The sequence below is a fragment of the Spea bombifrons genome, chromosome 5 (genome assembly GCF_027358695.1).
Source record: "Spea bombifrons isolate aSpeBom1 chromosome 5, aSpeBom1.2.pri, whole genome shotgun sequence".
In the NCBI taxonomy this organism is placed as follows: domain Eukaryota; kingdom Metazoa; phylum Chordata; class Amphibia; order Anura; family Pelobatidae; genus Spea; species Spea bombifrons.
In genome coordinates this window covers 85,925,616-85,997,704 of record NC_071091.1, presented here as the reverse complement: position 1 = coordinate 85,997,704, position 72,089 = coordinate 85,925,616, and the positions used below count along the sequence as shown (strand labels likewise).

Here is a 72,089-nt window from a genome sequence, read left to right as displayed (position 1 = left end):
CGGCATAATCTCCAATAATAAAAGGTCTTGCTAAAGATTGCTGGATTAGCAGTTCACCGACATCTGGAGAGATACCAGTTGGTTACATTCGGCTGCCTTGTAAGGAAAAAAACATGAGATTTGAAGTCACCTTCACTTGGTAATGCACTAAATTATTGTTATTGTGGCAGTTTAGTTAAAATACATCCTTTGTTTCCTTCTTTTTTAGGGAGCCAGGAGAGCCACCCCTAGAGAATGGGTTAATCCCTTATCTTGGATGTGCCTTACAATTTGGAGCCAATCCACTTGAATTTCTAAGAACAAGACAAAACAAACACGGCCACATTTTCACCTGCAAAATTGCTGGAAAGTTTGTTCACTTTATCACTGACCCATTCTCATTTAACTCAGTGATGCGTTCCGGGAGACATTTCGATTGGAAGAAATTCCACTTTGCAACTTCTGCCAAGGTATGAAATTAAGACTTCTTTTAAATTTAGTTGAGTACTTTTATCTTAATTTGTTGGTCTGTTAATTGCCTTGTAAAACAAAATCATCAGATTTGCCAAGCATTTTTTATCAAGCCGCTAAAATGCAGTTAGTAATTGCAAAGAATCCCGCTGACTTTTAAATAGTTAATAATGTTATAAACAATTTATTTTCTTGTATTGTAACGAGCAGTCAAAAAAGTAAAAAGTTTGATTGATCCTTTGCAATACCTTGTATTGCCAACACTATCTCAAATAGTGAGACAGTTCACCCAAAAATATGGATAATGTACGCATTTGTTGTATATGCTATGTTATCTGTTACTTCAAATATAATAAAATGTAATTTTCACATAAGCATTTGTGTAAAATTGTATTATCTGTGTGGGATTTCCAGGCATTTGGTCACTGTAGTATGGATCCCTTGGATGGAAAAACAAGTGAAGATCTACATGAAACCTTTCGGAAAACACTCCAGGGTGATGCTCTGGACCCGCTTATCTCATCTATGATGGAAAATCTCCAACACACCATGTTGCAGCCCAGTGCATTTAAACTAACCAGCAAAGATTGGGTAACCGAAGGACTGTATGCCTTCTGCTACCGTGTCATGTTTGAGTCCGGTTACATAACTCTTTTTGGAAAAGAGTTAAATTCCAAAGAAGATGCGAATGCTGCAAGACGAGAAGCACAGAGAGCACTCATCCTAAATGCCTTAGAAAACTTCAAAGAATTCGACAAAATATTCCCTGCCCTTGTAGCAGGTCTGCCAATCCACGTCTTCAAATCTGCCTACAGCGCAAGAGAGAACCTAGCCAAAGACCTGCTACATGAGAACCTGAGAAAGAGGATCGACATCTCAGACCTTATCACACTCAGGATGTTCTTAAATGACACTGTTTCTACTTTAAGTGACACAGATAAAGCAAGGACTCACCTTGCGCTCCTCTGGGCTTCCCAAGCCAACACCTTACCTGCCACATTCTGGAGTGTGTTTTATCTTCTCAGGTAAAAAAAGTTTTATTGAAGCATAGCAGCTAATTACAAATTCCAAGCTTGACCATATTAAACATTTCTTGTTTTTTTTTTACTCACAGTGGATACTTTTTAATGTATGCCTTTTATATTTTCATTTTATTTAAAAAGGTGCCCAAATGCAATGAAAGCAGCTAATGAGGAGGTCCGTCAAGTTTTAGAGAAGGCCTCCCAAAAAGTCACCTTTGATGGAAAGTGCGTTTTTCTTAATCGCCATCAATTAGATGAAATGCCTGTTTTGGGTAAGTTGATTCACATACATGACAAAAAACTATTAAATGAGAGATTTATTATCAACGAGGAATGTAGCTTGAGTGTCACATTCAGTATCATTCATTCACAGTTTGTGATGTTGGTATTAATATATCTGGTTTTAGTTTACTCCAAATATAGTTATGGTACACCAAAATTTTCAATAAGATAAATACTCCAAAAAAACAACCTTCTGCTATAAGGTACATCTCCTAAAATGTTCCTTAGTGCTCTTTGATAACTTGGTCAAGTTTATTAGTGTAGAATTATACTACATAGTACATACAATAAACTAACCATTATCTGATTTTGATTTCTACAGATAGCATCATTAAAGAGGCTATGAGATTATCCAGTGCATCTCTCAATATAAGAGTGGCTAAGGAGAACTTTACTCTACAAATGGACAATAATGAATTATACAATATCCGGAAAGATGACATAGTGGCACTCTACCCACAGACACTGCATTTAGATCCCGAAATTTATGAAGATCCTCTGGTGAGTAATCATGTGTTTCATTTTGAATTAAAAAGGCAACAGCATGGGGTTTGTTTCTTGACATTTATTACAAGAGCCCACCCAGAAATCATAATATATACGAAATATTTAAAATTTATTTTTCTTGTTTCTCTGTCTTATTTTTCAGTCGTTCAAGTATGACCGCTACGTTGACGAAAACATGAAAGAAAAGACCACTTTTTATCTGAAAGGGCGAAAGCTGAAATATTACTATTTGCCATTTGGTTCTGGCAAAACCAAGTGTCCTGGTCGCCAATTCGCCGTGCACGAGATTAAGCAGTTACTGACATTGATGCTTTCTTATTTTGATATGGAACTTGTAGAGAAAAACATAAAGTCTCCCCCTCTAGATCAGTCCCGAGCAGGATTAGGGATCTTGCAGCCAACACATGATATCGATTTCAGATACAAACTCAAAACCCATTAAACAGTAGATGCTCATACTTTTGCATGTCAGCTTTTAGAGGTTTAAGTGATTGAAGCAGTTTGACATTAAAAGTGTTCAGTCATTTCTATAGTGCTTGGGTTGAACAGCACAAAATACTTTTAATATGTATGTACTCACAGCTCAATTTCTCACATTGAAGAGCCTTTTTCATATGGTACCATGAGATGCAACAAGGCATGGCTATCTGTAAGCACCTTCTTCATCTGCCCAAGCCTCACCTAGCCAGTGGCCTGCCTGTTGGGCCAACTCAACTGTACCCTACACTTTCATAATGCATAGTGTTTTTGATATTCCCATTTTTAACAAATGGGAAAGATGCTTGTAGGCTAAATCAGAAGGGTGTTCCAGAATGATTTATCTCTATAATACAACACATTCAATTAAAACCCTTAAATGGATCAAATTCAATAATGCAATTAAATAGTGGGACTGTCTGAGACAGATAGATTAAGCTTTGGGTAGACATAAACAAGGTTCATACCTCCCATTAAATTATATGTTTCTTTGATTTAGACTGAATCCATTTTTGTATAGGTCTAAAATTGAGGACGAATAATAAATTATGAATTGTAAGCTATTTAGTATGCCAACATATACCGAAATAAGGAAGAACAATGAGAGGTCCATAGTAAATGGACATATGTCTGTAAATTATGTAATTATCTGAAAATTGCTGCTAGAATAATGTGAATATTTGCTGCGCCGCATGGTGGCTGTATATTGTCTTTAAGCTATTATTATTAGATGTAAATATGATCTTTTGGAATTCTGTTATTGTGCCATAAACTAAAAAAAAGATGGCTCCCCGGCCATGTGTCTACGAACGAAATCTTAGTATATATATAGTTATTATCTGTAAATTGTCTGTCTCTTATGTCTCTTATCTTTTCAAAATGTTTACAACTCACTTTCATTCTTGTAACCCGGTGCATATTTTACTTTGCAATGCAATGCTGCAGGGTAGGCAGCAACGTTCTTTGGGATTTCACCATTTAACAAAATCGACTTTGTACAGAGACTACCCTTTATTTTATGTAGACATACAAACTACATGTAACCTTTGTGTAAATAAAATAATTATGATTTGTACTAAAAGCTATATTGCTGTTTGTTTTTTTTATTTAAGTATTTAAAAAGGTTTGTTTGTTGGATTTAGGAGTATATTTGTATCTGTCTGGCTTAATGTATTTGTATTGCCTCACTCTTCGTATTAGTAAAAACATTTCTATTAATATTTCTGTAAACATAGTACTACAATTAGGGGAAAACGTTGTTGGGACATTCATTAGACATGATGTAGAATATGGGGTCCAGTTATAAACACATACAATAATTAAAAGGAAGGATACTTGATATGTAGGTTGGAAACTTGAATTCTGAAAAGTCTAAACCTGAAGTGGGCTTTATTGTTTCTGATAGAAAGCATGCGGGAAGTCAGGAATCTCTAGAGGGGAACGCAGCTACAATTTGGGATGAGAATGAAACAGATCTCATTTTGAATGAAGTTGAGCAACTACTTTTATAAATGGTGTGCACAAGCAAGGAGCAAGCTGAAATGGTGATTCATAATGTCTCCTCCAAATGAAATTAATTGAAGGATTAAAGAAAATTTACTTTTTAATCAATTCTCCTTTATTGTCAAAAAAAATATGCATAATAGTATAACAAGCTACAGGCACAGAGCGCCACATAGAGTTATTGAAAGGCATAGAGTTGACAGTGGAGTGATAAAATTATTAAGTATGAGGATAACCTAACATAATGACACATCTCCAAGGTTACATTAAACAAAGGCAACTAACAAATTCACAAATTCATAAAAATAAAACAATAAATTCAAAACCTATGGCAACGTCAGTGTGCAGTCCTGGCCGCGTCCCGCAAGGGAAGGCTCCGGGTAGCGGGAGCCCAGAAGTTCCCACGTATGTCACGGACTGGGTCCATGCTGATGGCTGGAAGGACCCAGCGCGCCCGATGGTTGTTTGCAGGAGTCACGATGCAGCAGTGGAGTCTGGGGCAGGGCCTGGTTGCAGGGTGACCACACTCGCCCAGGCGTTAAGCACCTAGGTTAGTGCAGCCAAACACCAGCACCCTGATATGGCAGCAGATGTAGTCCAAAACAAAACGAATCCTGCAGGCACCCTGGAGCAGGCATGAAGAATATCACAAGGATCACGAGCAGGATGCTGCAGGCTGGGAGAATGGAAACTAGGCAAAGGTTAATACAGCAGACACATAACAAGCAAGGGAAAGGGAGACCAGGCAAGAAACATGATATAAGATATACAGGAGAAGTGGCTAGAAACATGACATGAATAGCGCAAGGTATAACCAGGCACAAGACAAGGAATAAACATAACCAGACAAGACATACATGGTACAGGGCACAACAAAGGACAGGGAAGAAGGCAAGGAACACAGGGGAAGGAGTGAGGAGCCGGAACCCTCGGACGCTTCTTCCTTTAAGCAAGGATAGGAAATCTTAACTGGGACATGGGGAGAGGAGAGAGGAACCGGAATCCTCAGATGATTCAAGGAAGAAGGGCAAAGGTACATAAGAGACAGACAAACATGAATACAGAAACTAGCCTAGGACTACATGATAACTATTGGAGATTCCGTCACATGATATGGCCATAGTATGCTTAGCCCACCACTACGCCAAAGTACTCCAATGACGGTGGGTCCTAACGCTAATCCCTGCTGACAGTGGTACACAACAAACCAAACATGGAAACCAAACACATAGCACTGAGACATACCTTAGACTGCTAATAAAGGAAGAAGAGCTGAAGCAAAGAGCCGGAACAGAAGCAAGGAATGGAAAATAGAACAAAGCAAAAGGAAATCCAGGAATGGATCAAAGCAAAACAGAGAAACTACAACAGGACAGATATGCAGCTCCGCAGCCTGGGCAGAACGTAACAACGTATGCTGATAGGGCATGGATTTAAACTGGAACATTTTTCTAGAAAGCTGTATAACTGTATTTGACAACTTCCTAGTGAGCTAAATATCCCTTGTGATTTGCCAAGATGGGAAGTAAGATTGGTAAGAACCAATTTAAAAACACATAGACCAGTGTCTCCAGGGGTAATAGGCTTGGTGCATGCCACACTTTAGTCCATGGATGTCCTTATGGAAATTCATTGACAGGGCCGCTCCTTAAGAGTACTCTAAATTATTATATACATAGACAAGGAACAAGCGCTAGCCACAAAGACTGCTAGAGGAGACGCTACAACAACTGAGCACCACCATCTAGTTGTCAGCATGAAGTCAAACGGGAGGGGAAGTTAGCTAAAAGCTAAGGTTTCACAAGGAAGTTAGTTGCTGGTAGGCTGCCTCCTCTCATTGTTGGACCACAGAAAATTTACCAGTCTGCCTTCTGGAATCTGCTGGACAGTCCACCAGCTGCCAGTTAACAGTAGGTAGCTCCTCATAACCTAGTGGAGCAGATGGCTTTCTTGAAAGTCAATCTGCCCAAATTAGGTTACTCAGCACTCAATATTCAAACTGAAATGTAGTTCTTCTACCAACTGTCCACTCACTGCTCATTGGGAGAAAATTCATTCCCTTACCATGTGGCTCGGTGTTTCTGTCTACTGTTGCTTATCACTTTCCTTACTGAGGGATCAATTTCAATCATTGGTGCCATTTTTGTTGTCATTCAGTCCCATAGAATGCTGCTGGATATATATATATATATGCATTGGTGTTGTGCTTCTGTTGCTGGTGATGGTGGTCCTGCAATGTAAAATCTAGGCATCAGGGACCTCCCTCATTGAAAATATTGCAAATCCTCCAAATTTCCTTGTTCAAAATGAATAGCCAAAAACAAAACAATAAGGTTGAACTAATTTTGCTGGACATGCACAAGTTTAATCCAAAGAAGTTTGAATGATATATCTGTGTGTATATGTATGCTAATGTTTTGGAGTTTAGGAATTATTTTGCCCCATTTTATAACATGGGCTGTCATTAGCTTAATCTGTGTTATTTTGGTTTCACTAGTAGTGGCTTGACAGCTAGCAGCCATTTGGCTGCAAACCAGAAATAAATTAATAAGATACAGTTTATTAGCCCCTCTAATGCTCTTCTCACTCTGTTGACTTGGTGTGGGCTATGTGAATTCCCACCCACACTCCTTCTTATTCTGCCTATGCCCCACCTTTGAGCTGGGTAATATTTTTTCTCTCCCCAAAAACATTTTCTACAGATGCCCATGCCCATATAGAATTTTATACACTCTACATAAATCTCTGCTTAATAAGATTACGGAAGCTGTTGGTAAACTATTCCTGTATTATGAATTACAAACTTGCGGTTAAGAAAAGAATAAACAGAACAAACAAATGAACATATTTAACGGTATTTTACCCTCAGTTGATAATGAAAAGTCTTTCCTTATCGGAACAGTAGACCCATTGTATGTTATTAATTTGCTCCGTCCTTGATTATGCCTGTATTTAAGATACAGAAAGATATAGAAGGACTAAAACCTATAGCAAACCATTGATATTCTCTCACTTGAGTTGTTTTTAATCACTACATGTATCATACCTAATCTTATCACTCGAGTGTATGAGCAGGTCAAACGGTTTAGCTTCACTCCTTATACATTCAGAACAGACATGTTTGTAGAAGCATGCGTAAAGAAATACATAGCTGTTATACATAAAACAAATTCAGGTGGCATAGCAGTGTAATAAATGTGAGGTGATATGTCATAGATGTGAGGGAGTGAGGTGCTATATGTGAGGGAGTGTGTTGTTAAATGTGGTAGCTGTGAGGGAATGAGGTGTTATATGTGATGCGTCATACCCTATATATGAAAATGATGAGAAACGTTATATCATACCTCCAAAGTGTCCCTCTTTAATCAACTTTGCTTTAGCAAAAACGTGTCAATAACCCATATAGAAACAATAGAAATGATTTTGTAAACTAAACTAAGTTAATACATTTTTGTTTTTCCTACGTAACTATAGGCAGCTCAGATGGGATTAGAATGAGGCAAATGCTTACAGCGGAGCCTCAGAGCTTTCACCATCGGATGTGAAAATACTGCTGCTGAAAAATAAGATAATTCCAGTTCTGCGGTGTGTGGCTCAGGCTTTAACAAGCCAAAATCAGTCTTCTAGTCCAGGATGGACTAAGTACACTGCACAATGATGCACAAAAGATCTCACCAGAGGTGTCTCACACCCTACTACACTAAGAGTCTTTTTCATGTGTAACTCTCTGTGTTCCAAGTATATCCATACATATCTATTCAGGGAGGCATCCCCCAAAGACTAATATGAATGCAAAGGGGCTGTGTTGATATAGAAATGACTTCATCTTGCATAGTAGCAGAGCAGACTTTTTTTTACTTGTTCTGGCAGGGCCCATATGCACGGGATTTGTAACAGAGCATTAGCTGGAATAACACAGGAATTGACGGATGGTATCCAAGTGACCTGGAACAGGTGGACTTCCAGTCGTGGTTATTTTGACCTTGGACAACAAATTATCATGTAACCTGCACCCTAGTTGGGAAAGCAGGGGATACTTATGCTCACTAAGGCCTACAACCTTTTTGATAAGACCCACATGTTTGGATCATGATAAATAACATAATATTTTCTATCATCATAAATAATATTGTTATAACACCAATGAAACTATTTTTAGGTCAAAGAGTTGCTATGCTCACATATTTTGTGTTAGATATTGTTTCATTTCTTTTGAGTAAAGATGTCACTTTCGTTTTATTTTCTATAAATAATATTATTACATATTGTTTTATTAAACATAGTTGTGACCCGCCCTGTTTGATGTCCACCACATTAGGTTTTAATTGAAATGCATACACTTATATTATCATAAACATGTCCTAAGATTACATAAAAAACCTCTGGGATTAGTTTTATCATATGGACCTGTAAAAACAATTTAATCATTGATCGATAAAAACATTTGCAGAGCGCAAAGGGCTGTACATTTGAGGCTTATATAAAGAAACAAGTTGGTTCACTTTGTCACATGCGAGCAAAACACATATTTTGTTCCAAAAAAGTCACATTCTACATCTTACAAAATGAACAAAAGTAACCTCTGAAGATAAAACCTAGTAACCTTAGGTTGTTACTCAGTGTATCCGTTAAGTAAGGGTAACTTTAGTTCGCTTCTCTTTACTGGTTAAGTACTTTGGGTCAAAACACAATCACATGCTAAACTATCTGATAGAATTGTCAGATTCTAAAAGGATTGTCCAAACATATAAACTACTCTCCAAAGTCTGTGTTGAAAGCCATAGAGTTAGGAAAAGTATTTTGTTAAAAACTGGAAATTCCAGGATGATGCATCAGTAATCCCTAATTGAATCACTAATGCTTCATCTCATTTTTGCTTAATTAATGCAGGGGCGCACACATTCATTTCAGTTAATTTTCTTTCCATGAAGACCAAGGGATCCATGCTTCTTAGTCGTTGATGAAAAAAAAGTGATCCAATGCTCCAAAGTGTAAGACCACAGTGGATACTAAATCCTCAATCTTCTCCTTCAGGGGCTACACTTCCCATGGGGGGATAGGCAGCCCTTCATTCCCTACCTAGCGAAAACAACGGGTTGGATCTTCTAGGGTCTCTACCAATGTTCCCCCTAATTTTTCTTAGGTGGTGTGCGCAGAAAATTTCTCTTATGCAAACATTTTCCCAGAGCCTGTCATGAACCTGGTAAGCAGGTCGGGTAGGAGCCCAGTCGCAGGGGATACAAGGTGTTCTGTCTGTACCCCACGATGCATGACGGCTAGAGGGATGATACAGATAGGTGCAATGAAACACAGCACAGGCAGAATACTTTGTAATGCACTGTATTGAAGAAGGTGACAGGAACAATAAGTACAGGTGGTAAGTCTCTTGGCAGGATGCCCACTGGCAGGGCAGACGGCAGGAAGCCCACTGGATGGGCGGACGGCAGGAAGCCCATTGGCAGGGTAGACAGCAGGCAGCCCACTGGCAGGGCAGACGGCACGAACAACACAGGGTCGGGTACAGGGCCAAAGCACAGCGGTCTAAACACATTACTGCAAAGGCCCTGACTGAAGGGCAGGTTTATATTGGCCAGGTTCCACTCAGGTAATCAGACTCAGCTGTCCCAAGCAATCAATAACTGGTGCTCCAGAGAAGGAAGAGCGGCCACTAGTGTGTGCAGACACACATGACAGCAAATAATTGTTGCATGATCCAGGCTAGTAGGGTGGAATCCTGACAGAGCCAAAATTTTGTGCGCACAATATGCTTCTGCAAATGTTAAATTTAAATTGTTATTCTATATTTTTGGTACAGCTCACTCATGGTTAATGACACTACATTGTAGTGTGATAATATAGTATTAGTTACACAACAGTGTTACTTACTGTATTTTTTTTTTTAAAAAAAGGTGGAATTCTCACTGCATAAGTAAATTATGAGCGAATAATTTAATTGGGAAAAACTGTTGTGCCCAGGGTCATACCTAGAGTATTTGGCACCTGGGTCAGATCCTGTATGTGGCACCCCCCCACACACACACTTTAAAACTGCATAGCTTCTATCGTTAGGCAAACATTGACAGGGGTACAGCAGAATCATTATCATGTTATCATTAAATACTAAGACAGACACTGACGGTGGTACAACATAACTGTTATCATTATATACTGAGGCAGACGTTGACTTGGGTACAGCATAACACCTATTCCTATATACTAAGCCAAAATTAGAGAAACAACAACAACAATATTATATATATATATATATATATATATATATATATATAATTGCTAACAGCAATCACACTCCTATCATGCCCAGGCAGCCAGTACATGTTTGAACCTGGGCATGATGGGAATGTGATTACAGCCTCCCTATGCCATGCTAACACCCCCTACTTACACATCCATGCTATTACACACACTCATTCACAAACATTTAGCATAAACTACAGCATAACACCCATCACTCTCACACACTTACTAATACACTCTCACTGGATGTTTTCCTACCTTTTCTCTGTCACTTTTCCTCCTCCTCTTAATTCTTCCTCTTCTTCTTCTGTGTCCTGTCCTTCCGGTGCAGTGAAGGTGGTGGGCGTGGCTTCGGTGTTGTGCGCCGGGATATGACATCAAATCTCGATGCACAGCATTAGTTGTCGTGCGCATGGCAAGGGAGCAGGATCGGAGGTCTGCATTAACAGACCTCCCCCTCCCTTGATTGTTTTTAAGCTGGTTAGAGGGAGATTCTGGATCTCCCCAACCGAGCCTGCTCCTCTAGTGGCGGACTTTACTGTCCGTCTCTGGAGGGGTGCCGTGCGCACAACCAGTAGCGGACCGCCCCACCCTGCTAGGTACGCTACTGGTTGTGCGCACAATTTTCTGACGTGTGCCCTCCCTCTGAAAGCACAGCTTAGAGGGAACACTGATCTCTATCTGAAGTGGGGACCTACTGAAGTATTCAAGGGGGATGACGCACTTACCTGTGAAGTGCCCAGGGCTCCACCCACAGATGTGTACTGTCCAATCATTTGTTGGGTAGACATGTTCTTCTCAGCCACAAAGTTTTTTGTGACACACGTGTCTCCTATTTGTGTACCAGTCCTAGGCTTCAATTTCAATTTAGGATTAAACTCTATCTGGTTGATTTACTGGCTAGATTTTTGCATTATGAGTTGTCTTCTCCTCTTGGTTGTGCATTAGCCTGTAAATCCTAGTGGACAGTGCCCAGGGACTAAACCTCTGGGGTGACCTAGATGTACACCATAAAGCCAATCCTCTTCCCAGTGGGATAGAGGATTAACATGCTAAAATTAATCTATGGGAAGGATGGATCATCAGCCTTCCTCTCATCACCATCCTGTTCCTGGTGGGATGAGGGGTTAAAAAATAACAGCTGTTACAGGGTATCCCTGCGCCTCACCCAGTGCCATTTGGGCAGGTGGGGTTAAAAAACAAAAAATGGGACACAGACCACATTGTGTGTCACTCTTCTTCCTTCCATTTTGCCCTGGAGTGTGAAGGGTTAAGGTCCATGTAAGCACTCTTTGGGTGCCTTGAAGGTGAATAGTGAAAATAATTTGACACTTAAAGGGTAAACACCTCTGGGAAAATAAACATTGCATACCTTTTTAGGACCCATAAAGCAATGCTCCACTAAGCCATTGATCCCCATTTTTGGCTCAAAAAAATGGTCCCCCAAAAAATAAAATAAAAAATGCCTGATGCAAAAGGAAACAAAATTCACAAAACAATTAACAAAACCAAAAGAATCCATCTTCACCCATAACCAAATGATTAGTAACACATACACACTCAATGTACATAAGTTCTGGTTCCTAAGGAATGGGCTTTTCTTTTGGGAGTAATAGAGAAGCAAGGAGAAACATTCAGAAGCACATGTATGGGGTTTTGCTGAGAACAATAAATTGAAAACTATTTATAACGATGTGAAACTGTGTCCAACGTCCTTTACATGTTCATGAAAAGATACCCTGAGTTAAGATGCAAATAAGTCAGCCAGGACTGTGGTAGAACTGGTTAAAGGGAAGACAGAATATGCTACAAAGAAACATGTGGTCCAGGGTACGGAGCCTGTGAATCCAGCATCATCTGTAACATTCTTTCTTGTTGCTGAGACATGTCGGATAAGGACCAAGTCGTCTAACCATTACAATTTGGCCCTTGTCAAAGTTTTTCAGACTCTTACGCTTGGCCATTTTTCCTGCTTCTAACTTTGAGGACGAAATGTTCAATTGCTGCCTAATATAACCCACCCACTGACAGGTGCCATGATAACAAGATTGTCAGTGGACATAATGTTATGATCTGTGTATACTTTTTCTTTTAGTCATAGCTTTCTTATGTTGCTTTAAATTGGAAAAGTAATTTCCCATGTAACATGTGTTCTGGAAAAATATGTATATATAACCCAGTTAAAGGAATTTATGGTTCTTTTTATTTACAGAAGGTTTTTAGGGTTCTTTGATAACTATTGTACCATCATTCTCAGGCTTCTCCAACTTGAATCTACTGTTGATGATACAGGATCTTGAAAACCGTAATTGATTAGAAAAGAGCTTCAGAGTTCTTCAGCAAGCAAAACATAACCTGTCAGCCTTGGCATTTTAAGGTCAGCGGCCACCTGATGACTTTAAGTTATATGCAGGATATGCGCCACTTTCATGCTCACATATCGCGCCGCTGGGCTTATCTGAACATCGGTAGCAAGCTACAGTGAGTGTGTGGCGCTGTGCCCAGGGCCTGGTGGGGACACAATCAAAGACAGCTTCATCGTGTAGACCATCAAGCTATAGAGAATCTGGCATGACCAAATATCAGTGATTTCATTGAGGGATGTTCCAAGTTATAGAATGTATCAAGGACTTTTAGGTTGCCTACTTCAAACAGATAATGATAAAAAAAAGTTTTACAAGACACATGATAAAATAATTTCTTAATATTTTCAGTCACAACAATGTTGGTCTTGGCTTTGACATAACAAAGAGGAATTTGAGCCAGCTGGAAAATGTTCAAAATAAATACACAACTTTAAACTATTTATTGACAGAAGATTAAGCTGTCTGAATAGAGAGTGTTATCTGTTAAGTGACCCTCTCCTCGCTCTCTGTATTTCTGCATTTTTTCTGTTTTTTGTAAAGAGAGCATGGCTTAATCTGAATTTGCAGATCACTATATGACGCTTCATTTAACCTTGTAACAATCTCTGTGCCTATGTAAACTTTTTTCAAGGATGACCTGTAATAGATATATTCTACTGTCTCTAAACTATGTAAATTCAACTCACTTGAAACTCTGCTCAGAGGTTTATATTATAACAATATTATTTTAATAGAATAAAAAATGACAAGATGGTATATACTTACATCTTTCACCCTATATTTTTGGGGTCATTGGCAAGAATGGATGCAAAGCAGGTTTCATGTATGGATATATGCACATAGCAAACTCCAGGCTCCATTCACCCCAAGTTCAGCTAGGTGGCTTGGTTATAAATCAGCATACCTGGGAACATCTGGGCTCTGGCTACACGGAGCCTTCCCTGGCGGGACGCAGTCAGGACTACCCACTGACATAAGCGGGCGGTCCCGCTGACGTCGATGGGCGTTCCCGCTGATGTTAGTGGGAGTTCCCGCTGATGTTGGGGGCGTTCGCACTGACGGCATTGGAAACACCCCCATTTAAAAGAAAAAATGGGTGGGGAGCAGGGCGTGTCAAAGACCCCGCTCCCGCGACCCAGAGGATTTGGGTCTTGACCCGGAGAACCGCAGAAGCAGTGCTCACCCGTCAATCTCTGGTTCAAACCAGGAAAGTTCCCAGGTATGTAAATGAGCCCCAAAACACTTGGTAGGCAACACTCTCAGTGTGTCCTGTTAAGGTATGTACAACACACATTTACAAAAGGTACATGCATAGAAACCCCGTAAAAGGACTCCAGAAATGATCTAATATTGTGATTTTATTTTACTGAAATGGCAGGTAAACTTAATTATGCTTTAGCCAATTCATATAACCAAAACCTCTCATTTATATTATGTTTATATATTTGTTGCCAACATTAGTAGGGTGAGAAGCGCAGACAGTTTTTGTTTTTTTGCAAAACAATTACACTGATTGGAAAACATGAAATATAGTTTAGTTGTACTAAAAGCTCTGACAGTGAAAGTTCCCCTGTTAGTGTGGCCAGTGGCATATGCCAACTAGATCTAGGCCTATGGCGACAGGACCAGCCGGGACAGCAGACCCTCTGACACATAACAGGGCACCAATCACCCTATTGGGTAGTGATACTGCTCAATTGGCCAGTTAAAAGGGGAAATCACTGATCCTCCCAAGTGGTCCATCGACACTACAGTCATGTGAAAAAGAAAGTAAAAAAAAAATAGGTAAATGCAACCTCAGATGAACAACAGCACATGACCATACCTGGGAACTTCTGGGCTCCGGCTACCCGGAGCCCTTCCTTGTGGGATGCAGCCAGGACTGCTCACTGACGTCAGCGGGCGGTACCGTGACGTCGGGGGGAGGTACCGTGATGTCGGTGGGAGGTCCTGCTGATGTCGGTGGGAGGTCCATATTATGTCTTGATATGTAAAACCATAGAGGGTGCACTTTCATTTTCACCCGACTGTATGGAGTACTGAGCCAACCAACCACGCACAGCCTCTGTAGGATGCATTAAAAGGTGCTGCATGCTTTAAGGTATGGAGCACTGTGATATCAGGTAATATCCTAGTGCACAGAGGGGACAGAACAAGCCACGTACAGTTGCACAACCAAGACCCTCATTAATCTGGCCTTGCTCCACAGAACATTAATAACATCATTTTAGTTCTCTTTTTGGTTCCCAGCAACTAACTTTTCATGTACAGTGTACCATGTAAGTGCTTTTAACTTCAGAAATATTCATAATAAAAATAATAATAAACTTTCCAATGAATCCATGGCAGTTATATGCTATAAAATTCTAAATCACAGCACATTACATTTAATTACATTCAAATACATGATAAATACATTTATGGTATAGAATGTTTCAAACATTACCTATAGACAATTCAGATTAACCCTCTGCATTTCTATTTAGTTTAATTATGCTGAGTGTGCAAAGTGAACTTGTCTAAATGGTCTGTATTGGTTTTTATTGCCCAATACTCCACGTCAGCGACTTGAGTTAAAAGTTCAGAGTTTTCAGATAACCTTCAATGATGGTCAAGGCCACAGGCAAACAGATATAACTTACTATGTTCCTGGTATTGATCTGATAACATTTTTACACTGATTCCAGTCCTAATTTCACTCTGCACTGTTTGTAAACTGTATGTGTAAATAACACTTTGATCTGGTAAAGAGGTTTTTAACAGAATTCTGCCCAAAAATGGCAAAGTACAATAAATAATCATATTGAAGTTTGCTAATAACTTTCACTTATTGCTTTAAAAGTTCCAAACGTTCCTCTCTATCAGCTCAACCACATCAGAAGGACTGGCCAAATCTATTATTTTCACTAACTTTTACATAAAAATGAAATCCCGTTTGTGTCAAGGCTAAACTTATGTCAGTCGGTCGGTGCACATGCTGCCTAGTTACTTCGAGCATGGAAGTTCAATTATAAGGAGGTACAAGTGGTTAAAGGGGCATACCTAGCATTCCAATTACATGGACTGCAAAAAATAAAAGCGAAAGACTGCGCACATTCAGTGTCTCAATTTGGAAAAATCGGATATTTATTATGCTATCGTTTTGGTCATGCAAGGCATTTGTCAGGGCAAAAAACAAAGGTACAGGCAAATAAAAAGATAGACATACTTCCCTTTTATACAGCCCAAGATATTATCTACTTTTTGGATCCCCTGGGTGCCAAATCACCCCACCCTTTATAGATAGATAGATAGATAATTTTATAGTGAATACAATATTATAAATCCATCTATATTATACTTTAGCTATATTCTATTTTACTCTAGCCAACATTGAAATAATTAATAATGTAAGATCTATTTTATAATGGTAACGTAAATGAATCTATGTATGGAAGGATCCTGTTAATGTGGTTAAAGATTCTTAGGAAACCGGTAATCCAGGTAAGGCTGAGCAGAAAATGAGCATTAAAAAAATCAATGTATCTATTGAAGACTTTTTTTTTGAAGTCAAGAGAAGTTACATCATGAACTTACATCATATTTTACCTTGCAGGAATAATATATGATCGCATGCAGGAGGCAACAAAAGAAAGAGGGAGGGATGCTTCTTACCTTTATAACAAGATAAATTAATAAATACTCATCATTCAGTCCACTGGGGAGAACCATATTCAACCTAAACATCCACTCTGCTTCCTTTCTAAGTAAAATAGTCTCCATGTTTAATCCGCTGTTCTTGGAGGGGGATATACTCTATAACCATTAAGAGAATAGACAAAATATTGTTTCTCTTTGTTTCTTTTCTGTACAATATCTCACAAAGGTAGTAGTGTCATCCGCCTTCCGTTTTATTGACAAAACACATATGTAGTTTGACAGGTAACAAAACTATGAATCAGCAGCATGATGGCGGCTTATATACCAAAACAGAAAATATTAAAGGGGGATTTTAATCAATTCTTGAGTGGAAAGGACTAATATGTTGCGTATAGTTGTAAAATGAGGGTTGTGGATTATACAGAAAGCTCCTTCATATCTAAAGCTAGCATATATTTGAAAAGTATGTTCAACTTTTGCTTTAAATGCCATATACAATTTTCCACACAGACAATGCCATAATACGTCCCTATCAGCCATTTTATTTTATTATTTCCAATACTATCCTTGAGCATTAGTGGTATTAATGCGAGGCTTACCAGTCAATACAATTATGGACTATGATTTAAATTACTTTGAGGTGCAATAAATAGGTGGAAAAATAAAGACGTTAATACGTAAAAAGTACATAAACAGTAGCAAGCTGTTTAAATATTAATGTATTTATTTTATGTTATCACAATAATGAAAGTACAAATAAACAAAATACTGATAAAAAATGAAATAAATGAAAGTTTTAATAGTAGAGTTATATCAAATTCTACCTTATTAAATTATGACCATTGTTTTTGAACTAGAGAAAGAAGCAGTGCAGATTCATTATAGCCCACACTGACTCTTCTTCTCATAAAGGAAAATAAACAGTCCACTAGGCAACACTTTGGAATTTGCACACGAGCAGCTGTAAATATGTTACCAGCTGCAATCTTTATAGGAAAAAAGGACATATGTTGTAAAAGCATATAGTACATTAATAACTTACTGCTGACTTGTTTCATGCTTTTTTATTTGTCTATCCATTCTGCGGTAGGAATCAGACATTTCCAGTGATGCATTAAATGATTAATGATAATTGTTACCTTATATATGCTTTGTTGCGGCTCATATTTCATTCCCGTAGGATCTTAAATAATTTACCTAGATGGTTTTTAGTCAATATTAAGATTATATATATATATTTTTTAACTTTTACTTTTGTTGTATTTTTTACATTGGAAATGATTCAAAAGTGTCACTTTCAATAATACACAGTAAGAACTTGGATATTGCAGTATTAGCCCCAAACAAAATGAGATCTTATGTCGGAGTTGATTTTAGTCGGCCAACATGTATTGCATCAGAAGAAGAGAACTCTGAGGTCCCAAAAACGTTAGCTCTCTTTTTGTGTTGGCCCAATAAGAAGGCACCACATGTGACATAAGACAATTATACATAGAATAGTCACATGCATGTGGCCAACAGAAAAATACACATTTCTACAATTTCATCAATCAGCCAAAAATGTTTTTATTACTAAAAACACGGTAAGAACAAACTAAAATAAAAACAAGTATAAAACAGAGCAGTAGATACAACCATAAATTGAAGATGTCCTCTGCTTGTTTTAGAGGACAAAAATTCCAAATATGCTCATGTTCGCTATGTTATTTATGGTGTGCATTAAGTGCTCTTTGTCTTTGAGTTACTTCAGCCAATTTAGGAATCTGTTTTTGCCTCCAATTGCTTGATTTAGCTATTTTGCCAGATAATAAAAATAATCCCAATTTTATTTTACTGAGCTTCAACCAAAAAAAGGTGGAGACTCCACTTTAAATAAAAAAAAAAAATCACTTTGAAAATTTTCTAAAATAAATACCCTATATACTCCACCATATATGTGTGTGTTTCTATATTTTATTATTATTAATCTAGGTGATTATTCTTCAGGGTAAGTTTAATCATCTCAATGTTGACAAATGTTATGTACCGTAGGAGATCACCCACGCTGCGACTCCTCCACCAATTACACATTACTGAGCATGCTCAAACCTCTGTCCCATCGCTACTGTCAAATGCCATTTACACATACATCTCACCCCTATTAAAACAAAATCAATCGCCAAATACACTGCTGAAATAAATGTTTGAAACGTGTAATATATTAACCCTTTAATGACAAAGCCCGTACATATACGGGCTCAAAATGCATTGTTTTCAATGGGTTTAGGGACTGCCCATTGTCCTTAAGGGGTTAAGAAAAATGTGGTTTGTTAAGGTGTATGGGTGTTTGTGATAGGTTTATTATGTGTAATTTACTGTACAATTCTTCCCCCTATACCCACTGCCAAGTACCTGCGGTGTCAACTCTCTGTCTCCGTCTCACCTTCTAAATAACCTCCACTCTTTAGCCATATGATGTAGTTTTAGACATGCCTTTGTCGAATGGTTTTGCAGGAGTTTATATAACTTATTTGGAAATGTTATTGCGAGTTTCACATCTCAGGTGGTTGTAATGATCATGTCCTGTGTCACATGCCAACATAGTTTTATATTTTTCCTTTGATGTAGTTGTTGGTTAGGTTGTTTGGCCGTTCTCACGTGGCACATTGTGGTGTGATTAGGTGATACGGTTGCTTACAGTTTACGTGTTTTATGAGTACGGTCGTTCATTTGCTTTTAGTCAGGGGTATTGAATTGCTATGTTCATTTTGTGCATGGAACAATCACTCTGTGTATTCTGACTGGTGTTCCTATAACCTCCTTTTTCGCTTGACTGCTGTATTTACAGTTCAGCAATCCTGCTGCATAGCTTCTATCTGCTTGTGAATAAATTATGCAGTTAAGTTTATCTCAATACTTGTGTATTTAAGTTTAAGTCATGATCGCAAGTAGGCGGTGGCATGTAATCCCAAACTATTTTATCACAAATCACTTTATCTTTAAGAGTGCCATATTGCAGCTCTTTCCCTTGGCTTTGCCACAAACCTGTCAATTGATTTACCTTTTATGTTCTTGTAGCTACCAAACGTATACTTTTTACCTTTTGTAGGTTTTAAAGATGCTGATAAGGCATCTAGGACCTCTGTTGTATATTTTTGTTGCTGTTCTGTCAGGCTCAGATTATTCTTATCAACGTGGAGGCATTCGCCACCTATTACCTTTCTCAGTCTGGCTGCTTGCACTTCTCATTTAGCTCCTTAGCAGGATAGTAATCCTCAAACAGAGCGCTGAAATTATCTCAGTTGCTTCTATAATCTCCACTCGCCTTCACTATCTTACCTCCCAAGTGTTCAGTTTTCAGGCACAGTCCGGTGGTTTTGTGGTTAGCAGAGATAATGGGCCAGTTGGGGAGATCCTCTGGTCTCCTCTAAGGCAGAGATCTCTGCTGTTTTCATATGATCCCCTTTTAACGTATGATTTAAATCATTGAGATTCCTAGAACTGACCAATGAATTATGCACGGCCAGCTGAACTCTTCCTACTGGACCTTCAGAATAGTTAAGTTCAAACCACAACTCTCCCCCAAATCTTCCTGACAACTCCTTTAGTGAATTAACCCCATTGTCTCATGATACGAGGCAAATGCCCTTGCAATGTGTATAGAGGCATAACCCACATTAACGTGGGTTATGTATGTAAAATGAAAATGTAAAGTGAAGCACTACCTTTATTACTTATCAATGCATGTACTGCACTGCAATTACCAGGTCATTTTCCCCACAAATACGTAAAAACACGTAAAAGACACAAAAGATGCTTGAAAGACGGGCTGAACTGCTTACTGTTATTGAATTGTTGAATGTGTTCATATTGCTTGCAAACAGCCGTAAGCCTCTTTGCACCCAGCTTTTGTGATATATCAAACCTGGAAAACAGATCAGCTATCATGGTGTGTAGCACTAGTAAAGCAATGAAAATAAATTGTCCCATAAACTAAAAAAGTACCAAGGTTACAAACATAAAAAGCTATTTGTCATAGAACATTGAAAATGTGACCTAAACATTGGTTAAAATCGAGGCTTCCATCACTGACTAGGGGGTGTAGGAAGCATGGTAGTAGATGTATGTTTAGAATAGCATGCAAGGATGTTGACATATACTGTTTTTTATATCTTAACTCAGCACACATCCCAATAGTACTTCAACAGTGGGAGCAAAAGCACCATTTACAAATAGACATGACTGCCGGCAAGCAATACATAACTCCTGATGTAGACTGGGAGGGGGAGTGGGCATTGCCAAACACCGTTCCCCTGCACCAGGAGAAAGAGAAGCAGGAACCATAAAATTGACTACGAGTAGCTATCAGTCATCACTCTTAAAAAACACTTTCTTATTGTCTGGAGACCAGCAGGGTACAAGTTCCAGTGCAACAAGTGAATGGGCATTGAAGTCTGTGAACATAGAAGAAAGAGAGGCCAGTGAAACAAGAGAAGAAGAAAATAAGGGGCTGAACAGCCAATAAGAGCAAACTCTGTGCCCTAAATTGTGCATTATATGAAGTGCTGAAGTTACAAAGTGTTTTCCCACTATATGTTACATGGACATTGGAGAGATCTATCAAACCTCAACTCTAAAAGAATGCAAAACTCGAAATCTGATTTACAGAAGTTAGATGCTAGGCTCCTTTAGCATTGACTCGAAGACATTGAAACTATTTGTGCAACAATAACATATCCATCAAACTGTATGGTGTTTAGACTCAGCAGTAAAATACTGAATATCCTTGAAAGTACTTCATTTCAACCAGAGACTATCACCTTTAGATAAAGGGAATTCCCACACTATCTGCACATGAAGGCAGCATGCACTATTGAAGGCCATGGCTGCTAGTCACTTTTGCACTTTGGAATTTGTTTTCTTTCAACTCTTTTGGTTAGAACCCAGATCCATTAGAAGTTACACTATGCCATGTGCAAAAATGTGTTTAATTCTATTTCGGTTGAGATGTGTAGTTAACTCTCAAGCTTAAAAAATGCAAAACAAATAAAACTTACACTAGAAGAACTATAAAGTGTAATAATTCAAAAGCTACAATTGTTTTAAGGGATGGAAATACAGTTTTGATGACATGAGGATCCACATGAAGCAATAAGACATAACACATTTCATTCCTTTTTGCACCACCGGGTAATATTTATGTTGATAATTTTTTATATCCCTGAGTGATCTGTATTTTAATAGTGATTGCAACCAAGATATATCATATATAGGCGAACAAGGAAATTGAAGGCATGGAGCAGGAGATCTAAAATTTCCTTAATAACTAGCCCTGCAGCATTTGATCAAAACGAAAAACATTAAAAAGTGTAAAGAGATCTGTAAAAGGCACGGAACCTCATAACAGGGCTTCTTCGCATAAGGTGCAGGTTGGTGACCAGTTATATGAATTAATATCAGGGCACTTGGTATCACAAGCCTGTGCATTGTATGAGGGAATGTTATAGGATCCATTAGCGGCAAAGCTTTAAAAAAAAACTCCATAAATGGCCCTGCTCCATTTGGCCACTATTGGTTGGTGCCCATGGTGCCAGAATCATGGTGCCAGATACAGTGAAAAGAAGCACTTATGTTAAGGCTATAGCATCATCATATCAGAAGGTGGTCATCTAAACATTTAAAACATCTAATATAATGGATTATGCATCATCTCTATTTTAAGTCACAATTGGCGTAATTACTCACTATTTTTATTATCTACATAATAAAATGAAATTCCCATTTACCTTAGGGTGAAGAACTATTTCACAGTATAAATCAATAAACCCTACAATAAAAATAGCAAGATTATAAAACCCTTAACCCATGAAGTAATCTAACTGTCCACAGATTTATTCACAAAAGCCCAGAACTGGAAAATGATGTTTCATACAAAAAAAAGGAAATGATTGGAACACGTTTATTGGAGTTATCTGTTTTTACAGATACAGATTAAAAAACAAGCCATGCACAACATACTACATACAATATGAACATCCATTGTTGGTTTTTATAGGACTTAATTGTTTCACAATTGTAATAAATGTTATAATATAATAACAGGCAGAGATACTAAAATTAATAGCACAAATAAGTCTTTTAGTTCACATTGTTTACCAGATTACATTTTAAATTCATGAACTGAGTATGTACTGTTCAACTTAAAACTATGCCATAAAAAGCATTCTAAAGCAGATGTGTTTCTGGTACGCAGTTCTGGTTTGAAAAATGTATGTTTTAAAAGATACAGAGAATGTGACTACTACTAATAACAAATGATGGAAGAGAAGAAAATACTTATAGTATGTATAACATATTCTGTATGTTGACACAATGGTTCTTTTCCAGTTCTCTCCCTTTTTATTTTTTATGTGACTTTGTCATTTCTATCAAAGGTGTGGGTTACAGAAATGCTTTGTTTTTGATTTTTATTATATTACAAAATGAATACTAATTCATAATGACACTGTTACATCCTGTTAAAGTGATAACATGAAGAACAAAATAAAGATCAAAATTGAACACTGTATACATATATATATATATATATATACACAATAAATAGGAAGACAATTCATCATCTGATGAAACATAAAGAAAAACATCTGCATACCAAGTAGTCTTTTATTTACAATGTTTTGCAAAATACTGTGTTCTTTTATATTGGAAGGTTTATTTTAAAAATTATAAGTCATTGTTAATGAGTGTTATTCCCAGAAGCTAAAGTACAATAAAAGTTACTACCGTCAGCTAATATAGCATGGAAACCGGTAATCAAAGCAAATACACATTATTAAAAGTACTTGAAGATTTCAGTAGTTCATTCTCTGGACTAAAGTTACCTTTGTTTGTTAATTCATCACCTGCCCTGTTGTGAAATATGGACTTTACTGATTCTATAGATTCCTGTAGGAATAGCTCACCCTGCTCCTGCAATTTGGATTCCCAGGGCTTTAGTTTGCATTAAGTCCCACATTGTGATTTATATACTCCTAATATTACATTCTTCTCATTAGTCAACTCTTGTTCCTCTATTTCTGTACAATATATGTTTGACTAGAATTATTTACACTACACAACAGGAGTGTAACTATCTAGTTTGTTGATTTTGACTCCTGAACAATGATTTTGTTTCAACTGCAATAAGTAACACTTACAAAATCACATCTATACCCTGGGCACCAGATTTATGATTTGTTACATTTTTATTCCTAATCACTTGTTAAGCACATTTGTTGACTTTTAAACATACAGACTCTGGATTGGATGTTGCCAGCCTTTGCCATTCAAAGACTGGCAGTGTACTCATCACTGCTTACCCCAGCCAATTAGTGACGCAATGATTGTGTGTCACTAATTGCCTCGCCTTTGTTTTTAGCTTGCTGGCTGCGCAATTCCAAAAACTCAATCTATCCAAGATTAAAATGATTATATTCTCTCCCTCCAATGCTAACATTTTTTCAACAGCCTCCCTCCATTTCATTGATGCAACCCCCAACCATTCACCACCTGCTCACTGCCATGGTGTCCAACCCCTCACAGTCGGTTTCAAAAACTGCCTGCTAAATCCTAAAAACATTGGCTGCATTCGCTCTTTCCAAAGAAAGGATAAGACAACTCTGTCTTCGTTAGCCTGCCTTGATTACATCATATTACATGTATTTATACAGTGCAAGCAGATTACATAGTGCTGATCCCAGAGACAGCGAAAGAAACCATTTAAAATGACATTAACACAGGCTACAAGATACTGGTAAAGAAGGAGAAGAGGGTCCTGCTCTTGGTGGTTGAGGAGTAAATGAGACAGTGGAAGAGGACCTACTGTCATTTAACCCATAATACTCTCTTAAAATCCATCATCAATGCTGTGGCCAGGCTTATCTTCTATCCCTATTGCTCTATTAACACCCCAACCCTGTCAGTCTCTCCATTCCCTCTACATTTTAGGATTCAGTTTAAAACCCTGACTCTCAACTATAAAGCACTTCACCGCAGTTCCGCTACCTACATACCCCCACATAAAACCTAGATTGTAAACACGTTTGAGAAACTCCCTCCTCATCTGTTGTTTTTGTGAGTCAAATGATGTTATGTCCTGTCTACCCATTGTACAGCACTAGGGAATATGATGGCGCTATATAAAACAATAAATAATAATAATAATAAATACCCATCTATCTGGTCTCTCCTTTTGTCTGATGCACTTAATCTGTGCTTTGCTCTGCTTTCTACCTTTCCAGTCCTTATACAAGACGGTTATGTCATGTCCTGTTTCCAAATTATACTGAAGTGCTGACTAGGATTGGTAATAAATCAATGAGGAACCAAAAAATAAATACATAAATAATAATGTTATTAATTGCACTTTAGGTAGGCATGGATATGGGGTAACTAATTCTAAGATGCCCCCACGGTTGAGCCCACGTGTGTGCATTGCCTCAAATGGTTGAGGTTGGCAGTAACACCAGATCAACCCATGGGCAGATTTCAGGGCAAAAGTGCAAAACTGTCAGCTTTATTGTCTTATTGGCACATCAGCTTGCAGCTATAATACTTACAATCTAGTAATGTAGGGTAGTGGTCACAAAATACTTTCGATAATGTGATAGGCGGTAAAATGCCCTCACCTTATAAAGTATTCATTTTAAATGGCCTTCAGATGTAATGTCCTTTAAATAACATAACTATTATTCCAAAATGGGAAACATAATGGAAGACATTCTTTAGAGAAGAAGAAATTTTGCAAGATATATGGATATATAAAAGCTAGACAATAACGCACATGCAGCGCTATAACTCCAAACCCATGCATCCCCACAATAACAATTACGTACAGTGCTTCCTAAACCCAGACTGGTAAATTCATACGAAAATGAAGGTCAAACAAAGCAAACAGAATAAAAATAGGTATATAAAATGTAAGGAAACTGTCAATACATAGGTTCATTAAAAAAAATGACACTAAAAAGGGCTCTTTAATTAGGACCTCAATTACTCTTCATAATTAGCCAAAAGAAAAAATTGTGAAAAAATATATTAATAGGTTCAGGATCAGGCAAAAGTTTGCTAACACCGTATAGTGCGGTAGTGCGGAGGACAGAAAAATTTATAATGCTGCTGAGCACGCAGTTCTGCTTTAAAGATGTATGTATGTATGTACTGTATGGTTGTATGTATGTATAAATAACAAAACATACCAAAATCAGAAGCTTGGAGAGACAAAAAACACATTCATTCTAGCATTGATATACACAAACTTTCATATTTATGTATAAAAATAAAGCAGTTATTCTGTCAAACCTGAATATCAAGTATCGTATAAACTAGGTCTTTATATCACTTTACTATTTGTGTTATTATAAAAGTTGTTTCTTCTATAATCTATAAGGAAAGAAAAGAGGGAATGATTTCTACTCCCTGAAACTCTGCTCTTGTAAATTCAGTTAAAGATTAAATAAGCCTATTGGTTAAAATAAAAAAAACAAACAAAAAAGTAAGAGAATACATTTTAAATTTCTAAAGATTTTTCTTTTAAAGAGTGTTTAGTTATCGAACTGCTTTCCTCCTGTGAGGTAATAATTCAGAAAAAAATAAATACTCCATGCTATCAGTGAACACTTAAAAGTTAAAAAAAAAAATTCTAAATAAAAATCCATATTTAAACATTTACATTTCAAAGCACATTTCAAGGTGAGAGGAGGTAACAGCAGTCCTATGTGCCATTAAAAAGATTAAGATCTCGATCTTCTGTGCAATCATAGGCTAACGCTGACAACTTTTCTAGAACTATCAAAAACATATGTTAACAGTAACGTTGGTTTATACCAGTAAATCCTGGAGGTTGGAAGTAGTCAGTGATGTTTCACATTTTGTAGAAGCTCTTGCACGAGTAAAATCACTTGAGACGTTGAAGAATCACAGCGTTAAGAACATGAGCCTCTTCCAATGTCTGGCTTTCATCTGACAGTTCTGTGCTTGGAAACGTAGTTACCAAAGTAAAGTCAGTCTGAGCAACATCTGGTCTAGACTGCATAATAAACTGACGGACATCCATGATTCTGCAGAATAAAACATCGTGAGGAAGAAAAGGCAAACTGTTATACTTTTTGCATGCTGTGGCACTTTCCCACGTATATCTTGGCATCAATGTCTTTCGGGTGTATCTCATAGTGAACATACGCAACATGTCTGGAAGTACTTTCATATGCATCGTTTGTTTAGGGGGCTGCCTGGAACACTAACAATATCAGCACATACAGCATATTGTTGTACATACAACCAAGCCAAGTATCTCTTCCTGTACATGCACAGTACGCAGCTGAGTTAGACCCAATTATTCCTTCACCACACCATTTTTGTTCCAAAAATAACATTAAATAGTACACAGCCTGACAGGTCAGAATGTGGTTAATTTTGACTTCCATCAAATATATTACTGGTGTGGGCTCATTCCTGTTGCTCCCCATCATAGCTGTTGGTTTGACATATCTGTGGTGTATCACATTGAGCTGGTAGGTGAGTGTGCTGAATACTCATATGGCTAATTTTCCCTAAACCAGGGATACTAGCTGTTGTAAAGTGTGAATATTCATATATTTCTGCTTCCTAGTTTTTACTGTATTGGTGCAAAACCATCTTAACAGCTTTTAATTGCTTAACTGTGTAAAGACAATAATTTATCTACTGCAATGGTATCCAACTGCCTTGTTGTATTCATTTTACAACTTACATTACAACCAAGCATTATGAAATGGGTTAATCATTAACATTGCATTTGGATGACATTATGGCACCTGTAGGAATGTGGCAATTGGAATGTTTGGAATGGAAGGTTTATCAGCGTGAAAACACACTGAAGTCTCTTTATGAGAAATGCACAATGTGGTTTATTCACTAAAGCTGAGATTTACATGAAGACTGCAGTTTCATCTCCCTTATTTAACTATGTATTGCATGAAGAACCAACACAGTAAGAGACTCCTGGAAGAAGAGCTTAGTTGGCCCTGTGTAATGCACATCTAAAACAGCGACCTTTCTCAAAAGGCACTTGACCAATTAAACTATGCACTATGCAAGACCATCATAGACCTTCCTGTAAGAGCAATGTGTCAGGGAGTGGCTCTTCACACAACCCTGTTTCAAACTCACTTACGAATTCTAAGATTAGTAAATAAATCCCTTTGTGTACACACATATGTGCATAGTGTGATAGAGAATGGGGACAAAGCCACAGACACACAAAGTGAGAGATGAACATATGGAGAGACAGACACACATGATGATTTACGTGAAAGACAATTCGTTGTAAACATTAACATTAAACATACTAGGCCAGTATGTGCACAGACCTCTCTTGCATTCAGGTACAATTAGGCTTCTGGGAGAAGGCCACTAGAGATGCTTGCTCCAGGCCTTATTATGTTTAAAAATGGCCCTGGGAAAAAACTGAGGCATTCCCACCTGTGGCTGAGGTTAAATCTTTGGACCAAACGGCTTCCATCAGCAAGTCTGATCTGAATTTTTGTGGTTGGCTCATGTTCATCCAATTCAACATCTCTATTTAGAAAAGTCTTGTTCTCTTCTTCAGGAGATGAAGGTGTACTTATTATTTCAGGAGTGAGGCTGAATGTTTTTTTATGAAAAAACAAAAGACAAAGATAAGCAGCAATCATTAAGGTAGAAGTAAAGCTGAAGAAAAATGAATGCACCCTTATTATCTTTGGTTCATTCACTTATCATTTCCCGTCTTGACTACTGCAACACTCTTCTGGTTGGCATTCCACTGTCTCGACTCTCTCCTCTACAGTCTGTACTAAATGCCGCTGCTAGGCTTATCTTCCTTGCACACTGCTCCACTTCTGCTTCCCCACTCTGTGAAACCCTCCACCGGCTCCCAATTACCTTTAGAATTAAATTTAAAATCCTGGTACTAACATATAAGGCCATCCACAATACTGTTCCTCCATACATTTCTGCCCTCATAAGCAAATGCTCTCCTACTCGATCCCTACGTTCTTCCCATGGGCTAAGGCTCTCCTCCTCACTTACCACCTCTTCCTTTTCCCGTCTACAAGATTTCACTTGAGCTGCCCCATATCTCTGGAACCTACTCCCAAAGAACCTTCAGCATTCACCCTCCCTCCCAACATTCAGGAAACATCTCAAAACCCACTTCTTCAGAGAAGCATACCATCTCAGCTGCTAGAACTTCCTTGTCATTGATACAACCACCACACTACCTCTCACCCTTTCTCTGTGCCTTATGTTTGTCACCCCATTCCCTCCAGATTATAAGCTTGCGAGCAGGGCTCTCTCAACCTATTGTATCGGTTTATCTTAGTCTGTCAATTTTTGTCTTTTCAGACCCCTTGAACTTATGTATTGTATTAAGCGCTGCGTAAACTGTTGGCGCTATATAAATAAAAGATAATAATAATAATAATTATGATAGAGACGTTTGTAGGCACATGAGAGGGTGCTCAGCTAACCTGCACCCCTTCAGTGAAGCCATTACTTTGTGATTTCTAATTGGTTGTGGTGAAGTAACAGTGTCCTGCTAAGCCAATAATGAGTCACCAACAGCAAATAAGAAGAGTGGAGTACAGTGAAAAGTTTTGATATCCCATTTTGAGAAAAACTGAATGTAAGAAATAGAGGACCATTTCCTAATCTCTACTAGAAAGACTCAAAGGAACTTTCTTGGTTCAACTCTTTCAACAGACTGAAACTGTCTTATCTTGAACTGGATTTACCCAATTCATGTTACTTGTTATTCAAAAATACAAAATAACCCTTTTCACTAAATCATTCCTGTATCTGGACCTATATATCCTTTCCTGAAAAGTAATTAAATACATTTTATTTCAGATGCCTGTGCTCAAGTTGGAATCAGGGCCGGACTGGCCCACCGGGATACCGGGAAATTTCCCGGTGGGCCGGAAGGTCCGTGGGCTGGGACCAGGGGCAATTGCCCCCCAGGCTGCCCGAAATCTAATCTGAGCGGCCGCTGGGTGCTGATGCGGCCGGCGCTACTATAATACTTTTTTCTTAATTTAATATGGCAAGCTGGTCCGGCTTGCCATATTAAATTTTAAAAATGTATTACAGTATCGCCAGCCGGCCGCATCGGCACCCAGCAGCCGTGTGCGATGGCCGCCTAGTGATGGGAGCAGCGTGAGGGGTGAAAGCTCCGCCCCCTCGCACTGACCTTTCACCCCTCACGCTGCTCCCATCACTATGCGGCTGTCAGATTGCTGGGAATGTAATCTGAACGGCCGGTGCGTGCTGATGCCGCCGGCCGGCTCTGCTTTAATACTTTTTTTTTTACTTTATATGGCGAGCCGATCCTGCTTACCATATAAATAAAAAAAAAAGTGTTAAAGTAGCTCCGGCCGGGGGCATCAGCACGCACCGGCCGTTTAGATTACATTCCCAGCAGTCCGATGGCTGCATAGTGATGGGAGCAGCGTGAGGTGGAAGCTCCGCCCCCTCGCACTCAGACTGCTGCAGCACCGGATGTCAGGTCAGTGAAGAGAAGGTGAAGTAGAAGGTGAGTAAAGTAATGTATTTTTTTGTACAAAATGTATAATATTTTTTTGAATGTGTTTTCAGCATGTGTGTGTATGTAAGTGTATCCCCCTATATGCCACTCTGCCTCCAGAAATGCCTTTTACCCCCCCTATATGCCACTCTGTCCCATGACATGCCTTTTAACCCCCTATATGCCAGAGTGGCATATATGGGTATAAGGCATTTCTGGATGCAGAGTGACATATAGGGGATTAAAAGGCATATGATGGGACAGAGTGGCATATAGGGGAACATAAGGCTTTTTTGGAGGTAGAGTGCCCCATGATATGCCTTTTAACCCCCTTTATGCCACTCTGCCTCCAGAAATGCCTTATACCCATATATGCCACTCTGTCCCATGATATGCCTTCTAACCCCCTATATGCCACTCTGCCATATAGGGGGTTAAAAGGCATATCATGGGACAGAGTGGCATATAGGGGTATAAGGCATTTCTGGATGCAGAGTGACACATAGGAGGTCAAAAGGCATATCTGGAGGTATAGTGGCAAAAAGGGGGTTAAAGGTATATCACGGGGCAGAGGGGCATATAAGAGGGTTGAGGCATATCAGGGAGGCAGAGTGGCATATGGGGGTTAAAAGGCATATCATGGGACAGAGTGGCATATAGGGGGGCATAAGGCTTTTCTGGAGGCAGAGTGCCCCATGATATGCCTTTTAACCCCCTTTATGCCACTCTGCCTCCAGAAATGCCTTATACCCCCCTATATGCCACTCTGTCCCATGATATGCCTTTTAACCCCCTATATGGCAGAGTGGCATATAGGAGGTTAGAAGGCATATCATGAGACAGAGTGGCATATAGGGGTATAAGGCATTTCTGGATGCAGAGTGACATAGAGGAGGTCAAAAGGCATATCTGGAGGTATAGTGGCAAAAGGGGGGTTAAAAGGCATATCACGGGGCAGAGGGGCATATAGGAGGATTGAAGCATATCAGGGAGGCAGAGTGGCATATAAGGGATTAAAAGGCATATCATGGGGCAGAGTGGCATATAGGAGGGTATAAAGCATATCGGGGAGGCAGAGTGGCATATAGGAGGGCATAAGGCTTTTCTGGAGGCAGAGTGCCCCATGATATGCCTTTTAACCCCCTTTTTGCCACTCTGCCTCCAGGAATGCCTTATACCCCCTATATGCCGCTCTGTCCCATGATATGCCTTTTGACCCCTATATGGCAGAGTGGCATACAGGGGGTTAAAAGGCATATCATGGGACAGAGTGGCATATAGGGGGTATAAGGCATTTCTGGAGGCAGAGTGGCATATAGGGGGTTAGAAGGCATATCAGGGGGGCAGAGTGGCAAGCCTGGGGGCAGATGTGCATAACTCGGGGGTAGGTTGGCAAATAAAAGGAAAAAAAACCAAACATGTCTCAATCATAGCTTATATTAAATATGAAAAAAATAGTCTACATGAATTAATAAAGAAACAAAAGTTTCTTACCAGAATATCGTGAAGAATAATGTGATCACTGTTTTGTTCCACTGAACTTTTTCATCTAAAATGTTCGCTGTAGCAAATGTTTTGATCCCATTATGTGTAATGTATTTCATTTATTAGGGCCTTTTAAAACTTTTGCTTTCTGGCATTTTAATACAAATAATGAGATAAAAAGAATGGCGAATAGTGTGAGTCGGGTATGTATAAGGGGTGCGTGTGGTTAAAGAGCGCGACCGTGAGATAAACTATATGGGGCTGGTCTCCAAATTTTTCCAGGGCTGCTTTTCAGTCCCAGTCCGGCCCTGGTTGGAATATGCAGGGGACCTGGATCCTCCTGCCTGGTAACCTCCGCTGCTGCCGGCATTTCCACTGGGGCTTCTATCACCGAGCGCCGGTGAAAGTGCGGGCAGCAGCGGAGGTTGTCTACGCGCATCACGCATCCCTTCCCTGGCTGCCAGAGAGGAGAATTCCCCGCAGTGCTGCGGGGAATTTTCTTCTCTGGCAGCCGGCGAACGTCCGCTCGATGGACGCAGACAACCCTACTGCTGACACTTCTGCCGGGGCTTCTATGATGGAGCACTGGCGCCACATGACCTTCCGGTGCTCAGTCATAGAGGAGCCGGCATCCACCCGCTGCCCCCACCAGACACCAGGGAGTCAGAAGCACTGGTAAGTCGGGGGGGGGTTATATGGGGGGGGCTCTGGCATATAGGGATATAAGGCATTTCTGGAGGCAGAGTGGCATGTAGGGGGTTAAAGGTATATCATGGGGCAGAGTGGCATATAGTAGGGTATAAGGCATATCAGGGAGGCAGAGTGGCATATAGGGGGGTATAAGGCATTTCTGGGGGCAGGTTGGCAAGGCTGGGGCAGGTGTGCTGGGGGGGCGGGTTGGCAAATAAAAGGAAATAAAAACAAAAAAAAATTAGTTTTCTCAATCATAGCTTTTATTAAATATGAAAAAATAGTTTACATGAATTAATTTTTACTAGTAAAACTTTTTTCCTATAGGGTCATCTTATACTCAGGTTTTTTTCCCCTAAATTAATATTCAGATTTTTTTTGGGGGGGGGGTCATCTTTTATTCGAGCAAATTGTTTTAAAGATCCTTCCATTATTAAGAGCCCACACAGATTCCATAGTTATATTTCTTGATATTAAATATGCAGAAACATTTGATGGGTACATAATTACGCCTCGAATGTTCTTCTACAATGATGTTATACTTGTGGTTAACTATATTAATGGTAACAAATGTGAAAGCATTTTCATAAAAAAAGTACCTTGCACGTGTTGTTCAACTTTGAGGCAAAAGCACTGTTAGTATGCTTAGCAGGCACATATGGATGAACTTTAGTAAACTCCTGTAATCAATACTTATCTATACAGAAAAGCTTTTACAGCGACAAATCATTAAGTGTCCATAAACACACATACCATTTATGAAATGTAAGCCAAGCCGTTGCTTACAGCCTTACACGGCACGATAGATATTTCATTCAGTTTACTTAACTTTTCAGAGCAAAAAATATATGATTAAAAATTGTTATTTCTCCCTGGTGTCTTCTTTACAAAACGGTTGGCACTATGGGTATATGTATTTAACCAAGACTCTGCTTTTCATTAGAGGAAATGTATCATAAGAATGAAAGCCTACAGTGATATTTTGTATTGTTAGCCTCATGGACACCATTTAAAGATGTCCTTCCCTTGCATTTTATGAGGCTAAACCACTGATGTTCACTCATATTAACTACCCTCATCAATACTGATAAGTGCTGCCGAATCAGTCCTGTCTTTATATTTCCATTTCTGTACAGTAGCGGGGCATATCATCAATCATTATATATTAACAGGAACAAACAAGATATTTGTAATACAATCAATAAAACATAAACAAGCACTCATTTTATACCTTCCAAGCTTTTGACCTTCACCGCTAAAAGCCTTGAACTTTAGCCTGGGTTTAACATATTCTTGGTCCTGGTGATCCTCCATGTCTAAACTTATCTGACATCCATGAACCATTCGTTTTAGCTCCACAGGAATTTCTCTACATAAAACAAGTGGATTAATCATGTTCACAAACATCATTTCCTATGATATCATTTCTGTCTGCTACTCTGACAAACTGGGATGTTGATCATGAAAGAGTGAGAAAGTGCAAAGAAGCCCACAGGGTGCTATGAGACGGAGGGGTACTGTATGAAGCCCCTAAGATCTCTCCAAGGAGAACAGAAGTTCTTTGCCAGTAAATGCAGTGTCTGTTGGTGTATAAGAATTCATGTAAATTTGTCAGTGTACATACAAGTAAGCTTATTATTCTGGATGAGCCTCTGTCTCAATTTTTGGAACTACATATTAAACAACTTGTAGCTTATGGTCAGCCCTGGACTAGCTTAACCAGTGTTGTTAGTTTCTGTTAACACAAGGACACAGGTTATCTTATAGTTCTAAATACGTCAATCCCATAGAGTGGGGTTTCAGTTCTACTTTATAAACATGCACAAGCAGACTATGTGTATGTGTATATAATATATAGCAACATTTAGAACTCAATATTGTAAAAATATTTATATTAATTGATTATTGAGTACAACTACAAAATTCAGTTGAACTGCACCTTTTCTAACTTCTGAACTCATGGCAAAATGCGCTATTCATTGAGACGTTTTTCCCCAAGTTTAGTAACTTGGGTTAGCTATCAATTTTTAGTGTTATATTACTCTCATGCCTGCTTGGCACCTTTCGAAAAGTTAACTTTTAATAAAAAAAAAATAATAATAATAGGACGTACCCTCTTTTTACAGATTCCAGAAACTGGGCATTTACTGGGTCAGTATAAGATCTCAGTTCTCCGTCGTCTAAACTAAATCCATTTCTCCACAGCTTAAGCAACACCTGAACCTGTTAGGAAAGACTGAAAACGTAGTATTCCATGCATAACATATAGCACTCTAAAGAAAACAAGAGCCAAATCCAAAGTGCGTTGAAGTATATAACATACAAAATATCTTATTCTGTGTTATACACTCCCACGTAAGCAAAAAAACATACAAAATTAACAGATGTATTTTTCTAAGCTTGTTGACTTTTACTTTTTTAGATCGGTGGCAAAGTTCATGATCACAAAATTACTTTGGCATTAGACTTTATAGGAATAACCAACTTGGCAGCACTGAGATAGACTAATGTCCTTGAAACTGTCAATTAGCCTTGAAAGAGATATCAGTGACGCAGGTGAGCGAAGAGAACTCCAGGGAATATGTAACTCACAAGGCTAAACACATAATGACAATTTAACTGTACAATTTCCTGGATGAAAGCACATTATCTATTTCTACCATGTTAATGTATGTTAATATGTAAAAATTGCATTTTCATTATATTGCAACATATATCAAAACATAACCTAAACGCCAAAAACAGCTGTTTATATTTTTTTTTATGGGAAAAAATGTCCCCCAGACTCCCTGTGCCCGCAGAGTACTTCTTATTATGATATGTTCCCTTATGGTATACACTTAAGGTGACTTCTAATACACGTACTGTATATTTTAATATTTGTTTTACATTTTTGTGTTAGCATAAGCAATATAACATCTAAGGTTTAACTTCTTCAGTTATAGAAGAGAATATTTAAGGAATATGAAGGGAACAGATATTGCTGGTTTGGTTTCGTGGAACATGCGTAATTTATGTTATCCACTGTATCCACTGAACAAGATGCCGAGTCACAGAAGTGTTTAATACTTTAACCCCTTAAGGACCAGGTTGTTTTTTATTTTTTGTGCCTATGCCCTATTTGGGACATCTTTTAACCCGGCCACTCCAATTCACCTCATGAAACCATTCACTTTTTTAAAAAGTAAATATTATGCTAATATTTTATCTCTTTCCATGTCAGGATTTTTGGGAAGATACAGCGCTAATTTTAGCACTTGCTCCTAAAAATAAATATTGTTTTAATTTTATATATATATATATATATATATATATATATATATATATATATATATATATATATTACATTTTGTTGTAACTGGATAGTTCCCCTGGTTTTTTCTATTTCTTTTATTATTATTTTTTTATATTTTACTAATCATTTTGTGATTAGAAACCTGGGCTCCATTGACTTGAATGGTTGAATGCAGTACCTGTGCTCACCCTGCAGAGGGCTCTCAGGAGGGCCTGGAGAGACCCTCTTGGAAAACTTTATTTTTTTTTTTTAAAGGACACCGCCATCTCTTGCAGCGGCGCTTGTGACTGCTCTCTGAAATGGTCATGCTTTAACAATATCACTGACAATTTGTGACAGTTCACTGACCGAATGCATTGTTATTAACATGGGTAAGAGAAAAACTTACATCTTGTCGCCTTTCAAACAGTTCATCGTCAAATATATATTTAGATGGCATCTTAGATGAATCACCCAATTTGTAGCCCCCGCCTGTAAATGACTATGAAAGAAGGCAGTCAATATAAAATGTGGTGCCAAAAACATCTGGCAAAATACATGATTAATCAGTCAAATAAGTATTCCAGTATGAAATAATAACTATTTTTATTGGAGTAATATTACCGTATATTTTCAGGGTGACCTCCCATAAACTATTGAACAAACAGATGTTTTGTGGAATTGCTTTTACTTCATAACAAGAGGTTTAATACTTTTGAAAGGTCGTCCTTCAAATGGAACAGTAGTTCAATAAAAAAAGGGTATTATTTCATACTGCAAGAAGGTATTCAAAATGTTGCTATAATAAATATATATATATATATATATATATGTATATATATACATACACACAAACACAAACATACATACACACACATAGTAAATGTCTATATTTCCCTACATTATTGCTATTACAGGTTTATCACCATACCTAGGAAAACTAGGCCTTTCCCATGCAGACTACAATGCATATCGGGTCAACAGTAGTCATGGTTGGCTACTTGAAATCCCAATGTACTACCTCAGTTTTGTTAATCTTATCAAATTCAGTTCAAACCTATATTTGGTAGCTGCACAAACGATATAAATGGCATCATCTAAACAAAGCCCAGTTGTTTACTGGCCCTCTTCTGCCATGTGTGGTCATTATCTCTTGTAAGAAGAGCACTCTTTAAGTTCTTTAAATTTAACAAGCCATGACTAGCAATTTGGTGCTGGACAAATCCAAAGAGGCAAATAGCCAAATATTGGGCTAACACCTAATATTTTCTATTTTGTTCCTAAATTCTAGACAAAGTTGTCCTTAGGCCTGTACATTATATTTCATGTCTTGCATGTGGCGTGCACTAATGTTTTGTATTGTGTTTCAAAGGGCACTTACTTTCGGTCTAACAAAATCTTCATAGGCTTTACTGGCTTCTTCTGCGGGTATAGCTCCATGCTCCTTTGCACCCTTAAAAAGTTCATTAACAATTTTGCCTGTAGAATGGATTCTGGCATCACCTAAAAAAGAACTATATGCATTGACACTCAGTTAGAGATGCCTAACACCAACACTAATCCTAACACAAAATTCAAATTTAGCATGAATTAATATTTGCAATGTAAAGGACTGCGGATTAATGAACTTGCAATTGCATACCAGAGACTGTTGGGTGACATACCTATGTCTGTATCATATGCAACAAGCAAGCAAATATTAGGCCATACCTATGTTTAATTTAATCGTAAGCAACTTTGTTAAAGCCATCCCCCTTATACATAAAGTGTACAGAAAAAAAGCATTTTGGGACACCTGAGTCTGACCATTACACCAACAGGAACTTTTATGACATTGCATTCTAAATACATAGACATGAATATGAAGTTGGGCCTCCTTTTGCAGCTTTAACAGCTTACACTCTTCAGAATACCAAGACACTGAGCACTGTTGTGCTTCCAACTTGATGGGAACAGTTTGGGGAAGGCCATTTGGGGAATGCCCCAGTGCACAAAGCAAGGTCCCTAAAGACATGGTTAAATGAGTTTAATTTGGAAGAACTTTACAGCCCTCACACAGCCCTGACCTCAACCACCATCGAACACCTTTGGGATGAACTGGAAAGGAGATTAAGAGCCAGGCCGTCTCATCCAACATCAAAAGCCTTCTCAGAAGAGCGGAAGCTGTTATAGGTGCTAAGGGAGCACCAACTACATATTAATGTCTATGTATTTAGAATGCAATGTCATCAAGGTCCCTTTTGGTGTAATGGTCAAGTTTCCCAATACTTTTGTCCATATAGTGTATTTTCATCTGTAAATAGAAACATTTATTTTTTTCAAAAAAACATTCTTTGAAAATTAATCAAGGTTCTAAAAAGTTTCCATTCCAAATGAGCAACTATATAAGTGAAAATAGGTAGCTAAACAGGTGCATGGTAATACAGATCCCTTTTTGGTTGAGGACATTTCTAAACAGAACAACAGATGTTTGCAGAAAGAATATATACTGCTTTTTAATACTTCTACGTTACCTTGCAGCAGTATTATCCAAACTGCAGCACTCCAGTGGCTATTAAACTACACCTCTCATCATGTTTATGTCTTAAATAGCCTAGCCCTGATTGAGAATTATGGAAGTTATACCTTAACAACAGCTGGAGAGCTACAGTATGTATAGACTATTTGTGTTCTACAGATGGAACTATTCTTCCTGCTGTAGACTACTGAAGGCTAATGCATATCAAATGAGGAAACACATGACATGATGCAAACAAAGGATGTGCACAGATAAATGGTTTGTGCTACTGAATTTAGCTCATTTGCAATTTTCCAAGAAAACAATTTTCATCTCCATACATAAACTAGCAAAACTTGATAAATTACATAAAGTATTGTTGGTGTCAATCTAGACAGGGCTAAGGCCTCAAAAGGTAGTCGCATGACCTAAAAAACACTTAAGTGCTGCTTGACTAAAGACAATTATTTAACATGTTAATATTCATATACTATATGCAGTGATGCTTGCAATAGTTTAGGTTATTTGTGTTTTACCCTTCCTTGGGATGCTCCTTGATATTCTCTAGCAGAGATGTATCAGCATCTGAAGGTTGATCTTCATGGTCATTCTCACACAGGCAAGCCAAGGCTAACTAAATGGGAAAAGAAAATAGTAATGTCACAATTTTCTTTCGGCAACCCTCTACTATCGGAGGTTATTAGCTCTTGAACCCAAACCCAATATCAGATACAAGGGGACCTGAGTGAAGAAGCAACACATCATGTTTATGATTATGTGAGTTATTCAAGATATGTATGCAATATACCTCAAAAAAAGACTCAATCCTTTTTTACACCTCATGTGGCTTTGGAGCCATGTAAGCAAACAACTTCAATCTGATAACAAGGGGAAACAGATTTCATATTGAGCAGGACTTTGTTTGCCGAGATCCACCCCAAATAATGCCATTGATTGGTTTGAATTGATTGGTTGGGGGTAATACCTTTTTCCATGCTTGAAACACTTGTATTTATGGTTACCTAGCACAACAAATAAATAAAACCTTTGGTGTAATTTGTTCTCTCAGACTTCTACTAAATGTTACAAACTGATCTCAGCAAAATCAATGTGAAAAAGTAAAAAAGTTGTAGGAGGAGTACCTTTTCCATGTGTGTACATCGGATATCACTGGAGCCACCATGCTAAAATGGAAATGTGTTACCCCATCCTCCCTGAATGTTGAAATCTGTACCTCAAGGGGTAATTATAAACAGGGCTGGACAAGTACATGTCAATATATCTTTACATTTTAAGTAGGATTTATGGCTAAAGGCGAAGGATCTGGCTGTGGCACACTATGAGCTGAGACCTGGCCAGTTAGAATCCTGAGACCTTCATGCCTTGCCGGGTGAAGAATTTCCTCATATACATTTGGAAGGAGATACACATTGATACAGGCAAGGCGGGGATGTTCCTAGCCAGTTTGGCTCTAACTTGTCCTCATCCTCTCTTCGCAAGCTAGTCTAGACCATCCATAGACCATCGCTACTTGTCTCCTAATGCAGGTAGAGACATTCTGCTTTACATTGGCCAGCTGTTAGTTTTGTAATTTGCGTTATTTTATCTCCATTATTATAATTGTATGAGGTGTCGCTCACTACTGTTCTCCTCTAAAATAAATATATATTGACAATTTATCATGCTCTTTGCATTTTGATATGATGTTTATTCTTCTTTCCACATTTCATTGTAATACTGGTAGCCAGTGACTTGATGTGGCTAGATGTTTTCCAGGAAATTCCTTGGCACATGAGCGACGGGTGAATGTGTAACTATACACAGTTTATTAGTTGGTGATTTCAAAATGTGTGCCGACATTAGGAACAATAAATATTTTTAAGAAAAAATTACCATATAATAATAATAATATTATTAGCAGCAGCTCTCGGTTACAAGCTGCACCATGGACCTTTTGATGGGTACCTACACAGTACATTGGGCTGCATGCCGAGCTAAGCATCAAAGCTTATGACAACTCTATAAAGAACAATAGTGTAGATGTTGGTAACAATTATTTATAAAAAAAACTACTTAAATTAATAAAAATATTATCAGTAATAAAAGGTAATTGTTTGGTAGCCCCTCCATGGCCCTTGTGATGCCCAGGGGATGTATGCACACATAGTATATGGGACTGCACGCCTAGCTAGGGACTATACATTACAGATTAATAGTGGAGCTCTATAAGGTATAGTAGTGGAAGTGTGCACATACATGCAACAAGTATTTATAATAAACAATTAATAATAATAACAATAATAATAATATTTGCTCAGTGACACATCACGGCAGTTGTGATATACGCCCACAGAAGGCAGGGGACTGCATGCCCAGACAGGCGTTAGTTGTCTCGGAGCAGGCGCACACCTGCATGTCCAGCACTGACGGTCTGTGCACAGGCTGCTGCCGCTGCCGGCCTCCCTCCTCCGATGTCTCCTCCCCGTTTTCTTCGAGCTCTCCTCCTCTCTCGCGCTGCCATGTCTTGCCCCCGTCCCCTTCTCCGTGCGCTGTTTGCGGGTCCCCTGCCTCCTCCTCCTCCTCCATCTTTAGAGCAGGACGCTAGGGACTGGCGCGTGACACCACCGCTGCGTCACCTGTCACCACCGCTGACGTCACGTTTGCTGTGTGGTCGTCATGACAACTCCGGGGGACGTGCAGGGCTTCTGCTGCTCAGCTGCAGGAAGCTGAAATGGATGGGGATTCCCAGCAGTGTGTGTGGTGCTGATAGCGTTAACGCAGTTGCACACATTGTGGTAGCTCACAGACATGTAATGTTTATTCTGGAGCTTGAAAGTTGAAAGTCTTCTCTCATCTGAATTACTTTATACGGCACATAAGATATATTTCTCTAAAAAACTATTATGCATTATAATGTATAAAGTAAATATATATAGATAGATATAAATGTAGATTTGCTAGTATTTGTAAATTTATCTCGCTGTCTCCTGTGTGTGAGGCACATCGTTGTCGGATGCGCCTCACACACGCACAAAAAAAATTCCCCCTTGGGCGGGCTCTTTGAAAAACTGGCTGGAAAAAATGCAATGGATGGAGGAAGTCCAAAACTTTACTTAGCACAAGTTTACATGTCAGTAGTCAGTAATATATAATGTCCTTCCCAGTCGGTGTGCGGTCCCGCCGGCGTTGCAGGACACACGCCATTTTTGGAGGGGAACTTGTCCGGGAAGTGGGGCTTGCTGCAACGCAGCTCCTGCAACCTGGAGGTTCCCCAAGGCGCCGCGGAGAAGTGGCGCTTCAACCGGAGAGTTGCTCTGGACTGCATCAAAGCTATGCTCCCCTGGACTGCATCAAAGTCTCTTATTCTAGGGGGAAAGGACCTGATTGCACCGGCCTTCATTACTTCCAGATATGTGGTTGTGAGAATAAAATCGACGCATGTCTGTTCTCCGCAGTCTCTCATAAGGCTCACCAATATTCTACAAACAACATTACAAATCTGTAGCATATAATGGGATTTGAAGTGTTGTTTATTGTCAAGGCTATATATTCCTTGTGGTTAATTTCTACTCTAGACATGTGCAAATGGACCAAAACGGTTCAGACAAATTTTTCGGTTCCTTTTTGGGCCATTCGTTTTCGGACAAGAAGTTCGTTTCCTACCTATTTATTTCAGAGGAAAATTTGGGGCATTCTAGATTCAGAAATTAAATTTGTTGTCTGATACCCACATTTACTCTCAGAGTCTCACTTGCTCTTTCACTCATTTTCATTCACTCTCTACCCTCTCTTTCGACTACTTCCACTTCCGTATCTAGTATCTTTTTGTTCTGCATCTCCTTGTTCTCCTCCCTTCTATCTTCTATTTTCTCTGCTCTTTCTTCTTCTCTGCGGATATATAAACTTCTGGCAAACGTCCGCCAAAATAGTGGAGCTTCCGCTGATGTCCTCTTCCCCGACCCTCCAATCGGGATAGGACTTCACCAGAAGCAATGATATCTTAGGGCACAATTTTTATTAACCCCTAAGAATCAAAGCTTTCTCACATCTTTTTTAGATTTAAGGGCTGAAGCATTTTCATAATTTTGTCTTTTGTATTTTTAACCACAACATCCCAATTTAGGCTACACACACAAAATACACATTTATTTCAAAAGCCATAAGAACTGGATATTTGATAGGTTCATTTTGATCTTTGACAAATGCACATTGTAACAGTTTAAATTATTGATGTGTACCCAATCTCTTCAAGATTGTAAGCTTGCAAGCAGCGCCTTATTTACAGAATGTATTTTTTTTTTGTCTTTTTGAATGTATGTACTGAAAGAAGCGCTGGGTAAATTGTTGGTGCTATATAAATAAAAGATAATAACGTGTATACTGAAATGTAATTCGGCTTTTCCAGTTACCTGCATATTCAGTAAAAGCACTGTTTCTGATATTTGAAAAATACACCATTATTTTGTCTATGACTCTGGAGCACCATCTGCTGGCTGAAGTAAAACCAAATACTGAATGCACTTGACAGTTAAAGCTGCTTTTCCAATTGGACAAAACATTAATTGCACTCTTTATCCCCTTTTATTCCCCTATACACGCACATATTAGTCATCAAAGGCAGTACCATGAACCATTAAGACGGATATGCATGGCTAGCCTTTTTTTGCACTGGCAGCGACGTCTCCTTGCTGCGGCAGGGAGGTCATGTTGTTTAATAGCATCACTGGTTTCCATCTGAGAGATCTGGTATAACAGTGCTCTGTACGAGCACCAGTATACCATTACTATGCGAATGTTCAATCTCACAATCGAACACTCCATTCTGGTAGGTGTTAGTGCTGACACCCGCCGGAAGGTCTCAGGAGGAGAGAAGAGACCCAGGAGGAGATCTCCAGACCCTACTGGGATCTCTTCCCTTAGGCTAGGTTTCCACTTGGGTTTTTGTCCGGCGTTTTTTTCTTGATGAAAAACGCCAGGAAAACTGCCAAGAAAACTGCCACTGCATTTACCTGCGTTTTGGCGTTTTTTCTGCAGTTTTTTCTGGCGTTTTAGCCTTTCTGTGGAAATTGCTTTTTTTGACCTTAGGCAGTTTTTCCAGGCTTTACAAGTTAGAAGTTTCACCCAGCTAAAAGGGATTAGGATAAATGGCAAGTATCTGCCCTCTCCTGATGTCATTTACTTGGTAGACCCTTTTGTCTCTTTTCTGTGGTTTGTAAGGCATGCTTTATTTCGAATGTCTGCTCCTCTGGGAAGATTGGCCCCAAATGATGGTGCAAATTGTTTGCTGTTGCTTTTGGCACGCAGGATCCGGTCGCGTATGTTTGTTTGTAATGGCATGTTTGTTCCAAATGGTGTAAAATTCAATATGAACCAGTCCAGGACTTTGTTTTGTGTGAAACTGTTTGTTTTCAGCCTATTTCTCGTAGGACACACAGATACTGGGTCCATCCTCTGCATTGTAACTGTGGAAAAAACGCCATAATAAACGCCAAGGCAATAAACCCACATGGCTTTTTCATGGCGTTTTTTCTCTCCCATAGACTTCTATTGGAGAAAAAAAGCCAAGATTTCTTGCAAAAAACGCCAGAGTGTCAACATGCTGCAGTTTTGAAAAACTGCCACAGAGCCCAAAAAAGCAGAAATACGCCAAAGAGGACTGAAAAAACGCCAAACAGAAAAACGCCAAGTGGAAATGGCATTTTGCGATTTCCTATTGAATTACAGCTAACATCTGGCTGCAGGCGTTTTTCACAAAAAAACGCCAGGTGGCGCTATTGGCGTTTTCATAGGCGTTTTTAGCAAAAAAAAACCCAATGGAAACCAAGCCTTAGGCTAGGTTTCCACTTGGGTTTTTTTAGCTAAAAACGCCTATAAAAACGCCAATAGCGCCACCTGGCGTTTTTTTGTGAAAAACGCATGCAGCCAGATGTTAGCTGTAATTCAATAGGAAATCGCAAAATGCCATTTCCACTTGGCGTTTTTCTGTTTGGCGTTTTTTTAGTCCTCTTTGGCGTTTTTCTGCTTTTTTGGGCTCTGTGGCAGTTTTTCAAAACTGCAGCATGTTGACACTCTGGCGTTTTTTGCAAGAAATCTTGGCTTTTTTTCTCCAATAGAAGTCTATGGGAGAGAAAAAACGCCATGAAAAAGCCATGTGGGTTTATTGCCTTGGCGTTTTTTATGGCGTTTTTTCCACAGTTACAATGCAGAGGATGGACCCAGTATCTGTGTGTCCTACGAGAAATAGGCTGAAAACAAACAGTTTCACACAAAACAAAGTCCTGGACTGGTTCATATTGAATTTTACACCATTTGGAACAAACATGCCATTACAAACAAACATACGCGACCGGATCCTGCGTGCCAAAAGCAACAGCAAACAATTTGCACCATCATTTGGGGCCAATCTTCCCAGAGGAGCAGACATTCGAAATAAAGCATGCCTTACAAACCACAGAAAAGAGACAAAAGGGTCTACCAAGTAAATGACATCAGGAGAGGGCAGATACTTGCCATTTATCCTAATCCCTTTTAGCTGGGTGAAACTTCTAACTTGTAAAGGCTGGAAAAACTGCCTAAGGTCAAAAAAAGCAATTTCCACAGAAAGGCTAAAACGCCAGAAAAAACTGCAGAAAAAACGCCAAAACGCAGGTAAATGCAGCGGCAGTTTTCTTGGCAGTTTTCCTGGCGTTTTTCATCAAGAAAAAAACGCCGGACAAAAACCCAAGTGGAAACCTAGCCTTACTGCAGTTATTTTTGTACGGAAGTGAAGTACAACGGTAGGTTTGCAATATAAAAAAAAAGTGCAGTAAATGTGCAGTAAGGCTAGGTTTCCACTTGGGTTTTTGTCCTGCGTTTTTTTCTTGATGAAAAACGCCAGGAAAAACGCCAAGAAAACTGCCACTGCATTTACCTGCGTTTTGGCGTTTTTTCTGGAGTTTTTTCTGGCGTTTTAGCCTTTCTGTGGAAATTGCTTTTTTTGACCTTAGGCAGTTTTTCCAGGCTTTACAAGTTAGAAGTTTCACCCAGCTAAAAGGGATTAGGATAAATGGCAAGTATCTGCCCTCTCCTGATGTCATTTACTTGGTAGACCCTTTTGTCTCTTTTCTGTGGTTTGTAAGGCATGCTTTATTCCGAATGTCTGCTCCTCTGGGAAGATTGGCCCCAAATGATGGTGCAAATTGTTTGCTGTTGCTTTTGGCACGCAAGATCCAGTTGATGCGTTGGGTATGTTTGTTTGTAATGGCATGTTTGTACCAAATGGTGTAAAATTCAATATGAACCAGTCCAGGACTTTGTTTTGTGTGAAACTGTTTGTTTTCAGCCTATTTCTCGTAGGACACACAGATACTGGGTCCATCCTCTGCATTGTAACTGTGGAAAAAACGCCATAAAAAACGCCAAGAAAATAAACCCACATGGCTTTTTCATGGCGTTTTTTCTCGCCCATAGACTTCTATTGGAGAAAAACGCCAAGATTTCTTGCAAAAAACGCCAGAGTGTCAACATGCTGCGATTTTGAAAAACTGCCACAGAGCCCAAAAAAGCAGAAAAACGCCAAAGAGGACTGAAAAAACGCCAAACAGAAAAACGCCAAGTGGAAATGGCATTTTGCGATTTCCTATTGAAGAACAGCTAACATCTGGCTGCAGCCGTTTTTCACAAAAAAACGCCAGGTGGCGCTATTGGCGTTTTTATGGGCGTTTTTAGCAAAAAAAACCAAGTGGAAATCTAGCCTAAGGCTAGGTTTCCACTTGGGTTTTTGTCCGGCGGTTTTTTCTTGATGAAAAACGCCAGGAAAACTGCCAAGAAAACTGCCACTGCATTTACCTGCGTTTTGGCGTTTTTTCTGGAGTTTTTTCTGGCGTTTTAGCCTTTCTGTGGAAATTGCTTTTTTTGACCTTAGGCAGTTTTTCCAGCCTTTACAAGTTAGAAGTTTCACCCAGCTAAAAGGGATTAGGATAAATGGCAAGTATCTGCCCTCGCCTGATGTCATTTACTTGGTAGACCCTTTTGTCTCTTTTCTGTGGTTTGTAAGGCATGCTTTATTTCGAATGTCTGCTCCTCTGGGAAGATTGGCCCCAAATGATGGAGCAAATTGTTTGCTGTTGCTTTTGGCACGCAGGATCCAGTCGCGTATGTTTGTTTGTAATGGCATGTTTGTTCCAAATGGTGTAAAATTCAATATGAACCAGTCCAGGACTTTGTTTTGTGTGAAACTGTTTGTTTTCAGCCTATTTCTCGTAGGACACACAGATACTGGGTCCATCCTCTGCGTTGTAACTGTGGAAAAAACGCCATAAAAAACGCCAAGACAATAAACCCACATGGCTTTTTCATGGCGTTTTTTCTCTCCCATAGACTTCTATTGGAGAAAAACGCCAAGATTTCCTTGCAAAAAACGCCAGAGTGTCAACATGCTGCAGTTTTGAAAAACTGCCACAGAGCCCAAAAAAGCAGAAAAACGCCAAAGAGGACTGAAAAAACGCCAAACAGAAAAACGCCAAGTGGAAATGGCATTTTGCGATTTCCTATTGAAGAACAGCTAACATCTGGCTGCAGCCGTTTTTCACTAAAAAACGCCAGGTGGCGCTATTGGCGTTTTTATAGGCGTTTTTAGCAAAAAAAAACCAAGTGGAAATCTAGCCTAATACTGCAGTAAAAGTGCAGTATTGCAGTTTTTTCATGTCCAAAAAACTGCAGTATTACTTCAGAAAAACTGCAGTACTTTTTTGTAAGGGTTGATTGCTCCTCCGGCTGGGCTATGAAGCATATACTCAAAATGACTTAAAAAACCTACTGTCTTTAGGGAATAAAAAAACACCCAGTCCTAATGGGGTTAATATGCAAATAAACTTTAGTGGATCTGCCATTTTGTTCTTGTGAAGTTTTACTTAAGGTTTAAGCTTTACAAATATGATAAATGAAGCAACATGTTATATGGTTATTTCTGGAAGAGCTAGGATATTCAACAGAATAGGAAATGATGTTTCAAATGCTACATTTAGTTAAAAAGGTCTTAAGTTATGCATGTGTGTGAGAATTGAGAACATTTAAATATCATTATCTTATGTTTTTATTTTGACCATTGTGAATTATAGTTAAAGAATAACTTCAAGCTTTTAGCCTAGCTAGATATATTTAATGCAATTATAGGTTGTGCTTTCTGTTTTTGACCAGCCTAGTTGTTTTGGACTAAGATACTTTAAGAATATCTCAGGAAAGCTGAGATCTGTGGCAAAGTGCAGCAGTACGATATTAAAAGTAATTTTTTCACCATTACAGAGCCTGTAATTACAAAAGTGTTCCAAATGTCTCTAAAGATATAATTAAGAAAAATGGGAACAGTAACTTATGAGAAGAGGATGAAGGGACAAGTTAATGCCCTGGTCTGTGTTGCTACTGCTTAATTTCTGGTATATGAGTGTGCTTGGGTTCAACCTTTTTTTACACAATTTTACAACTAAATGTCACATTATACTAGCTCCTCAAACTGCTATTTATTTGAATATTAGTTTTTTGGACTTGAACCTTGGATCTGGAATTGGACTTTTGCAGACTAATACTGAATTTCTGTGTTACCTGCCTAGGACTTCTGCTTTGCCTATAACACTCAGTACCAAATATTTCCTGCCTACACTTGAGCCTCCTCACTGTTGGGGTCATGTAAGTCCTTGTCTATTTGGCTTGGGGCTCAGGTAATTGCTAGGTGATTCACCAACTTAAAGTTAGCTGAGCTTTCATTTAGGTGGAATGATGATGCTTAAAACTATACCTGAGAACTTTCTAGCTCTGTCTACCCTGGAGTCCCCCGTTGCGGGATGCGAGTAGGAGGTCCCGCTGATGTCAGTGAGTGGTCCTGCCGACATCACGGGATGCACGCTATTCTTAATGGAGAAGTAGATAAGGGATGTGGCGTGCTGCAAGAGTTTCCCCTTCGTGACATGGATAAAGGCGAATCATCCAGAGTCTCCGGGTGAAGCCTGTAGAGTTCCCAGGAATGCTCAAAACGCTCACAAAGTCTCCATCCCTTGGTCCATCACTTACCCACCTATTTAATCCTTCTCTATCATCTGGAACTGTACCATCTGCCTTGAAGCATGCACCAATCATACCCATTCTAAAGAATCCTTCCTCAGATCCCGTCTGTTTGACTAACTCCCGCCCTATCTCTCTGCTTCCTTTTACCTCTAAGCTGCTTGAACGGATTGTGTACAATCGCCTCACTAACTTCCTCTCCTCTAATTCCCTCCTTGGCCCTCTACAGTCTGGTTTCAAACCCCTTCAAGACATCATCGCCCCTTCCACTTTCGGTTGGTGTCCCCCAAGGTTCAGTCTTTGGCCCTCTGCTGTTCTCTCTTTATACTTCCTCTCTTGGCAAACTAATCAACTCATTTGGCCTCCAGTATCATCTATATGCAAATGATACCCAAATCTACCTATCTTCTCCTGATCTCTCTCCATCTCTCATGTCCCGTATTACCAATTGCTTGTCTGCTATTTCTTCATGGATGTCACAACGCTACCTGAAACTTAATCTTTCTAAAACTGAACTCATTATCTTCCCTCCCTCCATCTCCACTCCACTACCTGAATTCTCTATCACCATTAACAACACGACTATCTCTCCTACTAACCAGGCCCGATGCCTTGGGGTCATCCTTGACTAAAACCTCTCCTTCATCCCTCACATTCAGTCCCTCACCAGATCCTGCCGCTTGCACCTAAAAAATATCTCTCGTATCAGCCCATTCCTCACCCAAGAATCCACAAAAAGTCTGGTTCATTCACTTATCATTTCCCGTCTTGACTACTGCAAGACTCTTCTGGTTGGCACTCGACTGTCTCAACTCTCTCCTCTACAGTCTATCCTAAATGCCGCTGCTAGGCTCATCTTCCTTGTACGTCGCTCCTCTTCTGCTTCCCCCCTTTGTGAAACCCTCCACTGGCTCCCAATTACCTTTAGAATTAAATTTAAAATCCTGGTACTGACATATAAGGCCATCCATAATACTGTTCCTCCATACATTTCTGACCTCATTAGCAAATACTCTCCTCCTCACTTATCACCTCTTCCTTTTCCCGTCTACAAGATTTCACTCAAGCTGCCCCATATGTCTGGAATCTACTCCCAAGGAACCTTCAGCATTCACCCTCCCTCCCGACATTCAAGAAACATCTAAAAACCCACTTCTTCAGAGAAGCATTCCACCTTAGCTGCTAGAACTTCCTTGTCATCGATACAACCACCACACTACCTCTCACCCTTTCTCTATGCCTTATGTTTGTCACCCCATTTCCCTCTAGATTGTAAGCTTGCGAGACGGGCTCTCTCCACCTAATGTATCGGTTTGTCTTAGTCTGTCAATTCTCGTCTTGTCATATCCCTTGAATTTATGTATTGTATTAAGCGCTGCGTAAACTTTTGGCGCTATATAAATAAAAGATAATAATAATAATAATAATTTTGAAAAATCTTGTTATTGCTGCTCCTGTTCGTTCTTTTCCAAATCCAAAGTTACCACATATATAGTTGAAGTTGATGCATCTGAGAGGTTGATAGGTGCTGTTCTGTCCTAAAGAAATCCCCAGACCTCACAATTACATCAAGCTGCATTCTTTTTTATTGAATAATTTATTGATTTTAAGTGTTAGACAAATACAAATAGAATAACAATCATTATGTTCAATGTTTACATAATGTACTGAATTATCAATTGTTATGTAATGTTCTCATTAATCTCATTGCAGGTAGGAATCTCCTGGTTCTTCCAGTATTCTGCTAATAGGCAGCATGATATTGATGGCTAGAATAAGATTTGCTTTCTTTCTTAATGGAAGATCAAGATGGAACAGAAAACTCTGTGGTGTTAAATTATAATCTGTTCCAAATAGCGTGTTTAAAAATTGAGATAATTTATGCTTTATTGGGATTAATAAACTGCAAGACTACCAGAAATGAAAATGTGTTCTGAATCCAATTACACTGTTAGAGACAGAGCAAAAATGCCTTACAATAATGGAGACACCTCTTAGAAGGAACCTGTCAGCCCTTCATAATTCTTACAGATCATTAGAATATTGAATATTTAAGCAAAATTCACCTATAACAATTCAAAACATTAATTTAGAAAAACGCTATTTTTTTTGCTATCTATGTTACTTATCTTGATATTATTCCTTTACCTTTTGAACTATCTCTAAATATTTCTGTTACTAAGACTACAAAGTATTACGGATTACATGGATAGAATTACGCAAACTTTGATCAACGCTCAGACTCAATAAAAAGGCAATCTGTACCTCCTTACAAAATTATTAACATCTTGCAATCTGATTTTCCTGCCCAACTATGGAATTGGCTGACAAATACCGGTACATAGGCCCATTTACTATTTCTAACTTTGTTAATCCTGTTGTATGCTACAAGTTACAATTCATATTAAATGTGTCCTTATTTTCATTGTTGAAACTGTTTGTTTCCACTTCATTCTACTCAAGTTAAATTCTAGTCAACCTAATTCTATCAATGTAGAAGGATCTTTGGAGTATGACATTGGAAGAATCCTCGATTCTAAGTGTGTGTGTGCAAGCCTGAATGTCCGAGAGTACCAGACATGGTTTGCCTAGGGGACTAGATATCATAGGGTCTACTTAGGTTTAGGCTTGCTACTCATCCTGCATTATGATGGGCAGATTAGCACTGTCATCAACCGACTATTATATTATTTTAACCACTACATTAAATCTAGCCTATGTTCAGCTTCTACACCAGCTCTTTCAATAAATGTAATACACAAACCATTTCATTCTGCGGAATGGGCATTTAAGCACTACTTTAATTTCCATGTTATTTCACTTATACCGGTGCTGGTACTTTCATCACCCTGTTTAAAAGTCCTTTGGCCATCACAGTAACAGCAATCAAGTTTAACCCCTTAATGACAAAGCCTGTACATGTGCGGGCTCAAAATGCATTGTTTTCAATGGGTTTAGGAACCGCCCATTGTCCTTAAGGGGTTAAAGTATCTCGAGTTGCGTTGAGATGAGACATCACCATAAAAATATTTAAAAGACTACTCTGTTGGGATACTAGATAACTTTTTGAAATAAATAAAATACAATTACTGCATTTTTTATTATAATTGAGTAGGTGACAGGTACAAAACATTGTTGGGATTATTAGCAAGCTGTGTAAAGGTAATTTACTTAATTATTTTCGAGAAAATTTGGCAGAGGTTGCTTGCAAAATGTAATATGTTATGATTCACTATTTATTCAGAGTTTCATGGTAGCATCTACAAGGAAGGTACTTTATATCCAGGGTGAGCAGATCGGGCACTTTTTTGGGGAACAAACACACTGAAGACTTAACATGTTGCTGACCAACATATCTTAAAGGCTGCCTGCAGTATGTGAGATATATAACAGGGTAATGGATCCCCTTCTGTGAGTCTATACATTCCACATACTGCAGTATTTTACCTTTGCTGGTGAACTACATGTTACATCTGTATGTGTCATGGTACAAATGACTGATGTCCCCCCTTATTTATATGTGCAGTCTGAATGGTTGCACAAGTAAAGTGCTGCCCTGCAGTATGTAGGATGTATAGGCACAAAGAAGAGGATCCTTTTCACACGTCATACGTCCTCTACTACAGGGCAGCACTTTGTATATTTGACACCCACCTGTCAAATGTTTGTGTGTCTGTGTTATTCTTTGTCTAAAGACAAAAGTGGTCATGATACTAAATGGAAAGCAGAGTTTGTAACATGCATTCGGATTTGTGTATTAATGTCTGTAAATATCAAATGAGACACTAGGTGGCATACAAATGATTCAAACAAATCCCAACAAAAGGCATTTCCAGCAAAGGAGAAATAATAACAGACCGTGGATCCTGTTATTTCAGTGTATGGATTTTGCATACGTTTGTAACAGTTATTATATTAATGTTCTTAATTGCGGTGCTGGTGAAGGTTAATTTCTTTACGTTGTAGCCGCCAGACTACAGGCAATATTGTGAAATATTGTGTGTGTGTTCCAGTCACTGTGTATAAGGCTATGTATTTTTATTTACAAGGATTGCTTATATAAAGAGAAGGAGAAAGAGCCCCCCCTTGCAAATGCTGGTGGTTGTATCCCTCAATCACAGCTATAACTATCAATCAGACCACTTTTTGGTTACTTCTCCTACACACAGTCCCTTCCCACTTTACCTCATCAAGGAATGCCAAAAAGGCTTGCAAGTAGCTAAAAAATATAAGCTTACAACATTTCCATCCCCAATGAGCACCATTTTGTTTAACCCTCAATTCCCTCCTGGCCTTGACGTTTCCTTTGGGCAAATGTACGCATCCATGCACACAAGTACGCATCCATGCTCACACACACAAAAGTACATACTCATGCTTACACACACATATATATATATATATATATATATATATATATACAGACGCGCAAACAGATATACATACATACATCCCACCTCTCTCCCACCCCTGCAGCTTGCTATCCGGCTGCTCACACACTGTGCAAGCAGCCTCTGTTTCACCGGGGGTCGCATGATTTAACATGACCCCGGATACGCTCCTGTCTCCCGTGCCTGTTCAAAATAGTTTAGGAAGGGCCCTTCCAACCTGGATCCGTGTGGTCCCGGTCGGAAGGGCCCTTTCTAAACAATTTTGAACCGGTCCCAGGAGACAGGAAGAAGGGGTTGCACCAGGCCCCCTGGCTGTGACCCCTCTAGTTACACCAGTTGTCAGGCCCCTAGCCATCTATGCTGCCATCTCAGGGGTCCCTTACCTTGTACCAGGCCCTCCAGACCTTCGGTTTGCCGCTAGAACGCCGTGCTAGGCCACGCTTGGCCACATCCCCAGACTTGCATGATTAATGTGGGACGTTTTCAAGGTAATTTGATCATGGTACTATGTAAACACAGCCAGGGGGCGTGCCAAGGTACCCAAATCACCTGAAAGGAGGCTGGTCCCACCAAAAGAGGAGGAAAGTTGGGCTAAGGGGCTGTTCAGTAACTACCAGTCAGCACTCACTATATAAACCCTCCTCTCTCAAACCTCAATGCTTGATTGTTCTCCAAGCTACAGTGTGTTCCTCTGTTCCCATTCCCTTGCTTAAGCTCTTCTGTGTGGATTCCCTGGTTCTGACCTGTGGCTTGCCTCCCGACTATTCCTGATTTTCTGTTTGCTCCGACCTCGGCTTGCTCCTGATTCTCCTTTGCCTGCTGCTTTGCCTGATCCCGTTCTGTTTACTTATTTATCGCATGAACTCTGCCAGCCCTGACCTCTGTCTGTTTACCTGTTGTTGCTTGTTTGCTGCCTACCCAGTCCCTTTGGATGGTCCTGACTTCGTTCTCTGCCCCTTGTCTGTACTTCGATACTACTTCATCCAGCCATCCCTAACCAGTGCTCCCTTACGAGAGTCCTTATACCAGTGGACTAAATGTAAGAGGTGAGGTTAGTCAAATGGTTTAACACCAAGGTATCAAATTTGGGCTATTTGTCCATTAGATGGCACTAAAATGCTAGTGCATCTAAGGAGTGCCATCCTTGGGCTAAGACTTGGAGCCTTATTAAATCTTGATGCCAAGGTAACTGAGGCTTTCTTGACACCATGTAACTTTGTTTAACGGAAAACACCCACCAAATATGTGTTACTAGTATCACATTAAAAACAGGTTTTCAAAAGTATTGTGCTGTTTTATTCTTTAAACAGTTCTACAGCTGTTGATCCTTTCTCTTTAGTTTAAATTTTGTTAAATGAGGATGATGGAGGTTGGAAAACAGATGGAGTGGCCAAGGTTACTATGTTTTCATAATTTCAATACCAACGTATTGTTGTTACTAAGGGAAAATGCATGTTCTGGAAACATTCCTTGACAAAACAATGTTGCTGAAATAAGTAAATCAAATTATATCCATATGGTTTATTCATTAAAAGGGAGAGTTCAATATTAAGTGCCAACACTGGTAAGTTTCACTAGCAAAAAAGAGTTGAGCTGGCCATGCATTCTGCATAATTTAGCAGAATTGAGACTTTTGAAGAAACCTTTCCACTTTAACAATGCATAAAGAATATAAAACACAGAACCACCCAAGCTCTACTTGCAGCAAACAGGCACTTCATGATGTGAAGGCGAGTAGCTGAAACCACAATTCTCCCTTTAGTGAATCGATCCTTTTGTGTTTAACTTACATAATGCACATGCTTGTCCCATGCTTTATAAGCACTGTTGCAGGTGGACTTGCTCTCTTCTGGTTTTCAATTTAATGCATCAAACTATGTTACAAAACAAGTAATGATGCATAGTGGTCATAAATGTACTTTATATTATTATTAAATGCTAGCTTTGCATTTTTATGGCATGAAACACTCTCTCTTCAGAGGGACATATATTATTTGTGTTGCTGATGACGAATATAAAACAAAAAAAACAAACAGGTTATGCGCTCAATACAACTAAAATGTGTATAATAAATAGAACCTTTATATTCAGGGTCACAAAGATGCTCTAGCTAAAACATGAAAATACAAAAGAAATATAGTGCAATATGTCTTTAAAAGTGGTAATAACACTCGGAACACTACAAGCAGTCGCAGTTTCCACTCACTCTCAATGGAGCAAAAGACTGATTCACATCAGCTGAAGACCCATAAGGTTACTGTGTTACTTGCTCCAGACCTTGACACTCAAGAAGATGCCAGAAAACAGGTATTAAAAAAACCCATGCAAACACACATACTTATTCTCACTAACACACTCATTCTAACACACACACACACACACTCCCTCTCACATATTCATGCTCACACACAAACATAAAACATACACATCCATGCTAACATGCAAAGACTTACACACTTATGCTAACACACTCCATCTGACACCACTTACACAAACACATCTATGCTAACAAACACTTACACATTCAATCTTGTACAAAGGCTTTCACATACACATTCATGCTCACATACCCTGATACATAGACATTCATGTTCACATACCCTTATAATGCAACAACAACAGGCATTTATTTTCTGTTTTTCTCTCAGTGGGACTCTAAGTGATTTACAGGGGTAAACATATATATTAATCTAGTTCGATAATTGGACATTAATGTGGAACAATAAAAGTGAATTAACTAAATGCTTGAGAAAAGGTGAGTTTTAAGTCTTTTAAAAAAAAAAAATCTCTAAAAATAGGGCATCCCTGACTAAATGGCAGAGAGTTCCGGAGTATAGGAGCAGCATGGCAGACTGCATTGGAGCCTGATTTTGTGTGCATTCTGAATCACCAACTTTTACTCTGGGTGGGTTGGAGTTTAACATGATTGGTAAAGTTATCCTCTTTCCTCTGATTAGCAGAACTTCTGTCTTATCATGGTTTACCTTTAACCAGCTAGTTCCCATCCATTGTAGGAGGTGTGTTGATCAAAGGTGTTGGATCCTTAGTTCCTCATGCAAAGGAAAGATAAAGTTGTGTATCGTCTGCATGGCAGTGATATTTTAAGCCATGATGACTGATTATATACTGTATATACAGAGATCAGCCATAACATTATGACCACCTGCCTTATATTTTATAGATCCCCCTCTTGCCATAGGAACAGCCCTGACTCGTTGAGGCACTAGACCTCTGAAGGTGTGCTGTGGTATCAGGCATTGGCAGCAGATCCTTTAAGTCATGTAAGTTGCGAGGTAGGGTCTCTATGGATGCTTCCTGGTGCTATGTGTTCTTCAGGTTAGCAACACACGCAACCGCAGACGGCCATCCACTTTATATAAAAGAAAACACAGGCCAGCCTTCGCCTCCCCCCACGTGCATAAGCTTTGGCCGCCCATGATCCTGTTGCTGGCTCACAGATTTTCCTTCCTTGGACCACTTTTGATAGGTACTGACCACTGTAGGCCAGGAACACCCCACAAGAGCTGCAGTTTTGGAGATGCTCTGACCCAGTTGTCTAGCCATTTGGCCCTTGTCAAAGTTGCTCAGATCCTTATGCTTGCCCATTTTTCCTGCTTCTAACACATGAACTTTGAGGAAGAAATGTTCACTTGCTGCCTAATAAATCTCACCCACTGAAAGCTGCCATGATAACAAGATTATCAGTGTTATTCATTTCACCTCTCAGTGGTCATATAGTTATGGCTGATCGGTGTATATACAGTATATACAATCACCTCCTTTGTGAAGTGGGTTAGTTGGATGGATAACTTTTAATCTGTGGATGAATGCATGTATTTACACAGGCTTTCACTGCTGTTGCCACACTCCATTTATAGACAGCGGAAATAAATAATTTATGTTTTCTTTCATTAGACAAAGACACCTTGCTCTAACATGTTTAGGTTGATAGCAAAAATCCAGAGTAAATATTAATTTAAAGCCCTAAACCAGTATTATGATGGTGTATGCAGAAACATGTATTTTCTCATTTTGCTGCTGCTGAAATAATTGATGCTGACAGGCAGAGAGCCTGTAGAAGCACGAGGTCAAAGAGATCATTTGATGGTGACTGCTGGCAGCTCTCGTTAGCTTCTGTAATGTTTCTCAGCTGATTCTCCATCTTATCTGAGATTACAGAATGAATCTCCCCAAGGCAAGATTGACTTGATATATAGAGATCAGAGTGTTCCATTCTAGAGAACATTATCTTTCTTCTATTACTTACAGCAGCATGCTTTGACTCTTTGTAAAGACCAAATATAGTCACACCTTCTATAGTTTCACATTCCACCAGCTGTTTGAGCATGTGGGATATGTGATATGAACAGGGATGTTGGATTCCAGTCCTGTTCCATAAAACATGGAGCCTTTCGTCAAGGAGTTCCACTGGTCAGGCCTTGTCCTATTTTTTAGCACCCTTGGTGAGATATGTCTCTAGCAAACCTACTCTTCCCTGCACGTGTTTGTCAACATAGAGAGAACCTTGTGTTGATACCCACGTGCCATGAGGTTTGCTAATATGATATGTTCAAGTGGTTCTCAGTACCTACAAATACGACTTTGGGGTTTATTTACAAAAGTGTGAGTTTGTAGACGAGTTGTGGTTTCAACACCTTGACTTCAATATCAATTATGAAAGGCCAACTCCAGTGAGCTTCTGCAGAAGGGATAACTTTGGTGCCCTAAATAATGTATTATAAATTAATTAGGATTTTACAGTCTCCTCGCTTATGGAACTATGTATTATGTGGAGCCATCTCAGCTTTTTTTTGCCGGAGAAACACTCTAGTGTTGGCCCTGGTGAAGTAAAACTCCCTTACATTATTATCTAAGCCTCTGACCTTCTAGTGTTAGATTATGGCCTCTTACACAATCTTTGTATTTTATGCACCCAATATAATTTTTTTTACAATTACAATAATCGGAAACAAAGGATGCATGCTGGTAAATGTTATATTCAAGGTGAGTGTTTTAATACAAATATTGCAATAATAACAGAGATGAAAAACTGTCTACGTTTTATTTTATACTTTGTTTTATTATTTAATAAAGGGCACAGTATATAAATATAAAATAAATTTGCAATAACATGTCTTCACAAATATACCAGGTGTATGGCGCATAATGTTTTCTACCTTACCTCTTCTTCCTTATTGGCTGCTTTGGCTTGTTTTCTTACTGTGCTGAAATCTTATATGAAAGATACACTCAACTGCTTTCTTTTAAAATATTGAAACAGCATAACAGCGTTTTTTTCCTCGAATGATTAATGTAACATTCTGATATTTGACAGGTGCCCTTAAGCTGAAAACAAGGCTGATTTTGTATAAAATAACACTCAAATAGGGATTATTAATTCTAGTGTCTGAATCTAGCAAATCCAGAGGCTATAAAGGGAAGTGTCCCTCTCCCTAACAGATAATCTGTAAAGCTTCCCTGTATCATGGCTCCTATAATGATTGCAGGGCCGGCCCTAGGCCAAGTGGCACCCCAGGCAAGAATATACTCTTGTGCCCCTGCCCCTCCTTCTTTTGCATAGATAGCAACAACACTAACACTGTATACCGACATCCACACACAATTACTCTAACACTGTTCACTGACACCGGACACAGTGTAACTCTATACACTGACACACCAGTACACACTTGCTGTAACACTTTACACTGACACACTAACACTGAACATTAACACTCACTCAGTTTAACACTGGTACACCATGGACATCCTAACACCATACATTAACATGCAAAACCATACATTAATACCCAAGTTTAACACTCTACACTGACACTCCAAAAAACACACACACGAAAACACAACATGGGGAAAAACATAAATTAAACAGCATGCTGCCATGTATTGAGATCAGCCGGCTACCATGCTGGTAAAAAGCCTGATGACCGCTAAAATGCAGGGATCAGTAATTATGTTCCAAGAACTTCCCAACTCTAAAACCGCTTGCCAATAAGAAAGTAAAACAGGATAAATAAAATTAAAAAAATACTTTCATTAATTTCAATTAGTTCTTTTTTTGTGGGCCACAACTCCTACCATCCTCAGTCAATTTTTGTTTTCTCTTGATGTAGCAGATGTGCAAAGAAAGGTTGGCATTCTTGGGGAAATTTGTATTTGTAAGCAATATCTTGCTTCTTTAGCATAAAACTGAACTGTTTAACTGTGTGTACACTGAGATTTTTTTTAATATATTATCACCTACATAGGCTCCTGGCAATCTACATGTATGTACCACTACATACATATGAAACATTTACTAAGAGATGAAGGGGCTTTAACAAAAAATATTTCGTTTTTTTAGTTTTACTACTTGGTTTAGTATATATGGAGAAAAAAATGGGTAAAATTAATAACTTGTCCTGAAAAAAACATACGTTTCCCTAGGTAAACTACGGTTTCCCCTAAATGTAACTTTACCAAAACTATGAACACTGGTCCGACTTCCCATTGGGAAAATGGCCCCACAAACTGAACAATGTTAAGGGAAGTCAAGTTAAAATGACAGCAATGCAGGTTAGATTATAAAATAGATATATTGTGGTGAAATATTTTCATTATTCATTAGATTTTTCAAACATCAGTAATTCAGTTTGGAATTTTGTTTTGAGGAAAAAGTAAATTTTAGCAAACATAAAACTACTGGAAAATGTCAATTATTGTCCATTATTTGAAAAAGTATTTGGACACATGCCATGGAAATATTAATGGCAAGCTCACCTTGAAGGTGGTAATCTGATACATGCAATTTTGATATTAGGTTAAGAATGAATTTAGTAAGTGCTATTTGATACTGATGAGATGATATTTCAGTATGTTGGCCATTCTTGAATAGGTGTTTAACAAAATTATTGAAAGCTGCATATTAAATATCGTATTTAAACATGACTCTGCAATCACTCAGACTCTATACTCTGATGGCAAATCAAGCTGCTAGATCATGACCATTGACCATGTGTGAAATACACATCCATAGTGTTGTGCTTATATAGAAGAATACCTGCACCTGCAAATAAAATTAATTTCAACCAAACTGATAAGGGTAAGGGTTGGAGTTGTGGCCCACAAAAATGGTTGTACGTGAAGCAAAACCCTATGCGTGTGGGGTATTTATGTCATATGGAGATTTTGGTGGGTTTTTCTGCAATTACATGTAATCTGTGCAAAAAATATAAAAAAGCATGTAACGTTTTGTGAAAAAAGATACAAAAACGATTGTTACGGCTCTTTTGGCATGATAAGTGTCCAGATGCTCCTTGTGATATACCCTGGCATGGTGGATTGTTCGAATTACAATTTCTTCAAAGTCCCATAAAAAACTATGGGGTACGCTGAATACACTTTGGTGGTCTCTCTGCCTTTGGTGGAAAAGGCAACAACAATTAACGCTATGGTTCCTTTTGTCAAGTATTGGTGAGCAACCAGTTGCATGATCAGTGTCCAAATGCTCCTACCCTGGCTGTCTTCTCTCCAAATATATAAACTTTTGTAGGGTATTTGGAGCTGGAAGGCTGCTAAACCATCCCAAAGAAGATATAAGCCTCACAAAATAAAATTTGGAAAAAAGTATGGTAAAAGAACAGCCATGTTCCATATTTTCCAAGAAAACATAAAAATGCATGTTGGGTTTTTTCAGATTCAAGACATTAATACATAATATGGTATTTTGGTCAACATAAAAAAAGTGTTTTTTTTCAAATATTTTCATTATTTGAATGTATTATTCATGCTAAATGTTGAATTATATACATCTTAAAATGGTATAGAAAAAAAGCTCTATCTCTGTGGTTTTAAAGAATACCTCTACATAAAAAAGTACCGTATTTGCTCGATTATAAGACGAGGTTTTTTTCAGAGCAAATGCTCTGAAAAATACCCCTCGTCTTATAATCGGGGTCGTCTTCTAATCAGACCTCAAATAGAGGTCTGATTAGGAGACTAAGATCCAGATCCCCGCACCGCTGCAGGGGACCTGGATCCTCCTGTCGTCGCCCCCCCCCCACACACACACACTTACCGGTGCTTCCGGAGGTGAAGTTGGCAGCGGGGGTTTGTATGCGTCCGTCGCAAATACCTTCCCCGACTGTCAGAGATCAGAGTTCCAGAGTTCCTGATCTCTGACAGCCGGGGAAGGTATTTGCGACGGACGCATACAAACCCCCGCTGCCAACTCCACCTCCTTCCGGCTGCCGCGGAATGAGACGTCAACCCGCTGCCCCGGCAATACAGCAGGAAATTGGAAGCACCGGTAAGTAAGTAAGTAAGTGTGTGTGTGTGTGTGTGTGTGTGTGTGTGTGTGTGTGTGTGTAGGGCATTTCTGGAATGCCTTACACCCCTATATGCCACTCTGGCACTTAGGGGGTTAAAAGGCATATTATGGGGCAGAGTGGCATATAGGGAGGTATAAGGCATTTCAGGAGGCAGAGTGGCGTTAAGGGGGCATTTAATAGTGCACTCTGCCTCTTGAAATGCCTTATACCTCCCTATATGCCACTCTGCCCCATAATATGCCTTTTAACCCCCTAAATGCCAGAGTGGCATATAGGGGTATAAGGCATTTCTGGAGGCAGAGTGCTCTATATAATGCCTTTTAACTCCCTTAATGCCACTCTGCCTCCTGGAATGCCTTATACCTCCCTATATGCCACTCTGCCCCATAATATGCATTTTAACCCCCTAAATGCCAGAATGGGATATAGGGGTATAAGGCATTTCTGGAGGCAGAGTGGCACATAGGGGGTCAAAAGGCATACCATGGGGCACAGTGGCATATAGAGGGTTAAAAGGCATATCATGAGCCACAGTGCCATATTGGTGTGGCAAGCCTGGGGGCAGATGTGCGTAACTGGGGGACAGGTTGGAAAATACAATAGAAAATATAAAAGAAATAAAAACAAAAAAAAAAATATTTTTCTCAATCATAGCTTTTATTAAAAAAAATAGTTTACATGAATTAACATTTACTGGTAAAACTTTTTTCCTTTAGGGTCGTCTTATATTCAGGCTTTTTCTTTTTTTCCTAAGTTAATATTCAGATTTTGGGGGGTCGTCTTATAATCAGGGTCGTCTTATAATCGAGCAAATACGGTAATAGTTTGAAAAATGCGTGATTCCATTTAACTAAGGTAGAATGGGAGTGTTAAGACATAGTAAATGGAGAGCGGATATCCGCTCCCTTCCCCTTTCCCTCATGCTATATGCCCGTGGATGAAAGTTAACAATCCTTAAGGTTTGCTCTACACCCAATTCCGCATATCCTAAATATTTCACAATGGGCTGGGGCAGAAATGCGGTATAAAGATGGGTATAAGAATAGCCTCGCTCCCTCCCTACCCCAAGCACATTCTGTAGGTACTTTTTCTCATACATTCTATTGATGTTTATGATGTTTCTTGTACATGGGTTGCTTAAATCTAGCCACTAAAGAATAAAAGAAAGTTTGTTTTAAAGACTGTTCATGCATAATGTAAATCAATAAAATGTGACATTTCCAGGAAGGACCGAATCCATCTCTAAGCTACAGTAACTCTCTTTTTTTGTCTGAAGAATGGCATTAAGCATTAAATGTCAACGCTTGGGATGTGTTTTATCACTTTTACAGTGGTAAAACAAAACCTGATTAAATTGGATAACTTTCTGGATTTTTAAAACACTGCTAGAGTAGAGCGCTCAGATTTATAAAAAGTCTCTGTAAATAAGCAAAACTTTTTATGACAGACGAAACTGATGGGTAGTCTTGCATGGAGTTTCATGTTCTTATAACACCTTTTTATTGATCTCTCATGAAGCTTTCTGAATCTATGCCTATATTCCAAATATTGTGTATTTTAGAAATGTTTGAATGTATGTTTGTTGACATATTTGCAGTCTAATATCCTTAGTGCATTTAATTCCTGCCCCACCTCACCTGTTATTTCAAGAAGTCAAATTATCATGTTTTGTATTACTTGTTTTGTCCTGTTTACTCATTGCACAGCGCTGTGGAATATGATGGCGATATATAGAACAATAATATTAAAAATAATAATAGTTCAGCAAAACCATGTATTTTATATATTTATTATTATTTAGTACAAGCTGGTCATCACCAAATTACCTATTTCAAAACACATTTGCAAATGTCCAAGACCAAGGGGATAGTCATCCTTTTTTCTCAGCATATCCCATTTATGGTGTAGGGATACCTGAGGGATGATAAACTTTTTGGGCCAACTGCTATTTCTTGGTACACCTTTACTAACATATACTTACCTAATCAAAGTCCTGCTGCTGTAGCCTCCATCCCCTGCTATTGAGCAGACCTAAGGGGATGATCTTGGTCTTGGGTTAGATTTGAATATACTCATTAATCCCTAAATTAACTGTGATCACTATATGTGTCATAACCCCACATTCTTTTAGATTTCACAAATTGTTTCACTTCCACTGCTTGGAAGGTAATATCACCTGGAGAGAGGAGACAATGCCACTTTTTTGTGACTCATAAAGCTTACTCTTGAATAGAACATTACTACTTACTAAAATCAGTAGAAATTGGCCCCGACGGACCAGTTACTGGTCATATTGTGAAATGAATCAGTGTACACTAAACTAGTCTGGAAGTCATGGCTTCCCAGTGAGTCGCTTTTGTCTGACATGGTTGTATTCATTGAAAGCATAAAGGTTTTAACCGACTGTTGAAAAGGGGTATGGAGGTATGCAAAAGGGAAGATCTTTTTTCAACAAACCATAACAAAGCAGAACCAGTAAAACATCTGCACACTAACACAGTAACGCTCTATACCTTTAAACATTCAAACAATGCATGCAAGTTCTTCTCCTTGGTACTGGTCTCCAGCCCTATTAGCCAAGATGGCCGCATAGGTGGATTTTTGCTGTTGGTGGTACGGCTTGGATAGGAGGACGTATCCCCAAATTTGTTGAGTAGCCCAAGGATTCAAAACTTTGGGGGAAATGTTTCCCTTGCGATGGGTAGTGGAGTCCTCTGCTTGCTTTGTTCCAGGGGCGATGCTCTCCATATTTTAATAGCACTGTGAAATCTGCCGGTGCGCTATAAATAAAATGCAATGTAAAATATAACACTAAAGACATTTTACAGTGTATATATTTGTAAGTTTTGGATTTGAGCTCTGGCAATTTGTTCTTCTTTGCTGATTAAATATAGCTGACCAGCAAATTCAGTTTGAAAACAGACAACGAGTCCTGTTATGTACTTTCTATGAACCGTATGTCCTCAAGCTAACATTTGAATTGTCAGAAACTAGGTCTTCATTAAAAGGCCATTTAGGACTTAAAATTATTTAATCTTTTGGCATATTCTGTCTTTACTGCTTGTGTTAAATTTGGGCCTTTTTCATTTCTAGAGGCACCACAAAAATAAAGATGAAGCAAGCTTTCATAGTTTCCATGGAAACAGTTTAGCTTGTGTCAGTACTTTAATCACACTTGCCTCTGTTTTTATCTGAGTCTATTAAGACATTGTGGTTCATGGAGGAGGGGTAGAGTAGTCTGGAATAGGGGAGGAAAGTCAGAACAAAGGAATGGAAAATCTAGTTGAAAAGAGATTTCAGTTGTACAGTCTGTAAAAGAACATTTCGCCTCTTTTACGATGATTTCGAGGAAGAAAACTATAGGACAGTAAACTGGGGATATATTGCATTTTTTGCTGTTTTGCCTCCCAGTAAAAAACAGGAGCCACTGAATGGCAAGGATTTGTACAACACATTTTCAAGACCTCAGTGGGTTAATTAAAAAAAGAAAAATAATCAATCAAGTGTCATGCTGATTTGGGGCTTGACTCAAGGAGCCGTCTAATTCTTGCCTGATGTTAACGATGGTTAATGGTTTGGACAAAGAATTTCATTTCCTACCCTTTTCGGGGAGCTTTTTTCCTACCCTTTCGGGGAGCTGTTTCGATTCCGAAGCAAACTCCATTGTTACTCTCGTTCACTCTCTCACATTGTCTCAATCTCTCTCTCTTAATGTTTCCCTACTGTGATAGAAGCTGATTTTTCTATGGCTCCCTGGTGCTCACACAGCTGTTCTTCTTATCTTTCTTCTTGCTTTACTGGTTTCGTAGCACACAGGCTCAGTGTGAGGGGCATAATATTTGCAAGGCGTTTTCTGGATCTGAGACCACTCTCCATTTTGCTAAGAATGCATCGTCACTGCCCTGTTTTGACAGTAATAGAAACACTTGGTGTACTGTTATTAATTTGAAGTTCTTCTGGAAAGTGGGACCAAGTTATCGCGTCCAGCTGTTATGTATTGTATCCTCGATCGTGGGCATTGGTTGATGCTGACAGATGTTTCCTCTACATTCCTGGAGTAGCCCAAAAGCTTCCCCATCTCTGCATTAGTGATGTCCGGATCATGAACGAATCGTTCATTTGATCCGGTTCTTTTTAGTGATCCGGATGAGTCGGTTCACTAGACTGAACGATTCGTTTGTAGCGGTTCAGTCTGTGAATCATCATGCAGCTGTAACCTGATCCTAGAGCTGTGAGTCATCTGCAGAGCACTCTGGGGTCAGATTACAGCTCATTAATTCTCACAGGAACGATGACTCATAGAGTCAGAGAGTCGTTCAAAGAGTCGAATGAACCGAAGAGTCGAATGAACCGAAGAGTCGAATGAACCGAAGAGTCGAATGAACCGAAGAGTCGAATGAACCGAAGAGTCGAATGAACCGAAGAGTCGAATGATTCGAATCTTACAGGGATCCGGATCTTACAAGGATCCGAATCTTACAGAGATTCGAATCATTCAGAGAATATTACTGATACCATACTTTTATAAATAAATACATTAATAAATAAATACATTAATAATGTTCACACTGCCCCCAGGATTTAGATTCCCCTGAGTTTGCCCCCATTTACCTATAACTGCACCTACAGTTAACTTTATTAAATTAATTAAATTAACCCTCAATCATCAGCATAAAATTAACCCTTATACCCCATCAACCATAACTGCCCCTGAAATTAACCGTAAAGATCCCATTAACCATAACGGCCCCTGAAATTAACCCTAAAGACCCCATTAACCACAACGGCCCCTGAAATTAACCCTAAATACTCCATTAACCATAACTGCCCCTAAATTAATTGCATGTACTCCAGATAAATTACCTAATAAATTGGTATGGTTGATGGGGTCTTTAGTGTTAATTTGGGGGCAGTTATGCTTAATGGGGTGTTTAAGGATAATTTAGGGGCAGTTATGCTTAATGGGGTCTTTAGTGTTAATTTAGGGGCAGTTATGCTTAATGAGGTGTTTAGGGTTAATTTGGGGGCAGTTATGCTTAATGGGTCTTTAGTGTTAATTTAGGGGCAGTTATGCTTAATGAGGTGTTTAGGGTTAATTTGGGGGCAGTTATGCTTAATGGGGTTTTTAGTGTTAATTTAGGGGCATTTATGCTTAATGAGGTGTTTAGGGTTAATTGGGGGGCAGTTATGCTTAATGAGGTGTTTAGGGTTAATTTGGGGGCAGTTATGCTTAATGGGGTCTTAAGTGTTAATTTGGGGGCAGTTATGCTTAAAGGGGTCTTTAGTGTTAATTTGGGGGCAGTTATGCTTAATGGGGTCTTTAGTGTTTATTTGGGGGCAGTTATGCTTAATGGGGTGTTTAGGGTTAATTTGGGGGCAGTTATGCTTAATGGGGTGTTTAGGGTTAATTTGGGGGCAGTTATGCTTAATGGGGTGTTTAGGGTTAATTTGGGGGCAGTTATGCTTAACGGGGTGTTTAGGGTTAATTTAGGGGCAGTTATGCTTAATGGGGTGTTTAGGGTTAATTTGGAGGCAGTTATGGTTAATAGGGTGTTAAGGGTTAATTTTAGGGGCAGTCATGGTTGATGGGGTGTTAAGGGTTAATTTTAGGGCAGTCATGGTTGATGGGGTGTTTAGGGTTAATTTAATGGTGAGGGTTAATTTAATTAATTTAATAAAGTTAGCTTAAGGTGCAGTTGCAGGTAAAGGGGAATGTAAATCCTGGGGCAGTGATTATGAATGTATTATTTATAACAGTATGGTGACATTCTCTGAATGATTACAATGCCAATGAAGGCAGAGAGTCGTTCAAAGATCCGGATCTTACAATGATCCGGATCTTACAATGATCCGGATCTTACAATGATCCGGATCTTACAGTGATCCGGATCTTACAGTGATCCGGATCACTGTAAGATTCGGATCCCTGTAAGATCCGAATCTTTGAACGACTCTCTGCCTTCATTGACATCACTGGAGGCAGGGGGGAGGATTCATAATGAAAGGGGCGGGGCTAATCGTTAGTGTGCCTGCACGGAGTTACTGGAAAACAGTAACTCCGTGCAGACACACTGAGTGATCCGAAGATCCGGATCATGAATCGGATCATTTCAGTGAACGAATCGAAATGATCCGATTCACTTTAATGATCCGAACTTCCCATCACTACTCTGCATCTCCTCTTCTTGTTCTTCTCTCAGCTTTTTGTTGCAACTAGTTGTCCACTGAATTATTTTGACATCTTTCATGTACTTCCACAAAAGCAGAAGGCCTCTGTGCACACCCTCTCCCCAAACTGGAAGAATGGGGAAAGGTTAATACAGACTGATCCATGAAGAAAATGGATCTAATTGCCATTCATTTTACAAGTTTTTTTAAACAAATGTCACTTAAACAAATGTCACCATTTTGCATTGTGGTCCATTGTCACTAACAATTTCCTGATGTATGCCAAAAATAACAAGAATACATTCAAGGAGAAAATGGTATAACATCGGCTCATTTCAAGTGTGCATCAATAACATACATGTACATCATTTTATAGAATGGTCATAGATAATCCATGAATTAGAATTCCATAGAATATGTGGTTATTCCTAGGATTGTATTGTTTCCCAAGGCAGCTGCTTTGCATTTTGAACACATTTCTTTGACAAAATTCTTGATACTATGGTCTGAATGGGCACCACATATAATCTTTTGGTTGCGACTTCATTCCAGAAGTAATTGAGTGGCTTTGTAATACCTGTAGCAAGCAGGCATAGAATGCATGTGCATTGTGTTCCATGTACATGTGTAGCCTGTCAGGGACTTTGAATGTCTTGAAATTGGGCGTTCACATTGGTAGTCTTTTATGGCATCTCGGTCCATTACGCTACACGTTTATTTTTGTGGGTAGTGTCACAGGTGAGGGCTATGGACATGGCTGAGACTGTGGGGAAAGTGTGGAAGTGAAAGGGTTAACAGCACCAGATTTCTGGTTTTCGGTTGGCCAAATTAACCTTTGAAATCTCTCCTGCTCTATTATCCAAGTACTACAATTCGCTGCCACGACCAAGATTTTATATCCAAATGTCTTAGATCACCCCAGATAAAGTATAAAAGTAGTCACCTTAATCAGACATGTATAATTAACCCCTTTTTTAACGTATTCTATCTGGGAGACTCAGAGGTTTGGGCTGACCGTTTATGGCTCACTCAATCAGAAAATTTACAGCACACCAATTTTGTCATATTCCCATTCCTCATATTTTTGTGAATATCTAGATATCAAATATTATGGGCACGTTTGGTATTCACCAACAGACTAAAATATATGTTTATATTGAACCTTTTAACAATTTATAAACACATTCTGCATATTTCATATTATGTCACAGTCCCTTGGATAACCCAACTCAGAGCAGATGTTCCATTACATTTCATGTCACGATAAGTCCAGCTCTGATTTAGGGTCTAACAAGTTGTTTAGGGCAGATGATTCCAAACATAGTAATCAGAGATGGGTAAAGGAGTTAGAAACAATATGGATAGTAAGATGAAAGCACATGTTAGTAAAAGTAAAACTAGCAGGACAAAAAATAAAAGGTAACTCTCAATATGAAAAACAACTTTATATATAACACCAAGCAAGCATGTCAAGTGCCACGTGTCTACCTATGTCCCATTGCTAGGCCCCATACCTGGGTCAATAGCCGAATCCTCCGGGTGGAGGGAAAAGTGTGTATTGCTAGATTGTTAGTTATTTCAGGCTCTACACATATTATAGCACTATGTGACTAGTACCATTTAATTCTATAATCATTTTCAGGGATAACACTCAATCAGACCTTTTTGATCTTAGAACAAACCCGATTTTTTTTCAGGAACATTTGGTGAAGCCACTTTTTCAGTTATTAGCATATTTCACACACACATTATGCTAGAGTTGCAAAAAATGGTATTAACAATTCGCCAAACCTCAGGCTGGCACCATATTAAACATGCAGAAATGTTCACAAGAATCTGTTTTACCGTATATTTTTAAACTTGGCAAATTACACAAAACACATATTATTTTGTTATTCTAATAAATGTAAACTATTTCCCACCATATAAAATATGACTAATACTTTATTTCAGCTATAGGAATTTTGCTATGAGCTACCATATCTCCTGCTTCAAACTAGCATTAATAGCAATGGTTGGTATGTCTTCATTATTAAAAACTATTTTTAAAAAAAATATTGTGCAGCTGGTAAGAGTTTGCAAAGAAAAATAAAACACTATTAAAAAAAAGTATTGAAAGTTAATTTGGGAATATGGTGTCAAAAGGAATCCCGCTGAGGCTTTACATATTGATCATACATTGGGCATACATATGCTGACTTATGGTAGGCATATTGAAGGAGTGTAGAAGTTAATTGCTACTTAATCAGCAAAGCTATGGTAATTACTGTACAAGCAGCAATACGTTTGCACATCTCAGACAAGAGTATGATGTTCAGTGACCTCTTATTTCAATACTTTTAGATGTGACGATGGGCATTGGATGTGCCTCTACATCTTATTCTATGAATATGTTCTATAGACCTTATCATGCCTGGGGAAATATCTTTACAATATGTGCTAGCTGCTTGACAGTTTGATTTGATTAAAATACAGCTATTTTGAAGGCTTGATTTAACTAATGGTGTATTTTTGAATTCAAGCTCAAGTGATTTTTTTCACAATAAGCAGTAATATATTTATTTAAAAAATAAGCCTCCCATTTTTTAATTGCAAATTAATAAATAAATAGTTATTGCTAGATGAACTCATAATAACTGATGAACAGTACCTTTCCACCAATTTATTTTTTTTAAATTAGATCAGTAATGAAATCCCATGTCAGTTTCAGATCCGATTTATACTGTGATAAATCCTTGGGCTGGTAATTCCCATGACAACCAACATTTTTAGAGAGTACAGCGCATTGCAAACATTCCACAGGTGGAATGTGAAGCAGAGAGAAATGTGTGCACTCCACTAGACACGTCAACACCAAAGGTGCACTCTGTGACTATTCTAGTGGCGGGTCTTATTTTACTAGATACTCATGAAAACATATACTCATCTGTGAGAAAATGTCAAGGAATCTACAACTCTAATTGGAAATCTTGGAACAAAATTGAATTTACATAAAAAAGGAATTGTGCTAATTGTCAAAAGTGTTTTTTTTTTTTTTTTTTTACCATGGGGGCCATTCTTTATTAGGTATTATATGGATGATTAATAAAAAAGAAGAAATCATTGATGTTTTATATTCTATTTTATTATAGTAGCATGCATTTAAATCAAGATGTATGCAGCAAAGATACAGTTTCTCTAAGGAATATGTATTTCCAATTGTCATTTACCCAAGCTATTGAGCAGCTGCCCTTCATTGATTGATACCAGAGAAGCTCCCTGCCGGCGACCAATAGAGTCGCACATACAGATCTTTTACTCCTGAGGTAGAAACTTGGCCTGAGGAGGCTCCAGGAGTTAAAGGTCCATACGAGCGACTCTACTGGTTGCCAGCAGGGGCCTCTTCTGCAATGGAGGGCAGCTGCTCTTTATTGGTTGATGCCAGAGAAGGCCCGTGCCGGCGACCAATAAAGTCATCCTTACAGAGCTTTAACTCCTGCTGTGATCTTAGGGATTCCCATTCCCGTTAACCTCTGTGATGCTACGTAGACAAGATAGGCTAGAGGCATATGGGGGGAAAGAACAGATTCTTCATGTTGTGCTTCTTCGACTTCGTGTAAGTTTACCTGCCGCCGTATTAGTTTATTCGGTATCCGATCTGAACAACGAAAGCACAGCATTCATGTTTGTTTTCATGTTCTCCCAAACATGAATGCACAGGTCCAGTAGGCACTATGCATTCCAATAGATAGCATTCTCCTGGCATCCACTAAACCCAGATTCACCCTTCAGACTTACAGATAGTGAAGCATGATTCATCACTCCAGAGAACATGTTTCTACTGCTCCAGAGTCCAGTGGCAGTGTGATTTACACCACTCCTGACTCACAGTGCTTGTCGTGATGTTGCTTTCAGAGGCAGTTTGGAACTCTGTAATGAGTGCCAGATTTAAATTATTGAGCTCTTCAGTACGACCAATGTCTGTCTATAAAGATGTAATGGCTGTGCTTGATTTTATACACCTGTTAGCAATGACATGGCTGAAATACCTAAACTCAATAATTAGAAGCAATTTCCACATTCTTTTGGGAATACAGTATATACAGTATATATAATATAGTATAATAGTTAACGGAAGGGTTCTTAGCATATGAGTTAAAAAACGAAGAGATTAGAGAATAGTTTAATTATCCTGAAATAAATGTTTTGCAGGTTGATGTAGAAAAAATAAGCTAACAGGTTGAGTGCCAAAGGCAAGGATTGTATGGGGTGATATATAAATATGTTAGTTGCAACTAGCATATGTTTCTAGATGTTCTAGCTTTAAGATATTTGCAGCACACAATGGATTTGGAGGGTACGCAAGATGTTGAAGTGCTCCACAGTTGTTGCTTAAAGCTTTATTAAATCAGTCTATGGGGACAATCATATATAATCCTTCAGTATAAACATTTTCTTACTAAAGGGGAGAACTTTTTAGACTTAGTTTTAGACTGCTCCCAACAAAACCTAGGGAGAGTTCCATATCCTGTAACCCATTTATGACCAAGAGTAAGTTGGGAAGTTCCCAATTATCCTGTATTTTTTATTAATTTGTGTCTTTTATCTAATAAAGCTGCTTGTGACAGTGGGTTTCATCTTTAAATCATCCCATCAATGAATGATGTAAGAGCTCATCAGTGATCCTGATTAGATGCACAGATGTTCAGACATTATATGTTTCTTATAAAAGCCTTTGAAGACAACTTCTTCTGTCTTCTGAAGTCATTTTGTTTTATGTTTTATGTTATACAAATGTTTCAGTGCACTTAAAATGATCACATCCTAGAAAGAAAACACATTTGTAGGTCAAGAGGTTCAAAATAAGTCTTTAGTCAATTATTGTAGTTATAATTCCCATTGTACATAAATAGACCGTAATGACACCAAAGGACGTATTTCTATTAAAAAGGAACTTTTGTGCAATCATTACCTTAGCAGATTAACTAACCAACTAACCTTGGTATGCTTGCCTCCTGCATAGCTGGGCAAACACCAGCATTGTCTGTAACACTGTTTCAAATCCTCAGTGTTGTATCTTGACTGAAGAAAGAGAGAGGCCCATAACAGGAAGTGATCAAGGTTAGAAAGTTGGCTTTTTGATTAAGTCTTTTAAGGTAATCTGTTAAGGTTATCTTGACTGTT

At 38.8% G+C, this 72,089-nt stretch overlaps 2 protein-coding genes and 1 long non-coding RNA gene across 3 annotated transcripts in view; 1 reads left to right on the top strand and 2 right to left on the bottom strand.

The window, feature by feature from the left end:
• Window positions 1-3,819, top strand: part of LOC128498041 (cytochrome P450 7A1-like) — a 4,302-nt gene extending 483 nt beyond the window's left edge. Inside the window, exons 2-6 of the mRNA XM_053468314.1 lie at window positions 209-449; window positions 865-1,475; window positions 1,614-1,744; window positions 2,077-2,255; window positions 2,404-3,819. Coding sequence (XP_053324289.1) covers window positions 209-449; window positions 865-1,475; window positions 1,614-1,744; window positions 2,077-2,255; window positions 2,404-2,703 — 1,462 coding nt within the window. The 3' untranslated portion in view covers window positions 2,704-3,819. The remainder of the gene's footprint in view (window positions 1-208; window positions 450-864; window positions 1,476-1,613; window positions 1,745-2,076; window positions 2,256-2,403) is intronic.
• Window positions 3,820-22,876: 19,057 nt separating this feature from the next.
• On the bottom strand, window positions 22,877-24,042 carry LOC128498044 (uncharacterized). The gene is made up of 2 exons (XR_008354380.1): window positions 23,074-24,042; window positions 22,877-22,969 (listed from the first exon to the last, which is right to left on the bottom strand). It is a non-coding gene; the product is annotated as an uncharacterized LOC128498044 (long non-coding RNA).
• Window positions 24,043-26,051: 2,009 nt separating this feature from the next.
• UBXN2B (UBX domain protein 2B) lies at window positions 26,052-40,685 on the bottom strand. The gene is made up of 8 exons (XM_053467235.1): window positions 40,415-40,685; window positions 38,542-38,639; window positions 36,890-37,022; window positions 35,918-36,010; window positions 34,348-34,457; window positions 33,466-33,603; window positions 27,980-28,141; window positions 26,052-26,577 (listed from the first exon to the last, which is right to left on the bottom strand). The coding sequence occupies exons 1-8, from the start codon at window positions 40,589-40,591 to the stop codon at window positions 26,415-26,417; spliced, it is 1,074 nt and encodes a 357-aa protein (XP_053323210.1). The 5' UTR covers window positions 40,592-40,685; the 3' UTR covers window positions 26,052-26,414.
• Window positions 40,686-72,089: the final 31,404 nt, after the last annotated feature.

Bases quoted from the DNA above. Each gene is read 5' to 3' on its own strand.
- UBXN2B (XM_053467235.1), bottom strand. From the start codon at position 40,591: ATGGAGGAGGAGGAGGAGGCAGGGGACCCGCAAACAGCGCACGGAGAA. The intron at 37,023-38,541 runs GTAAAACACAAA...CAATGCATATAG, and splicing joins AAGGAGCATCCCAAGGAAGG to TTCTTTTTTAGGTGATGCCA. The intron at 34,458-35,917 runs GTAAGTTTTTCT...CTTTCCTAACAG, and splicing joins TGTTTGAAAGGCGACAAGAT to GTTCAGGTGTTGCTTAAGCT.